Raw genomic sequence first — 72,089 nt, forward strand, 5'->3', positions numbered from 1 at the left:
GAAGAAAGGAAGGGAGGGAGGGAGGGGCGGAAGAAAGGAAGGGAGGGAGGGGCGGAAGAAAGGAAGGGAGGGAGGGGCGGAAGAAAGGAAGGGAGGGGCGGAAGAAAGGAAGGGAGGGAGGTAGGGGCGGAAGAAAGGAAGGGAGGGAGGGAGGGGCGGAAGAAAGGAAGGGAGGGGCGGAAGAAAGGAAGGGAGGGGCGGAAGAAAGGAAGGGAGGGAGGGGCGGAAGGAAGGATGGAAGGGAGGGAGGGGAGGAAGGGAGGATGGAAGGGAGGGAGGGGAGGAAGGGAGGGGGGGAGGGAGGAAGGATGGAAGATAGGGAGGGGAGGAAGGGAGGGGGGAAGGAGGAAGGGAGGGAGGGGCGGAAGGGAGAGGGGAAGGTCGAACTCACATGCTCAGTCAGAAGCACAGTGTCGGCGGCTCTGTATACAATTTCCCACCCGCACATCCTCTTCTGAGAAGCTACAGGGACTGGATTGTGGGCGGGCACAGGGGCGGCAGAGCACAACCACCAGCCTTGCTCTTCTCCTATTGGTGCAGAGGATGGAGGAGGGAGGGGCTGGGCACTGAGGAAACACACAGGGACCAGGAAAAGCGGGATGATCGGTGCAGTGGTGGGGGTAGTGACAGATGGGGCCCTTTGCTTGCTTTTACTGGGCCCTTGGGGCACTATTTTATTTACAATCACCAGTGAACGGCACAATTCCTACCAATGACACCACTGAAGAGGCATTGGCTCCTCCCACTGATGTTGGGTCATTTTGCCCTCCCGATGGCCACAGTCCGGCCCCCCTGAAGACACGGAGCGCAATACATTTTGGCCTAAATTTATGACTAAATGTGATTTTTTAAAATTTTTTTATTGGATTTGTTTTATAACAATATATTTTTGTTTTTCCAAATCTGTCCGCCATTACGAGGATAAAACATAAACAATCCCAGTATAGATCCCGCCATTCGCAGACGCTGTACTCTTTCAAAGCAAAAAAGGCAAAAATATATATTTTTCAAACTTGTAGGTCTTTTTTTTGTTTATAGCGCACAAGATACATAAAACGCGGAGGCGATCGAATACCACTGAACGAAAGCTCGATTCGTGCGGGGAAAAAAAAAAAAAAAAGACGAAAATTTAATTTGGGTACAGCGTTGCATGCCCGCGCAATTGTCAGTTGAAGTGACGCAACGCCATATTGCAAAAAAATAACCTGGTCAGAAAAAAAAAAAAAAAAAAAAAAAAAATCGGGCTGACCCCGCGCTCGTAATTCAACCTGAACAACAGGAAGTGGATTGCAGATCTCACCGAACACTCTGATTGGACGGCGATCGGCCTGTACTTGTACAGGATTGGTCACACTGCAGCTGATAATCCTCACCAGGCCGGTGTTCATGTATGGAGCGTGTATGAGGACAACGGCCATTTATTGGCACTCAACCGCCATCTGCAGAGAGGGGGGGGGGGTTCTCAATATGGTCGCCATTACGCTACAAAGCTTTATTAGTATAGGAACAAACTTACCATTTAAGCACGGGAACAAAGAATTGACTTTCCTGAAAACGTTCACACAGAAATCTAGAATATAGATAAAAAGTGACATTATTATTATTAATAATTATTAAAATTTATTATAAAAATATATTAATAAAAATCATATTAATAATGATTAATATTCATTAAAATAATAATAAAATAATGATTTTATTAATCATATTATTATTATTAGCTATAGTAATTAATAAAATTATATTTATTAAGAAAATATTTGATTAATAATAGTGATTATTATTAGAGATGAGCGAATTTTTCAAAAATTCGATTCGCCTGATTCGCCGAATTTTCCGAAAAAATTCGATTCGATTCGAATTTATTCGCCGCAAATTTTACTTATAAAAAGGGTGTTTCTAGGCTTCAGAGAGCCTTTATATTAGTGCAGAACACTGTACCTTTAATTTAAATGCCCTTGGAGTCTGCTGGGGAAGAGAAATAATACTGTCAGGCAGTATGACATGCAGATGAGTGCCGTCGATCTTAGAATCACCGCACACTTCACTCATTTGGCCAGTCACGGGGCACGACGAAGAAGAAGGAGAAGAAGAAGAAGAATGAAAAGAATGAAAAGAAGAAGAAGAAGAATGAAAAGAATGAAAAGAAGAAGAAGAAGAATGAAAAGAATGAGAAGAAGAAGAAGAAGAAGAATGAAAAGAATGAAAAGAAGAATGAAAAGAATGAAAAGAAGAATGAAAATAAGAAGAATGAAAAGAAGAATGAAAAGAATGAAAAGAAGAATGAAAAGAATGAAAAGAAGAATGAAAAGAAGAAGAAGAATGAAAAGAAGAAGAAGAATGAAAAGAAGAATGAAAAGAAGAATGAAAATAAGAAGAAGAATGAAAAGAATGAAAAGAAGAAGAAGAAGAAGAAGAATGAAAAGAATGAGAAGAAGAAGAAGAAGAATGAAAAGAATGAGAAGAAGAAGAAGAAGAAGAAGAATGAAAAGAATGAAAAGAAGAATGAAAAGAATGAAAAGAAGAATGAAAATAAGAAGAAGAATGAAAATAAGAATGAAAAGAATGAAAAGAAGAATGAAAAGAATGAAAAGAAGAATGAAAAGAAGAAGAAGAATGAAAAGAAGAAGAAGAATGAAAATAAGAATGAAAAGAATGAAAAGAAGAATGAAAATAAGAAGAAGAATGAAAAGAAGAATGAAAAGAGTGAAAAGAAGAATGAAAATAAGAAGAAGAATGAAAAGAAGAATGAAAAGAATGAAAAGAAGAATGAAAATAAGAAGAATGAAAAGAATGAAAAGAAGAATGAAAATAAGAAGAAGAATGAAAAGAAGAATGAAAATAAGAAGAATGAAAAGAAGAATGAAAAGAGTGAAAAGAAGAATGAAAAGAATGAAAAGAGGAATGAAAAGAATGACAAGAAGAATGAAAAGAAGAATGAAAATAAGAAGAAGAATGAAAAGAAGAATGAAAAGAATGAAAAGAGGAATGAAAAGAATGAAAAGAAGAATGAAAATAAGAAGAAGAATGAAAAGAAGAATGAAAAGAATGAAAAGAAGAATGAAAAGAAGAAGAAGAATGAAAAGAAGAAGAAGAATGAAAATAAGAATGAAAAGAATGAAAAGAAGAATGAAAAGAAGAAGAAGAATGAACAGAAGAATGAAAAGAGTGAAAAGAAGAATGAAAATAAGAAGAAGAATGAAAAGAAGAATGAAAAGAATGAAAAGAAGAATGAAAATAAGAAGAATGAAAAGAAGAATGAAAAGAATGAAAAGAAGAATGAAAATAAGAAGAAGAATGAAAAGAAGAATGAAAATAAGAAGAATGAAAAGAAGAATGAAAAGAGTGAAAAGAAGAATGAAAAGAATGAAAAGAGGAATGAAAAGAATGACAAGAAGAATGAAAAGAAGAATGAAAATAAGAAGAAGAATGAAAAGAATGAAAAGAAGAATGAAAATAAGAAGAAGAATGAAAAGAAGAATGAAAAGAATGAAAAGAATGAAAAGAAGAATGAAAATAAGAAGAATGAAAAGAAGAATGAAAAGAATGAAAAGAAAAATGAAAATAAGAAGAAGAATGAAAAGAAGAATGAAAATAAGAAGAATGAAAAGAAGAATGAAAAGAATGAAAAGAAGAATGAAAAGAATGAAAAGAAGAATGAAAAGAAGAACGAAAATAAGAAGAAGAATGAAAAGAAGAATGAAAAGAATGAAAAGAAGAATGAAAAATAAGAAGAAGAATGAAAAGAAGAATGAAAAGAATGAAAAGAAGAATGAAAAGAATGAAAAGAAGAATGAAAAGAATGACAAGAAGAATGAAAAGAAGAATGAAAATAAGAAGAAGAATGAAAAGAATGAAAATAAGAATGAAAATAAGAAGAAGAATGAAATAAGAATAATTCCAGTAAAGCAAAAAGTGTATGTGCAGAGTTCCTCTATTTCTGACAGTTCTCTGACAGTTCTTTCACATTTACAGCGGTTGAAACATTGTATCTGTTTGTTTCCTAATAAAAACATCTGTATCCTAAATGGAAACAAATACATACAATGTTTCAACCGCTGGAAATGTGAAGGAACTGTCAGAGAACTGTCAGAAATAGCGGAGCTCTCTGCAGGGACATTTTTGCCGGCTGTAGAAGGGATGAAAACGGCCGATCAGGAAAAATTCGATTCGACCATCCGAAGTCGGCAAAAATTTGGATTCGCCACGAATCGAATTTTTCCTGAAATTTGAAACGAATTCCACTTCGCCTGATTCGATTCGCTCATCTCTAATTATTATTAATAATTATTATTTTCTTATTAATAGTGATATTTTATTTAAAAAAATAAAATAATATTATTGTTAATTATTAATAGTGATTAATTATTAATATTAAAAATAACTAATAAAAAAAATCATTAATAAAATTATAATAAATAATTATTATACAGGATTTATGGCGCCAACAGTGTGCTCAGCGCTGTACAATATACAGGGAGACAATACAGCAACAATCTAAGAGGGAGGGGCTGATCCTGGGAGCTTACAATCTAAGAGGGAGGGGCTGATCCTGGGAGCTTACAATCTAAGAGGGAGGGGCTGATCCTGGGAGTTGACAATCTAAGAGGGAGGGGCTGATCCCGGGAGTTTACAATCTAAGAGGGAGGGGCCTGATCCCAGGAGCTGACAATCTAAGAGGGAGGGGCTGACCCCGGGAGCTTACAATCTAAGAGGGAGGGGCTGATCCCGGGAGCTTACAATCTAAGAGGGAGGGGCTGATCCCGGGAGCTTACAATCTAAGAGGGAGGGGCTGATCCTAGGAGCTTACAATCTAAAAGGGAGGGGCTGATCCCGGGAGTTTACAATCTAAGAGGGAGGGGCTGATCCTGGGAGTTTACAATCTAAGAGGGAGGGGCTGATCCTAGGAGCTTACAATCTAAAAGGGAGGGGCTGATCCTGGGAGTTTACAATCTAGGAGGGAGGGGCTGATCCTGGGAGTTTACAATCTAGGAGGGAGGGGCTGATCCCGGGAGCTTACAATCTAAGAGGGAGGGGCTGATCCCGGGAGCTTACAATCTAAGAGGGAGGGGCCTGATCCTGGGAGCTTACAATCTAAGAGGGAGGGGCTGATCACGGGAGCTTACAATCTAAGAGGGAGGGGCTGATCCCGGGAGCTGACAATCTAAGAGGGAGGGGCTGATCCCGGGAGCTGACAATCTAAGAGGGAGGGGCTGATCCTGGGAGCTTACAATCTAAAAGGGAGGGGCTGATCCCGGGACCTGTCACTAATTATGTCTCATTGTCCCCCCCCCATATCTCTCCATAAAGAGGACCTGTCACTAATTATGTCTCATTGTCGCCCCCCCCCATATCTCTCCATAAAGAGGACCTGTCACTAATTATGTCTCATTGTCCCCCCCCCCCATATCTCTCCATAAAGAGGACCCGTCACTAATTATGTCTCATTGTCCCCCCCCCATATCTCTCCATAAAGAGGACCTGTCACTAATTATGTCTCATTGTCGCCCCCCCCATATCTCTCCATAAAGAGGACCTGTCACTAATTATGTCTCATTGTCGCCCCCCCCATATCTCTCCATAATGAGGACCCGTCACTAATTATGTCTCATTGTCCCCCCCCATATCTCGCCATAAAGAGGACCCGTCACTAATTATGTCTCATTGTCCCCCCCCCCCATATCTCTCCATAATGAGGACCCGTCACTAATTATGTCTCATTGTCCCCCCCCCCCCATATCTCTCCATAAAGAGGACCCATCACTAATTATGTCTCATTGTCCCCCCCCATATCTCTCCATAAAGAGGACCTGTCACTAATTATGTCTCATTGCCCCCCCCCATATCTCTCCATAAAGAGGACCTGTCACTAATTATGTCTCATTGTCCCCCCCCCCATATCTCTCCATAAAGAGGACCTGTCACTAATTATGTCTCATTCCCCCCCCATATCTCTCCATAAAGAGGACCTGTCACTAATTATGTCTCATTGTCCCCCCCCCCCCATATCTCTCCATAAAGAGGACCCGTCACTAATTATGTCTCACTGTCCCCCCCCCCCCCCCATATCTCTCCATAAAGAGGACCTGTCACTAATTATGTCTCACTGTCGTCCCCCCCCCATATCTCTCCATAAAGAGGACCTGTCACTAATTATGTCTCATTGCCCCCCCCCCATATCTCTCCATAAAGAGGACCTGTCACTAATTATGTCTCATTGTCCCCCCCCCATATCTCTCCATAAAGAGGACCTGTCACTAATTATGTCTCATTGTCCCCCCCCCATATCTCTCCATAAAGAGGACCCGTCACTAATTATGTCTCATTGTCCCCCCCCCCATATCTCTCCATAAAGAGGACCTGTCACTAATTATGTCTCATTGTCCCCCCCCCCCATATCTCTCCATAAAGAGGACCTGTCACTAATTATGTCTCATTGTCCTCCCCCCATATCTCTCCATAAAGAGGACCTGCCACTAATTATGTCTCATTGTCCCCCCCCATATCTCTCCATAAAGAGGACCCGTCACTAATTATATCTCATTGTCCCCCCCCCCCATATCTCTCCATAAAGAGGACCTGTCACTAATTATATCTCATTGTCCCCCCCCCATATCTCTCCATAAAGAGGACCTGTCACTAATTATATCTCATTGTCCCCCCCCCATATCTCTCCATAAAGAGGACCTGTCACTAATTATATCTCATTGTCCCCCCCCCATATCTCTCCATAAAGAGGACCTGTCACTAATTATATCTCATTGTCCCCCCCCCCATATCTCTCCATAAAGAGGACCCGTCACTAATTATGTCTCATTGTCCCCCCCATATCTCTCCATAAAGAGGACCCGTCACTAATTATGTCCCCCCCCCATATTTCTCCATAAAGAGGACCTGTCACTAATTATTTCTATTACAGGGGATGAATTCCTTGTGATAAGAATAAAAGTGATACTTTTTTTTAAAGTGACAGTGCAAAAAAAAAAAAATACACATTAAATAAATTTTTTAAAAAAGTGCCCCTCCCCCCCCCGTCCTCACATGTAGTGGTGAACGCAAATGTAGGCCACGCCCACATGTTAACGGTGTTCAAACCGCACACGTGAGGTATCGCCACGAATGTCGAAGAGAGCGAGAATTCCGGCACTGGACCTCCTCTAACATGACATTGGTACCCTGTAGAAATTTTAAAGCGTCACCCACGGCGATTTGTAAGTACCGCAGTCTGACGCCATTCCACGAGCGCGTATCTATTTAATCGCCATAACATCCTCGTTCATATTTTACAAAAAAAAAAAAAAAAAAAATGATGGGGTATAAATTGTGGTTTGTTTTTTTAAATCAAAGCGTATTTATGTTCCAAAAAAAATATGCATTTTTAAAAATGACGCGTTTCGTTTTCGACATACACACATATATATATATATCACTGAACACTCTGATTGGACGGGGATCGGCCTGTACTTGTGCAGGATTGGTCACACTGCAGCTGATAATCCTCACCAGGCCGGTGTTCATGTATGGAGCGTGTATGAGGACAACGGCCATTTGTCGTCACCCAACCGCCGTCCGAAGGGGGGGGGGGGGGGGCTCTCAATATGGCCGCCATTAGGCTACAAAGCTTTATTAGTATAGGAACAAACTTACCGTTACCACAAGTGAGGAAATCGAAGATCGTCTTCATGTAGCCTAGAGGATAAATAACACGCGTTAGTCGCCCGCTGATTGGAGGAAGGTGTGATGTGCGTCTGAACCGCTTGGGTTTCTTTTACCTCCATGCATTCTATAAAACCTTCTGTGTGCAGTAGCCCCCCCCCCAATACTTATCTGAGCCCCATCCTTCTCCATCGATGTGCATCAGAGCTTCGGCTGTCCAGGGACTCTCCCTCCTCGTTGGTGGAGACAGCAGCAGGAACCATTGGCTTCTGCTGCTGTCAATCACAGCCGGTGAGCCAATAAAGAGAAAGAGAGAGAGAGGGGGTGGGGCCAAAACACAACCGTGTATGTGAATGGACACACAGAGGAAAGGGCCGGAAACAGCTTGTTATGGGGGAACTTGGCAGGAGGAAAGGGCCAGGGGACCCGAGAAGAAGGGTCCAGAAAGAGGACCTGTCACTTATGTCTCATTGTCCCCCCCCCATATCTCTCCATAAAGAGGACCTGTCACTAATTATGTCTCATTGCCCCCCCCCCCCCCATATCTCTCCATAAAGAGGACATGTCACTAATTATGTCTCATTGTCCCCCCCCCCATATCTCTCCATTAAGAGGACCTGTCACTTATTATGTCTCATTGTCCCCCCCCCATATCTCTCCATAAAGAGGACCTGTCACTAGTCATGTCTCATTGTCCCCCCCCCATATCTCTCCATAAAGAGGACCTGTCACTAATTATGTCTCATTGTCCCCCCCCCCCCATATCTCTCCATAAAGAGGACCCGTCACTAATTATGTCTCATTGTCCCCCCCCCATATCTCTCCATTAAGAGGACCTGTCACTTATTATGTCTCATTGTCCCCCCCCCCCCCAATATCGCTCCATAAAGAGGACCTGTCACTAATTATGTCTCATTGTCCCCCCCCCCCCATATCTCTCCATAAAGAGGACCTGTCACTAATTATGTCTCATTGTCCCCCCCCCATATCTCTCCATAAAGAGGACCCGTCACTAATTATGTCTCATTGTCCCCCCCCCCCCATATCTCTCCATAAAGAGGACCCGTCACTGATTATGTCTCATTGGCCCCCCCCCCCATATCTCTCCATAAAGAGGACCTGTCACTAATTATGTCTCATTGTCCCCCCCCCATATCTCTCCATAAAGAGGACCTGTCACTAATTATGTCTCATTGTCCCCCCCCCATATCTCTCCATAAAGAGGACCTGTCACTAATTATGTCTCATTGTCCCCCCCCCCATATCTCTCCATAAAGAGGACCTGTCACTAATTATGTCTCATTGTCCCCACCCCCCATATCTCTCCATAAAGAGGACCTGTCACTAATTATGTCTCATTGTCCCCCCCCCCATATCTCTCCATAAAGAGGACCTGTCACTAATTATGTCTCATTGTCCCCCCCCCATATCTCTCCATAAAGGGGATCGGGGCTGCTCTGTCCATTACAAAGCAGGTAAGTGTAACAGGTTTGTTAAAAAAACAAAAAGTCAAAACAAGAAAACAGACCTTCAATATCACTGGGATTAGAAGTGTGTTTAATGCCCCCCCAGGTGGGAGCCGCCCTCTAGGTGATCACAACACTGGAGGCGTTACATGGGCTCTCCGGTAACTGGTCAGCGACACATTGGTCAGTGTTGGGGGTGATGACTGAGCACGCTCCCAACGCAGCAACACCAGCTAAACACATCTACGTGGCAGCATGGAATAAAGCCCAATTCTCACTGCCACACGCACTACATTGCCCCAAGTATTGGGCTGCCGGCCTTCCCACACACATGACCTTGAATGGCCCCCCAGTCTTAGTCCGTAGGGTTCAATATTGAGTTGGCCGCTCCCTTCCCACACACGACCTTTAATGGCCCCCCATTCTTAGTCCGTGGGGTTCAATATTGAGTTGGCCCCGCCCTTTCCACACACATGACCTTTAATGGCCTCCCAGTCTTAGTCCGTAGGGTTCAATATTGAGTTGGCCCCACCCTTTCCACGCACATGACCTTTAATGGCCCCCCAGTCTTAGTCCGTAGGGTTCAATATTGAGTTGGCCCCGCCCTTTCCACACACATGACCTTTAATGGCCTCCCAGTCTTAGTCCGTAGGGTTCAATATTGAGTTGGCCCCGCCCTTTCCACACACATGACCTTTAATGGCCCCCCAGTCTTAGTCCATAGGGTTCAATATTGAGTTGGCCCCGCCCTTTGCAGCTATAACAGCTCCAACTCTTCTGGGAAGGCCCCCCACAAGGTTTAGGAGGGTGTCTATGGGAAGGTTGGACCATTCTTCCAGAAGCACATTTGTCAGGTCAGGCACTGATGTCGGGGGAGGGGGCCTGGCTCGCAGTCTGGGGGTTGAGGTCAGGACTCTAACGTTTACGTAAATCAATTAAATTACACATAATAGGATTTTTTTTTTCGGCCTAAATTTTACGACTTTTTTTACTTGACAAGTCTTGTAGCAAAAAGTCAAAAATATTGTTTTTTTTTCCTCAAAATTGTCCATTTTTTTTGTTTATAGAGCAAAAAATGAAAAAAAAAAAAAAACCCCTGCAGAGGTGATCAAATACTGCCGCTATTTTTGGGGGTGGGGGGAGGATGTAAATTTAATTTGGGTGCAGCGTTCCATGGCCGCGCAATTGTCAGTTAAAGTCATGCAGCGCCGTATCGCAGAGAATGTCCTGGTCAGGAAGGAGGGGGGGTTGGGGGGTAAATTCTCTGGAGGGCGAGGGGTTAAAGTCGAGATCCACCCCAGATTTTGGAGCGGCATTTGGCTATGGCCAGTCATACATGGGGCGAAATCCAACCGATTTTTCATCTGAAAATGAATAATCATCCGACCTAAGAATAATCGGCTGATTTTCGCTCTGTTAGCAGCCGATTTTCGTGGCTCCTCCCCTTTTCGGTGATCGGACATGTTGTACAATTTGTGAAAAACGACCGATTTTCCACTCAATGACGGTCAAATCGTATTTCCGAAAAGAAAGTGCGCCATGAGCCGTGGCCTGGAAGGAACAGAAGTGTCGCCTGTTATATGGGGTGAACTTTATGACTCGGCCGCCCGATTTTCAAAATCATTCACGTCGCCATCGGATTACCGAGCGAATGACGTTTCTGATTTTCGGATGAAAAATCGTTCGGAATTCGACCCGTGTATGGCTTGCATAAGCCTCTTAGTGAGCCAGCCGTTCCCTCCCCCATTAGTGAACGGGGGGGGGGGGCACAGAGTGGTGACTGTGATTGCTGAGTTCTCATACTTCGATCCGGCGGGGGACAGATACAGAATCGGATCGATGCGACTCCACCTAGGTACGCATGATTTGGGGGAAAAAAAACAAACAATCCCACACTTCTCACACACATTGCTCACTATGACCCCCCCACCCCCACCGTATTCTTCAACGATGTATCCAGTTCTAACAGAGGTAACAGATCGAACATCTTTACTGAATGAATAGAATACATGGCATGGTACTTACCTAATGAATAGAATACATGGCACGGTACTTACCTAATGAATAGAATACATGGCACGGTACTTACCTAATGAATAGAATACATGGCACGGTACTTACCTTCACGGTATTCATAGCACAGCGCGATGAAGAAGGCAACCAGGATCAGGAGCGGAACCAGAAACGTGAATACTGCAGAAGCGATGAGCCAATCAGGTACATGACCGTCTACAAGACAGAACAGAAGAGGTCGGTGTTGCAGCGTCACAGGGGGAGAGCGGATAATACCAGGAACGCGGGGTCCGGGGGAGAGCGGATAATACCGGGAACGCGGGGTCCGGGGGAGAGCGGATAATACCGGGAACGCGGGGTCCGGGGGAGAGCGGATAATACCGGGAACGCGGGGTCCGGGGGAGAGCGGATAATACCGGGAACGCGGGGTCCGGGGGAGAGCGGATAATACCGGGAACGCGGGGTCCGGGGGAGAGCGGATAATACCGGGAACGCGGCGTCCGGGGGAGAGCGGATAATACCGGGAACGCGGGGTCCGGGGGAGAGCGGATAATACCGGGAACGCGGGGTCCGGGGGAGAGCGGATAATACCGGGAACGCGGGGTCCGGGGGAGAGCGGATAACACCGGGAACGCGGGGTCCGGGGGAGAGCGGATAACACCGGGAATGCGGGGTCCGGGGGAGAGCGGATAACACCGGGAACGCGGGGTCCGGGGCAGAGCGGATAACACCGGGAACGCGGGGTCCGGGGGAGAGCGGATAATACCGGGAACGCAGGGTCAGAGGAGAGCGGATACAGTGAATGCGGGGTCCGAGGAGAGCGGATATAGTGAATGCGGGGTCCGGGGAGAGCGGATATAGTGAATGCGGGGTCCGAGGAGAGCGGATATAGTGAATGCGGGGTCCGGGGAGAGCGGATAATACCGGGAACGCGGGGTCAGAGGAGAGCGGATACAGTGAATGCGGGGTCCGAGGAGAGCGGATATAGTGAATGCGGGGTCCGGGGAGAGCGGATATAGTGAATGCGGGGTCCGGGGAGAGCGGATATAGTGAATGCGGGGTCCGGGGAGAGCGGATATAGTGAATGCGGGGTCCGGGGAGAGCGGATATAGTCAATGCGGGGTCCGGGGAGAGCGGATATAGTCAATGCGGGGTCCGGGGAGAGCGGATATAGTCAATGCGGGGAGAGCGGATATAGTGAATGCGGGGTCCGGGGAGAGCGGATATAGTCAATGCGGGGTCCGGGGAGAGCGGATATAGTCAATGCGGGGTCCGGGGAGAGCGGATATAGTCAATGCGGGGTCCGGGAAGAGCGGATATAGTCAATGCGGGGTCCGGGGAGAGGGGATATAGTCAATGCGGGGAGAGCGGATATAGTCAATGCGGGGTCCGGGGAGAGCGGATATAGTGAATGCGGGGTCCGGGGAGAGCGGATACAGTGAATGCGGGGTCCGGGGAGAGCGGATATAGTGAATGCGGGGTCCGGGGAGAGCGGATATAGTGAATGCGGGGTCCGGGGAGAGCGGATATAGTGAATGCGGGGTCCGGGGAGATTTGCTTCATAGCCATCACTGGCCGCATGCTGCGACTCACATGGAGCCTGGATGGTTATAGATGCGTTCTTCTTACACACTTCGTTGTCCACAATGCAGGTCAGAGTCACATCCTCTTCAGGTCGGGATTCGTTGTATACATAGTTCTTGCTCACAGATGTTTGATCGATCATCCATTGATAGGTGATACCAGAAGAGAAGGATTGGCAGCGCAGGATAATGCGATGCCTAGTAGTTTCATTAGAGATGATGGGAACAGCAGGACACTCTGAGAGAAAAGAAGACACAAGAGGATGAGATCTCCCTCGTCCCTACGGGGGGGGGGGGGGTATCACGCGTCCCTAACGGGGGGGGGGGGGGGGGGCTGCGCGTCACGCGTCCCTATGGAGATGGACTATTACACCAGCAATATTTGTTGTTCTTGATCCAGGCTGAGGATAATGTATTTATCCCTGTAATTCAAAGACGTGCCAAGACGGCGTGGTGGATGACCCGGTGTCAGGGGGCGAGGAGGGACCCGGTGTCAGGGGGCGAGGAGGGACCCCGTGTCAGGGGGCGAGGAGGGACCCCGTGTCAGGGGGCGAGGAGGGACCCGGTGTCAGGGGGCGAGGAGGGACCCTGTGTCAGGGGGCGAGGAGGGACCCCGTGTCAGGGGGCGAGGAGGGACCCCGTGTCAGGGGGCGAGGAGGGACCCCGTGTCAGGGGGAGAGGAGGGACCCCGTGTCAGGGGGAGAGGAGGGACCCCGTGTCAGGGGGCGAGGAGGGACCCCGTGTCAGGGGGCGAGGAGGGACCCGGTGTGCCCTCTCCACCATGTAAAAGAGGCATGAAGACCTCCAATCCAAAGATGTCAAGCAGCCAGCGCTCCACAAAGTCCCCGCCCCCCACTCTCTCTGGTAACCCCACAAGCCGAATGTTATTGCGCCTCAAACGATTTTCAAAGTCTTCTGCTCGCAGATCGGTGACTTTAGCTAGGCAGCTGGTAGACTGGGTGTCCCTGATAAGAGGTGGCAGTTGGTCTTCAAGGTCACCGGATCAGGGCTACCTATTCGTTCAACCCCCCAAAAGGTTCCTTAAAATGTGTGGTGTGGAAAGTTTGGAAAAAAGACTAGTTGTCCAGGGACTAAATCGGGGCCCCAATCTGCTCGTCCCCGGTGACAACCCACTGCTCGTCCCCGGCGACAACCCACTGCTCGTCCCCGGCGACAACCCACTGCTCGTCCCCGGCGACAATCTACGTTTACTATTTTTAACATTCCGCTGTTTATCGCCTCTATGTGATGATTTTGGGTGACAGGTTCTCTTTATTGAGACATTCAAAGACCCTGGATGCCTCCCCTGTACTCCACTGGATGTAATGCACTGCACATCGCACCGCATTACATTCTTTCCCGGCCTCCATGGAATCTCTCAAACGGGGCATTGTGATGTCACTTCCGGGTCAGGACAAGAAGGGGAGGGGACAAGTCCGCTCTCCTCCCTCCCCTCAGTGAGCCAGTCCTGGGCCCGCAGATAGGCATTGGAGCTCAGGAGACAGTGGGCGGGGGGAGGTTCACAGTGGGAGCATCAATCTCTCTCTCTTCATCAGCTCTCTGGAGCTCCGGAGAGTTCACAGCGGTGTGTAGAGTGTCTAGCCCTGAGGGGCCCATGAATATCTGAGAATATAACCGCATATCCCTAAGGCAGGGGTGGGCAACTGTGGCCCTCCAGCTGTTGTAGAACTACAAGTCCCATGAAGCATTGCAAAACTGACAGTTACAAGCATGACTCCCAAAGGCAGAGGCATGATGGGACTTGTAGTTCACCAACAGCTGGAGGCCCACAGTTGCCCACTCCTGCCCTAGGGAGTTCCCTTGAGGTGGCTTTAAGCATTTCAGGTAGTTCACTCACAGCGTTCTTTTGCCCACAAGTCGTGCGTTGGAGAAGAGCGGCAGCAGCGCCATGTTGGATTTCAGGCCGCAGACCTTCTTCTTTGTTTTTACAGGCCACCATGGTTCCAAAGTGAGCACCAGGTACACCGGGGCTGTCTATGGGGGTCCAGGAGCAGATGAGAGCCAGTTTCAGGAGTCTGCAGTGTCTGGAACAGGGTTGGTTCAGGATAAGGACCAGGAGTTCTGTAAGATACGTCTGCTCATAGGCCGCTCTTGGCCACGCCCCACAAACATTTTTTTTACAAAAAAGCCTCCCTTTTCATTAACAGTCATAAGCCTTCCATTCATGAAGTCTGTCAGTTTCTTGATCTGTTGACCATCAACTTTTTGTGCACCAGCAACCACAGCCTCCCAGACATGGTTCAGAGAGGTGTACTGTTCTCCTTCCCCATAAATCTCCCGTTTAAGAAGGGCCCACCAGTTCTCCATAGGGTTTAGACAGGTGAGGAATAGGGCCATGTCATTATTCTTTCATCTTGAAGGCCTTTACTGGCTAGCCACGCAGTGGAGGACTTCGTTGCATGTGATGGAGCGTTGTCCTGCATAAATATCATGGTCTTCTTGAAAGATCCAGACTTTTTCCTGAACCACTGCTTGAAGAAAGTGTCTTCTAAAAACTGGTAGAAGGTTTGGGAGTTGATTTTGAGTCCTGAAAAGGTCTAACTAGCTCATCTTTATTAGTACCAGCCCATACCAGTATCCCACCTCCACCTTGCTGGGGTCAAAGCGAAGCTCTCTGCCCGTGACTGATCCAGACACGGGCCCATCCATCTGGTCCATCAAGAGTCACTCTCATCTCATCCGTCCATAAAACACTTAAAAATTCTGTCTTCAGATATTTCTTGGCCCAGTCTTGATGTTTCAACTTCTGTGTCTTGGTCAGTAGTGGTCGGGTTTCAGCCTCCCTTACCTTGGACATGTCTCTGAGCCCTGAACACCTTGTACTTCTGGTCCATCAAGAGTCACTCGCATCTCATCAGTCCATAAAACCTTTGAAAAATCTGTCTTGAGATATTTCTTGGCCCAGTCTAGGTGTTTCAACTTCTGTGTCTTGGTCAGTGGTGGCCGGGTTTCAGCCTCCCTTACCTTGGACATGTCTCTGAGCCCTGAACACCTTGTACTTCTGGTCCATCAAGAGTCACTCATCTCATCAGTCCATAAAACCCTTCAAAATTCTGTCTTCAGATATTTCTTGGCCCGGTCTTGAAGTTTCCATTTCTGTGTCTCGTTCAGTGGTGGTCGGGTTTCAGCCTTCCTTACCTTTGCCATGTCTCTGAGCACTGAACACCTCGTATTTCTGGCCACTCCAGGTAGGTTGCCGTTCAGGAATAGGACAGCACTGGAGGACAATGGCTTCCTGGTAGCTTTACGTTTGATTCTTCTCAAACCATTGGCAGCTCTCTCTACATGTGGTATTCGCCCTCGTTTATTTACCTTGTTTGGTTGCCGCTTCCTTTTCTGAGGACTCCCTACTCTTAACTCTTGGATATTGTTTTACCGATTCTCCTCCCTCCCGCTTCCCCTCTTCATCTATCCAAGGATTGAATTATGAGTGTTTGCTTCTCCTTGTTGTGCTCCTCCATTTTATGCGGGAAGAACGTCACCAGTACACCATGTTCTCCGATACGGGTCTGAAGCTTTAATAGGCAATCACATAGTGAGGGCAACGTTTCAGAGTCTCACAGGACCCCTCCATGTCACATGCCTGATGAAGGGGTCCTGCGACGGTGCCCTTGCTGTAACTACGTGATTGCTTATTAAAGCTTCAGACCCGTATCGGAGAACCTTGGTGTGCTGGTGACGTTCTTCCCTTGGGATGGTTCTCGTTTCCAGCCGATCATCACTGCAGCATCAACCTACACGCATAGCCACTCTTTGATGGAGGAACGTGTGCGTTGTGTAATTCTACATTTTATGAGGTTCTACTGCTCCATTTCCTGGACTAGTCTGTTTAATTTATATTATATATACACACACATACAGTATCTCCCAGAAGTGACTCCACCCCTAAGTGACAAGGTCCAAAATTGGGCCCAATGAGCCTTTTTCCCTCCCCAGTGTCATGTGACTCGGTGGTGTTACAAGGTCTCAGGTGTGAATGGGGGGCGGGGGGGGTTACATTTGGTGTTATCGCTCTCATTCTCTCATACTGGTCACTGGAAGTTCAACATGGCACCTCATGGCAAAGAACTCTGAGGATCTGAAAAAAAAGAATTGTTGCTCTACATAAAGATGGCCGAGGCTATAAGAAGATTGCCGAGACCCTGAAACTGAGCTGCAGCACGGGGGCCAAGACCATACAGCAGTGTAACAGGACAGGTTTCACTCAGAACAGGCCTCACCATGGGCCACCAAAGGAGTTGAGTGAGCGTGCTCAGCATCATATCCAGAGGTTGTCTTTGGGAAATAGACGTATGAGTGCTGCCAGCATTGCTGCAGAGGGTGTAGGGGTGGGGGGTCAGCCTGTCAGTGGGGCCAGCATTGCTGCAGAGAGTGAAGGGTGGGGGATCAGCCGGTCAGTGGTGCCAGCATTGCTGCAGAGGGTGAAGGGGTGGGGGGTCAGCCTGTCAGTGCTCAGACCATACGCCGCACACTGCATCACATTGGTCTGCATGGCTGTCGTCCCAGAAGGAAGCCTCTTCTAAAGATGATGACCAAGAAAGCCGCAAACAGTTTGCTGAAGACAAGCAGACTAAGGACATGGATTACTGGAACCTTCCTGTGGTCTGATGACACCAACATCAACTGATTGGGTTCAGATGGTGTCAGGCGTGTGTGGCGGCAACCAGGTGAGGAGTACAAAGACAAGTGTGTCTTGGCTACAGTCAAGCATGGTGGTGGGAGTGTCATGGTCTAGGGCTGCGTGGTGGTGGGGGGTATTATGGTCTGGGGCTGCGTGGTGGTGGGGGTGTCATGGTCTGGGGCTGCATGGTGGTGGGAGTGTCATGGTCTGGGGCTGCATGGTGGTGGGAGTGTCATGGTCTGGGGCTGCATGGTGGTGGGGGTGTCAGTCTGGGGCTGCATGGTGGTGGGGGTGTCAGTCTGGGGCTGCATGGTGGTGGGGGTGTCAGTCTGGGGCTGCATGAGTGCTGGGGGGCTACAGTTCATTGAGGGAACCATGAATGCCAACATCTACTGTGACATACTGAAGCAGAGCATGATCCCCTCCCTTCGGAGACTGGGCCGCAGGGCAATATTCCAACATGATAATGACCCCAAACACACCTCCAAGACCACCACTGCCTTGCTAAAGAAGCTGAGGGTGAAGGTGATGGACTGGCCAAGCATGTCTCCAGACCTGAACCCTATTGAGCATCTGTGGGGCGTCCTCTAACGGAAGGTGGAGGAGCGCAAGGTCTCTAACATCCACCAGCTCCGTGATGACGTCATGGAGGAGTGGAAGAGGAATCCAGTGGCAACCTGTGAAGCTCTGGTGACCTCCATGCCCAAGAGGGTGAAGGCAGTGCTGGAAAATAATGGCGGCCACACAAAATAATGACACTTTGTGCCCCATTTGGACCTTGTCACTTAGGGGTGGAGTCACTTTTGTTGCCGGCGGTTTAGACATTAATGGCGGAGTGTTGTTTTTAGGGGACAGAAAATTTCCATGTTATACAAGCTGTACACTGACTACGTCACATTGTAGCAAAGTGTCATTTCTTCAGTGTTGTCACATGGAAAGAGAGAATCAAATATTGACACAAATGTGAGGGGGGGGGGAGGGGGGACTCACTTCTGGGAGATATATATATATGTACAGTTGTGTTGAAAATACTAGCAGTCAGACATCACTAACCGGATCAATCGCTGTTTTTGGTGGAAATGATATTCCTACATGGCAGATAATTTCCTAGCAGGTGTAGTAGAGTCATAGAAATCCAACAGACCCGACAGTCATGACATGCATGCTGCTGATTCTGTGTCATTGAATCACTCATTGAAAGGGGCGTGTTCACAATAATAGCCGTGTGGAGTTCTATTAGTGAGGTCATTCATTCTTTGAAAATCAGGTGGCAATTATTGCCCTTATTTAAGGAAGGAAGGCAGCAAATGTTGGACATGCTGGTTACAGTGCATTTCTCTCTGAAATTCTGAGGAAAATGGGTCGTTCCAGACATTGTTCAGAAGAACAGCGTACCTTGATTAAAAAGTTGATTGGAGGGGAAAACATATAAAGAAGTGCAGAAAATGATCGGCTGCTCAGCTAAAATGATGGCAAATGCTTTAAAATGGCAACCAAAACCTGAAAGACGCGGAAGAAAGCGAAAAACTACCATTGGAATGGATAGAATAGCCAAAATGGGGCGGACTCAGCCAACAATCAGCCCCAGGAAGATGAAAGAAGGTGTGACGTTCCCTGTGAGGACTCAGCCAACAATCAGTTCCAGGAAGATGAAAGAAGGTGTGACGTTCCCTGTGAGGACTCAGCCAACAATCAGCTCCAGGAAGATGAAAGAAGGTGTGACATTCCCTGTGAGGACTCAGCCAACAATCAGCTCCAGGAAGATGAAAGAAGGTGTGACGTTCCCTGTGAGGACTGTTACAATTAGAAGACGCTGATGTGAAGCCAAGCTATCTGCAAGAAGTCCCCGCAAAGTCCCACTGTTGGGAAAAAGACGTGCTGAAGAGGTTACAATCTGCCAAAGAGCACATTGACCGGCCTAAAGAGAAATGGGGCAACATTTTGTGGACTGATGGAAGTAAGATTGTTCTTTTTGGGTCTAGTGGGCGGAGACAGTTTGTCAGACGACCCCCAAACACTGAATTCAAGCCACAGTACAGTGTGAAGACCGTGAAGCATGGTGGTGCAAGCATCATGATATGGGGATGTTTCTCATACTACGGTGTTGGGCCTATTTATCGCATACCAGGGATCATGGATCAGTTTGAATCCATCAGAATACTTGAAGAGGTCATGCTGCCTTATGCTGAAGAGGAAATGCCCTTGAAATGGGGGTTCCAACAAGACAACGACCCCAAACACACCAGTAAACGGGCAACATCTTGGTTCCAGACCAACAAGATGGACGTTATGGAGTGGCCAGCCCAATCCCCGGATCTTCATCCAATAGAAAACTTGTGGGGTGACATCAAAAATGCCGTTTCTGAGGCCAAACCAAGAAATCGAGAAGAAGTGTGGAATGTGGTCCAATCATCCTGGGCTGGAATACCTGATCACAGGGGCCAGAAGTTGGGGGACTCCATGCAACACAGATGTACAGCAGTTCTCAGAAACAGTGCGACTACAACCAAATATTCATGAAGTCATTCAAAGGAAAGCAAAATCTTCAAACATTTCTCAGTTTATATAGTGAATGTTGGAGTTTGTAAAGAAGAATACAAACACGGCCATTTTTTTGAACCGTCTAATATTCACTTTTCTTCCATTTTTTTAGAGGAACAACAGAAATTTGATGTATTTTTCTTCATGTTGTGATTTGGAATAGAATGTGTCGTGTTCCCAATGCATTTGTGTGGATGGAAATAAAAGGATTAGAAGGATTTGCAGCTTTACTCACTTTTATCATCACACGGATATTATTCTGAACACAACTGTATATACACATTGTATAGTCTGGGGGGGGGGGGACTCACTTCTAGGAGATACTGTTTGATAACAATGTTACTTTGTATCTCTCCATCCCCCGTCTGATCAATGTTTATAAACAATGTTACTTTGTATCTCTCTATCTCCCGTCTGATCGATGTTTATAAACAATGTTACTTTGTATCTCTATCTCCCGTCTGATCGATGTTTATAAACAATGTTACTTTGTATCTCTATCTCCCGTCTGATCGATGTTTATAAACAATGTTACTTTGTATCTCTCCATCTCCCGTCTGATCGATGTTTATAAACAATGTTACTTTGTATCTCTATCTCCCGTCTGATCGATGTTTATAAACAATGTTACTTTGTATCTCTCCATCTCCCGTCTGATCGATGTTTATAAACAATGTTACTCTGCAATGCAATGCAAGATGGCAGCGGGAGCAGACATGCGTTAGGAGCTCCTGCACTCCTAGCCCCAATCCGCTGCCATCCGGCCCGCAGCGGGGCCCCTAAGACACTCCCGGCCCAGCCCGACCACCAGGGAAGGCTTCTGGACCGCGGCCTACCCGCGCACCTGAAGCCAGGGCCTCAATTTTTGCCGCGACCGAGCCGCGACCGGACCGCATCGCCGGACATCCGCCCGGACCGTCTCCGCTCTGCCCTCCGGGTACCACCGACCTGCCTGCCTGCCCAGGGCCCTCCCCATCAGCCCTGGGTCCTCGTTGACTACCCTGGACCACCAGGAACAGCAAGCAAGGACCACCAAGCTGACAGCAGCCCAGGACCACCCCAGGATACCTGCACGGCGGCACCACCAGAACGGGTAAGCTGCCACCACCGATCCCCACAGACCTGCCAGCCTCCGCAGGGCCCTCCCCACTAGCCCTGTGTCCATCCCTGACCACCAGGAACCAGCTCAGGCCCACTGATCGCTGCTCCGCTGCCCAACCCATACATCGGTTCTGGGCCCACCCCTGGACACCCTGCACCCAGCTACCACCCCTGGACACCCTGCACCCAGCTACCGGGCACCCAGCTACCACCCCTGGACACCCAGCTACCACCCCTGGACACCCAGCACCCAGCTACCGGGCACCCAGCTACCACCCCTGGACACCCAGCTACCGGGCACCCAGCTACCACCTCTGGACACCCAACACCCGGACCACCCAGTGAATCAAGACGTCGCCCAGCGAATCTCCCGGACCACCCAGCCGCCAGCATCACCAGACGCCGTGCCTACCAACACCCCCAGACATCGCACCCTACGACCCCTCCACTCGCCGATCCACCGGACCCACTGAAGACCCCTCGGACGCCAGCATACTGCACCCACAGATTGCAGCTACAGAAGGACTCTAGTGGACTCCCCCACGGTGATACAGACTCTCCACATCACCTCGCCCCGACCCGTATCCCTTCACCTCCCCCGACCCGAACAGCACTGCACTCACCCCAGCATGCCACCTGCACTTCTCCTCCTCGTTTTCCTCTCCTCCATCCCAAAAATCGCCTCCCTCTACCCGCCCACCCCCCCCAAAACAGCTCTACATTGCCCCTTCACTTCTGCCCTCTCCCCGCTACGACACTCACCCCCTCCTCCTGGTACTCCACTCCCCGGTCGACCCACGTGCCACCACTACCAGACCCACACGCTCCTGCACCTCCCATTCCCATGCCACCCTCCTCACCCTTCTCCTTCTCCTATCCGCTGGGGACATCTCCCCGAACCCTGGCCCCTCACCACCTCTCCCCCCCTCCAGGGACCCCCCTGCCCCCGCCAGCCGCCGCAACCCCCTCAACCTCATACCTGTGCACCTCCTCCCCGCATCCATCCCCCCTCTCTCGGTTGCACTTCTGAACGCCCGTTCGGTCTGCAACAAACTAACTGCCATCCATGACCTCTTCATCTCCCGCTCCCTCAACCTCCTAGCCATCACCGAAACCTGGGTACAGGCCACTGACTCCACCTCCCCTGCGGCACTCTCCCATGGAGGTCTCGTCTGGTCCCATTCACCAAGACTGGGCGGTCACAAAGGTGGTGGGGTCGGCCTGCTCCTATCACCGCTGAGCACCTTCCAGGTCCTCCCTAACCCCCCCTCCCTAACCTTCTCCTCCTTCGAGGCTCACTGTATCCGGCTCTTCTCCCCCACCCCCCTAAGGATCGCAGTGATCTACAGGCCCCCCGGATCCATAGCCCGCTTCCTGGATGACTTCACCGCCTGGCTTCCCTTCTTCCTCTCCTCTGAGCTCCCCACCATCATCCTCGGGGACTTCAACATCCCCATCAACGACAACACCCCAGCTACCTCCCAACTCCTCCACCTAACCTCCTCCTTCGCGCTCACACAGCACACTCAATCCTCCACCCACATCAATGGGAACACCCTGGACCTCGTCTTCTCCCACCTCTGTACCCTTAACCAGTTCACTAACACCCCCTTCCCTCTCTCCGACCACCACCTCCTCATGTTCTCCATCTCCCCTTCCCCCAACTCCCCCCCCCCCCCCCAGTGCACCAAACCATCACCAGCCGCAACCTCCGCAACCTGCACCCGGCCCCCCTCCACTCGGCTGCCGACCGCCTACACGACAGCATCCTTCCACTGTCATGTCCTGACCTAGCCACCACCGCGTACAACGACTCACTATCAGCTACCCTAGACTCTCTGGCACCCCTAACCACACGCAACATCAACCCCAGACCGCTCCAACCATGGCAGAACGACCACACTAAATGCCTCAAACGTCGCAGTCGTGCGCTGGAGAGACTATGGAGCAAAACCAGGTCCCCTCATGCATTCTCCCTCTACAAATCTGCCTTCCTCACCTACACCTCCTCCCTCCACGCCACCAAGCAGGCCTACTTCGTTGACCTGATCAACACCCTCTCCACCTGCCCTCGCCGACTCTTCTCCACCTTCAACTCCCTGCTCTCTCCCCCCCCTCCTCCACTCAGTACCTCACTCACCGCCCACGAGATTGCCACTCATCTCCACAACAAGATTGACGCAATCCGCAAGGACATAGTCATCTCGCAATCTACCTCCCCATCTAGCCTCCCCCCTTCCATCACCCCCTCATCTCTCCCCTCCTCTGACTTCGCAACGGCACTGCCCCCCACCACACCCAAGGCCCTGCCTACCGTAACCCCCCCATCACTGCACTCCTTCAGCCCTACTACCACTGAGGAAGTCACCAGAGTCCTCTCAGAAGCCCGCCTCACTACCTGCCCCCTGGACCCTATCCCCTCTCAACTCCTCCGGTCACCCCCCTCTTCCCTCATCCGCTCCCTTACCCACATCTTCAATCTCTCCCTCTCTACTGGCTTCTTCCCCTCCCCCCTAAAACAGGCGCACATCACCCCCATACTCAAAAAGCCCTCCCTGGACCCCACTGACCTCAACAACCTCAGACCCATCTCCCTGCTTCCACTCACCTCCAAGCTCCTTGAGCGCTTGGTCTTCGATCGCCTAAGCGCCCACCTAACTGACAGCAACCTCCTTGATCCGCTTCAGTCCGGCTTCCGTCCCCTACACTCCACCAAAACTGCCCTCCTCAAAATCACCAACGACCTACTAACCGCCAAAGCCAAAGGCGACTACTCTGTCCTCCTCCTCCTGGACCTCTCCGCGGCCTTTGACACAGTCGACCACCCCCTCCTCCTTAATAAACTACTCTCCCTTGGCATCAGAGACACCGCTCTCTCCTGGTTCTCGTCCTATCTATCCCAACGCTCCTTCAGCGTTTCCTACAACGATGCCACCTCCCCCTCCCTCCCCCTCTCTGTTGGGGTCCCCCAGGGCTCTGTCCTTGGACCCCTTCTCTTCTCCATCTACACCTCCTCCCTCGGCAAACTGATACACTCCCACGGCTTCAACTACCACCTCTATGCTGATGACACTCAAATCTACCTCTCCACCCCCCACCTCACCCCCACATTCCCCGCCCGCATCACTCACCTCCTAAACGACATCTCTGACTGGATGTCGCTCCATTTCCTCAAACTCAACCTCTCCAAAACCGAGCTTCTCGTCTTTCCCCCTTCCTGCCCCCCCCCCCATCCTTTCCATCACTACCAACATCACCACCATCAATCCCGCCCAGCAAGCCAAAGTCCTTGGAGTCATTCTGGACTCAAACCTTTCCTTTCAACCGCATGTCAAATCACTTACAAACACATGCAGGCTCCGCCTCCGGAACATCTCCAAGATACGCTCCTTCCTTACCCCAGACACCACTAAACTACTCATCACTCCCTGATTATCTCACGCCTGGACTACTGCAACTCCCTCCTCACCGGCCTACCCCAGTGCAGGCTCTCCCCGCTTCAGACCATCCTGAACTCAGCGGCCAGACTCATCCACCTCACCAGCCACTCCACCTCTGCCACCCCCCTCTGCCTCTCCCTCCACTGGCTCCACCCCCCTCTGCCTCTCCCTCCACTGGCTCCACCCCCCTCTGCCTCTCCCTCCACTGGCTCCACCCCCCTCTGCCTCTCCCTCCACTGGCTCCACCCCCCTCTGCCTCTCCCTCCACTGGCTCCACCCCCTCTGCCTCTCCCTCCACTGGCTCCACCCCCCTCTGCCTATCCCTACACTGGCTCCACCCCCCTCTGCCTCTCCCTCCACTGGCTCCCTATCGCCCAACGCATTAAATTCAAACTGCTCACTCTGACCTATAAGGCCATTCACAACACTGCCCCTAACTACCTCACCAACCTGATTCCCAAGTACCACCCTACCCGTACCCTTCGCTCTTCACAGGACCTCCTTCTATCCTGCTCCCTGGTCTCCTCCTCCCATGCACGACTGCAAGACTTCTCCAGGTCCTCCCCCATCCTCTGGAACTCACTACCCCAATCCATCCGACTGTCACCTTCCCTCCTCACCTTCAGGCGCTCCCTGAAAACCCATCTCTTCAGGGAAGCCTACCCCACCCTCACCTAACAGCCGATCTCCTCCACTCCTCCTACCATTCCATCCCCCACAGCTATCTCCTCCTGTACCACTACCCCCTCCCTCCTAGATTGTAAGCTCGAAAGAGTAGGGCCCTCTTACCCCTCGTGTGCTGTTTGTTGTTACTGTATTGTCTCATGTATTGTCCCCCCTCTATTGTACAGCGCTGAGCAAACCCTTTGGCGCTATATAAACTCGATAAATAAATGATCTCTCCATCTCCTGTCTGATCGATGTTTATAAACAATGTTACTTTGTATCTCTATTTCCCGTCTGATCGATGTTTATAAACAATGTTACTTTGTATCTCTCCATCCCCCGTCTGATCGATGTTTATAAACAATGTTACTTTGTATCTCCATCTCCCGTCTGATCGATGTTTATAAACAATGTTACTTTGTATCTCTATATCTCCGGTCTGATCGATGTTTATAAACAATGTTACTTTGTATCTCTCCATCCCCCGTCTGATCGATGTTTATAAACAATGTTACTTTGTATCCCTCTATCTCCCGTCTGATCGATGTTTATAAACAATGTTACTTTGTATCTCTATCTCCCGTCTGATCGATGTTTATAAACAATGTTACTTTGTATCTCTCCTCACTGCTTGTGACTTTCTATGAGGTTTTGGTGGGCAGACTTACCGAGTACAATGAGTCTTATGGGGGTGTCCTGTAACGCACCCCCCACCACGGCCTCCCCTGTGTAGACCCCGTAGTCATGTATAGTCAGGTTCCTTATGGTCAGACTCCCATTGGTCGGACTGATAGTCGCTCTGTCCTGCAGGCGGTAAAAATAAATGTCCAGTTTGGGCCGCAGCTCCATGTCCACCACCTTGTCATTGTTAATCTTCCAGTTTATCTCTGAGGGATCTCCGGAATATCGCGGCTCCAGAGTGACATCATCTCCCACCTTCTTCTTTTTTACCTGCTGAGCTGCAAAGAGAGGAAAGGGTTAAATTGTGTACATGGCATGGGGGAGGGGCTGGTCACTGCAACTAGGGGGGGGGGGACCTGCCCGCATTGCAGCACCGGGGTCCTGAGCTCAGTGTATGGAGGACATCGGACACATGTACCCCCTATACTCACCCAAGGCCCCAATACTGGATCCTATCCCCCCTATACTCCCCTCAGACCCCACTGCTGGGTCCTATCCCCCCTATACTCCCCTCAGACCCCACTGCTGGGTCCTATCCCCCCTATACTCCCCTCAGACCCCACTGCTGGGTCCTATCCCCCCTATACTCCCCTCAGACCCCACTGCTGGGTCCTATCCCCCCTATACTCCCCTCAGACCCCACTGCTGGGTCCTATCCCCCTATACTCCCCTCAGACCCCACTGCTGGGTCCTATCCCCCCTATACTCCCCCCAGACCCCAATACTGGGTCCTATCCCCCCTATACTCCCCTCAGACCCCACTGCTGGGTCCTATCCCCCCTATACTCCCCTCAGACCCCACTGCTGGGTCCTATCCCCCTATACTCCCCTCAGACCCCACTGCTGGGTCCTATCCCCCCTATACTCCCCCCAGACCCCAATACTGGGTCCTATCCCCCCTATACTCCCCCCGGACCCCACTATTGGGTCCTATCCCCCCTATACTCCCCCCGAGCCCCACTGCTGGGTCCTATCCCCCCTATACTCCCCCCCGGGCCCCACTGCTGGGTCCTATCCCCCCTATACTCCCCCCCGGGCCCCACTGCTGGGTCCTATCCCCCCTATACTCCCCCCCGGGCCCCACTGCTGGGTCCTATCCCCCCTATACTCCCCCCCGGGCCCCACTGCTGGGTCCTATCCCCCCTATACTCCCCCCGGACCCCACTGCTGGGTACTATCCCCCCTATACTCCCCCCGGACCCCACTGCTGGGTCCTATCCCCCCTATACTCCCCCCGGACCCCACTGCTGGGTCCTATCCCCCTATACTCCCCCCCGGGCCCCACTGCTGGGTCCTATCCCCCCTATACTCCCCCCGGACCCCACTGCTGGGTACTATCCCCCTATACTCCCCCCGGACCCCACTGCTGGGTCCTATCCCCCTATACTCCCCCCAGGCCCCACTGCTGGGTCCTATCCCCCCTATACTCCCCCCGGACCCCACTGCTGGGCCCTATCCCCCCTATACTCCCCCCGGACCCCACTGCTGGGCCCTATCCCCCTATACTCCCCCCGGACCCCACTGCTGGGTCCTATCCCCCTATACTCCCCCCGGACCCCACTGCTGGGTCCTATCCCCCTATACTCCCCCCGGACCCCACTATTGGGTCCTATCCCCCTATACTCCCCCCGGACCCCACTATTGGGTCCTATCCCCCCTATACTCCCCCCGAGCCCCACTGCTGGGTCCTATCCCCCCTATACTCCCCCCGGACCCCACTGCTGGGTCATATCCCCCTATACTCCCCCCAGACCCCACTACTAGGTCCTATCACCCCTATACTCCCCCCGGACCCCACTACTAGGTCCTATCACCCCCTATACTCCCCCCGGACCCCACTGCTGGGTCCTATCCCCCTATACTCCCCCCGGACCCCACTGCTGGGTCCTATCCCCCTATACTCCCCCCGGACCCCACTGCTGGGTCCTATCCCCCTATACTCCCCCCGGACCCCACTACTAGGTCCTATCACCCTATACTCCCCCCGGACCCCACTGCTGGGTCCTATCCCCCTATACTCCCCCCGGACCCCACTATTGGGTCCTATCCCCCTATACTCCCCCCGGGCCCCACTGCTGGGTCCTATCCCCCTATACTCCCCCCGGACCCCACTATTGGGTCCTATCCCCCCTATACTCACCCCGGACCCTACTGCTGGGTCCTACTCCCCCCCCTATACTCCCCCCGGACCCTACTGCTGGGTCCTATCCCCCCTATACTCACCCCGGACCCCACTGCTGGGTCCTATCCCCCCTATACTCACCCCGGACCCTACTGCTGGGTCCTACCCCCCCCCCCCCTATACTCCCCCGGACCCTACTGCTGGGTCCTACCCCCCCCCCCCCATACTAACCCCAGACCCCACTGCTGGGTCCTATCCCCCCCCCATACTCACCCCGGACCCCACTGCTGGGTCCTATCCCCCCCCATACTTACTCTCGGCTACTAGCAGAAGGGCCCAAAACACAGAGAAGCCGCCGATCAGCATCCCGACCTCCATCTCTACAGCACCCGGAGCAGTGAATAGAGAGGCTGAGATCTATGACGTCACACCGAAAATGAATATAATGAGGAGCTCCTCCCCCTGTGGGCACAGAACTCCTCCCCCTGTGGGCACAGAACTCCTCCCCCTCTGAATCTTTCCTGTATTCGCTTGACCTTTAAGACCGGGGAGGGGACACCGGGGACATCACACCGATCACCGCCCGGGGGAAGGGGGACACCGGGGACATCACCGATCACCGCCCGGGGGAGGGGGGACACCGGGGACATTACACCGATCACCGCCTGGGGGGGGACATCGCACCGATCACCGCCCGGGGGAGGGGGGACACCGGGGACATCACCGATCACAGCCGGGGGAGGGGGTACACCGGGGACATCACCGATCACCGCCCGGGGGAAGGGGGACACCGGAGACATCACCGATCACCGCCCGGGGGAGGGGGGACACCGGGGACATCACCGATCACCGCCCGAGGGGGGGACACCGGGGACATCACACCGATCACCGCCCGGGGGAGGGGGTACACCGGAGACATCACCGATCACAGCCGGGGGAGGAGACACCGGAGACATCACACCGATCACCGCCCGGGGGAGGGGACACCGGGGACATCGCACCGATCACTACCCGGGGGAGGAGACACCGGGGACATTACACCGATCACCGCCTGGGGGGGACATCGCACCGATCACTACCCGGGGGAGGGGACATCGCACCGATCACCGCCCGGGGGAGGGGACACCGGGGACATTACACCGATCACCGCCTGGGGGGGACATCGCACCGATCACTACCCGGGGGAGGGGACATCGCACCGATCACCGCCCGGGGGAGGGGACACCGGGGACATTACACCGATCACCGCCTGGGGGGGGGACATCGCACCGATCACCGCCCGGGGGAGGGGACACCGGGGACATTACACCGATCACCGCCTGGGGGGGGGACATCGCACCGATCACCGCCCGAGGGGGGGGCACCGGGGACATTACACCGATCACCGCCTGGGGGGGGGACATCGCACCGATCACCGCCCGGGGGAGGGGACACCGGGGACATTACACCGATCACCGCCTGGGGGGGGACATCGCACCGATCACCGCCCGAGGGGGGGGCACCGGGGACATTACACCGATCACCGCCTGGGGGGGGGACATCGCACCGATCACCGCCCGAGGGGGGGGCACCGGGGACATCGCACCGATCACCGCCGGGGGAGGGGACATCGCACCGATCACCGCCGGGGGGGGGGACATCGCACCGATCACCGCCGGGGGGGGGCACCGGGGACATCGCACCGATCACCGCCCCGGGGGGGGGGGGGGCACCGGGGACATCGCACCAATCACCACACGGGGGGGACATCGGGGACATTACACCGATCACCGCCTGGGGGGGACATTGCACCGATCACAGCCGGGGGAGGGGGGACATCGCACCGATCACTACCCGGGGGAGGGGACACCGGGGACATCGCACCGATCACTACCCGGGGGAGGGGACACCGGGGACATTACACCGATCACCGCCTGGGGGGGGGACATCGCACCGATCACTGCCCGGGGGAGGGGACACCGGGGACATTACACCGATCACCGCCTGGGGGGGGGGACGACATCGCACCGATCACCGCCCGGGGGGGACACCGGGGACATCGCACCGATCACCGCCTGGGGGGGGGGACATCGCACCGATCACCGCCGGGAGAGGGGACACCGGGGACATCGCACCGATCACCGCCCGGGGGAGGGGACACCGGGGACATTACACCGATCACCGCCTGGGGGGGGGACATCGCACCGATCACCGCCTGGGGGAGGGACATCGCACCGATCACCGCCCGAGGGGGGGGCAGCGGGGACATCGCACCGATCACCGCCCGGGGGAGAGGACACCGGGGACATCGCACTGATCACTGCCCGGGGGAGGGGACACCTGGGACATTACACCGATCACCGCCTGGGGGGGGGGACGACATCGCACCGATCACCGCCCGGGGGGGACACCGGGGACATCGCACCGATCACCGCCTGGGGGGGGGGACATCGCACCGATCACCGCCGGGAGAGGGGACACCGGGGACATCGCACCGATCACCGCCCGGGGGAGGGGACACCGGGGACATCGCACCGATCACCGCCCGGGGGAGGGGACCCCGGGGACATTACACCGATCACCGCCCGGGGGGGGGGCACAGGGGACATTGCACCGATCACCGCCGGGGGAGGGGACACCGGGGACATCGCACCGATCACCGCCGGGGGAGGGGACACCGGGGACATTACACCGATCACCGCCCAGGGGAGGGGACATCGCACCGATCACCGCCCGAGGGGGGGCACCGGGGACATCGCAGCGATCACCGCCCGAGGGGGGGGCACCGGGGACATCGCACCGATCACCGCTGGGGGAGGGGACATCGCAGCGATCACCGCCCGGGGGGGGCACAGGGGACATCGCACCGATCACCGCTTGGGGGAGGGGGCACCAGGGACATCACACCAATCACCGCCGGGAGAGGGGACACCGGGGACATCGCACCGATCACCGCCGGGAGAGGGGACACCGGGGACATCGCACCGATCACCGCCGGGGGAGGGGACACCGGGGACATCGCACCGATCACCGCCGGGGGAGGGGACACCGGGGACATCGCACCGATCACCGCCTGGGGGGGGACATCGCACCGATCACCGCCGGGGGAGAGGACAACGGGGACATCGCGCCGATCACCGCCGGGGGAGGGGACACCGGGGACATTACACCAATCACCGCCTGGGGGAGGGGACATCGCACCGATCACCGCCCGAGGGGGGGGCACCGGGGACATCGCACCGATCACCGCCCGAGGGGGGGGCACCGGGGACATCGCACCGATCACCGCCGGGGGAGGGGACATCGCAGCGATCACCGCCCGGGGGGGGCACGGGGGACATCACACCGATCATCGCCCGGGGGAGAGGACACCGGGGACATCGCACTGATCACTTCCCGGGGGAGGGGACACCGGGGACATTACACCGATCACCGCCTGGGGGGGGGACATCGCACCGATCACCGCCCGGGGGGGACACCGGGGACATCGCACCGATCACCGCCTGGGGTGAGGGAAATCGCACCGATCACCGCTCGGGGGGGGACACCGGGACGTCGCACCGATCACCGCCTGGGGGAGGGGACACCGGGGACATCGCACCAATCACCACACGGGGGGGCACACTGGGGACATCGCACCGATCACAGCCAGGGGAGGGGACTCCGGGGACATCACACCGATCACCGCCAGGGGAGGGGACTCCGGGGACGTCGCACCGAACACCGCCCGGGGGAGGGGACACCGGGGACGTAGCACCGATCACCGCCCAGGGGAGGGGACACCGGGGACATCGCACCGATCACCGCCCAGGGGAGGGGACACCGGGGACATCGCACCGATTACCGCCGGGGGAGGGGACACCGGGGACATTGCACCGATCACCGCCCGGGGGGGGGCACCGGGGACATCGCACCGATCACCGCCCCGGGGAGGGGACACCGGGGACATCACCGATCACATCCGGGGGAGAGGACACCGGGGACATTGCACTGATCACTGCCCGGGGGAGGGGACATTACTACGATCACCGCCCGGGGGAGGGGACATCGCACCGATCACCGCCCGGGGGGGGGACACCGGGGACGTCGCACCAATCACCGCCCAGGGGAGGGGTCACCGGGGACATCACCGATCACATCCGGGGGAGGGGACATCGCACCGATCACCGCAGGGGGAGGGGACATCGCACCCATCACCGCTCGGGGGGGGGGGCACCGGGGACATCGCACTGATCACCGCTTGGGGGAGGGGGCACCGGGGACATCGCACCGATCACCGCTTGGGGGAGGGGGCACCGGGGACATCGCACCGATCACATCCAGGGGAGAGGACACCGGGGACATCGCACCGATCACCGCCTGGGGGGGGGAACATCGCACCGATCACTGCCCAGGGGGGGACACCGGGGACGTCGCACCGATCACCGCCTGGGGGAGGGGACACCGCACCGATCACCACCCGGGGGGAGGGGACACCTAATCCCACTAACAGTTGAGCGTGGAATATTTAGTAGCCAGGAAATGTCACGGATGGACTTATTGCCCAGGTGGCCACCTATCACGGGACCACGCTTGGAGTCACTGAGCTCCTGAGAGCGACCCATTCTTTCACCAATGTTTGTAGAAGCCGTCTGCATGCCTAGGGGCTTGATTGTATACACCTGTGTCCATGGAGGGGATTGGAACACCTGAATCACATGATATGGAGGGGATTGGAACACCTGAATCACATGATATGGAGGGGATTGGAACACCTGAATCACATGATATGGAGGGGATTGGAACACCTAAATCACATGATTGGGAGGGGATTGGAACACCTGGATCACATGATATGGAGGGGATTGGAACACCTAAATCACATGATTGGGAGGGGATTGGAACACCTGGATCACATGATATGGAGGGGATTGGAACACCTGAATCACATGATAGGGAGGGGATTGGAACACCTGAATCACATGATATGGAGGGGATTGGAACACCTGAATCAAATGATTGGGAGGCGATTGGAACACCTGAATCACATGATTGGGAGGGGATTGGAACACCTGAATCACATGATATGGAGAGGATTGGAACACCTGAATCACATGATATGGAGGGGATTGGAACACCTGAATCACATGATATGGAGGGGATTGGAGCACCTGAATCACATGATATGGAGGGGATTGGAGCACCTGAATCACATGATACGGAGGGGATTGGAACACCTGAATCATATGATACGGAGGGGATTGGAACACCTGAATCACATGATAGGGAGGGGATTGGAACACCTGAATCAGATGCTTGGGAGGGGATTGGAACACCTGAATCACATGATTGGGAGGGGATTGGAACACCTGAATCACATGATATGGAGGGGATTGGAACACCTGAATCACATGATATGGAGGGGATTGGAACACCTGAATCACATGATATGGAGGGGATTGGAACACCTGAATCACATGATATGGAGGGATTGGAACACCTGAATCACATGATTGGGAGGGGATTGGAACACCTGAATCACATGATATGGAGGGGATTGGAACACCTGAATCACATGATATGGAGGGGATTGGAACACCTGAATCACATGATATGGAGGGGATTGGAACACCTGAATCACATGATATGGAGGGATTGGAACACCTGAATCACATGATTGGGAGGGGATTGGAACACCTGAATCACATGATATGGAGGGGATTGGAACACCTGAATCACATGATATGGAGGGGATTGGAACACCTGAATCACATGATATGGAGGGGATTGGAACACCTGAATCACATGATATGGAGGGCGGGCCCAGTACTTTTGGCACTATAGCATGTATATATGGTTGTGTATACACGGTGTATAATTTGGGGGCGTGTCACGCGGTGAGGAACGTACAATACGATGACTCGGCTCCGCCCCTCACAGCCAGAATTGTATCGGATGATATTTGTTGGGACTTCCATGAAATGGGGGAAGGAGGGGGAGGGGGTTGGTTTCGGTTTCTGGGGCGGGCCGCGTAGATTCCCACCGTCTAAATATAGCGCAGGAGGCGGAGACTTGCTTATCGTCTTTTCCATTCGCTGGGTGAGGCGGAGGACATCCGACATTTGGCAGCGCGATCTTTCCCTCTTGAGGGTTCCGTGGTGTACAGGGAGGGCGGAGCCGTCTTTTTAGGCAGAGAACTCAGTAAAGTTCCATTAAAAAAGTTAAAAGAAAATATAAATCTATCCTAACTTTTACCTGTAATGCAAAGTGCAGGGGTCAGCAGTGAGACACACGGTGCAGGGGTCAGCAGTGAGACACAGTGCAGGGGTCAGCAGTGAGACACGGCGCAGGGGTCAGCAGTGAGACACACGGCGCAGGGGTCAGCAGTGACACACAGTGCAGGGGTCAGCAGTGAGACACAGTGCAGGGGTCAGCAGTGAGACACAGTGCAGGGGTCAGCAGTGAGACACAGTGCAGGGGTCAGCAGTGAGACACACGGCGCAGGGGTCAGCAGTGAGACACACGGCGCAGGGGTCAGCAGTGAGACACGGCGCAGGGGTCAGCAGTGACACACAGTGCAGGGGTCAGCAGTGAGACACACGGCGCAGGGGTCAGCAGTGACACACAGTGCAGGGGTCAGCAGTGAGACACGGCGCAGGGGTCAGCAGTGAGACACACGGCGCAGGGGTCAGCAGTGAGACACACGGCGCAGGGGTCAGCAGTGAGACACAGTGCAGGGGTCAGCAGTGAGACACAGTGCAGGGGTCAGCAGTGAGACACAGTGCAGGGGTCAGCAGTGAGACACACGGCACAGGGGTCAGCAGTGAGACACAGTGCAGGGGTCAGCAGTGAGACACAGTGCAGGGGTCAGCAGTGAGACACAGTGCAGGGGTCAGCAGTGAGACACACGGCGCAGGGGTCAGCAGTGAGACACGGTGCAGAGGTCAGCAGTGAGACACACACGGCGCAGGGGTCAGCAGTGAGACACACACGGCGCAGGGGTCAGCAGTGAGACACACGGCGCAGGGGTCAGCAGTGAGACACACACGGCGCAGGGGTCAGCAGTGAGACACACACGGCGCAGGGGTCAGCAGTGAGACACGGTGCAGAGGTCAGCAGTGAGACACACACGGCGCAGGGGTCAGCAGTGAGACACACACGGCGCAGGGGTCAGCAGTGAGACACACACAACGCAGGGATCAGTAGTAAGACACACACGGCGCAGGGGTCAGTAGTAAGACACACACGACACGGGTCAGTAGAAAGAAACACGGAGCAGGGGTCAGTAGTAAGATACACACCGCGCAGGGGTCAGTAGTAAGATACACACGACACAGGGGTCAGTAGTAAGATACACATGGTGCAGGGGTCAGAAGTAAGGCACACGGCGCAGGGGTCGGTAGTAAGAAACACGGCGCAGGGGGCAGTAGTAAGATACACTTGGCGCAAGGGGTCAGTAGTAAGATACACACTGCGTAGGGGGCAGTAGTATGTAATACAGAGTTCAGGGGGTCAATAGTATGTATCACAGCATTCAGAGATATGTAGTAACACACAGTGCAGGGGTCAGTAGTAAGACATACATGGTGCAGGGGTCAGTAGTAGGAAACCTACGGTGCAGGGGTCAGTAGCAAGGAACACACGGTGCAGGGGCCAGCAGTAAGGCACACATGGTGCAGGGGTCAGTAGTAAGAAACACAGAGCAGGGGTCAGTAGTAAGATACACTCGGCGCAGGGGGCAGTAGTAAGAAACACTCGGCGCAGGGGTCAGTACTACGATACACATGGCGCAGGGGTCAGTAGTAAGACACACACGTGCAGGGGCCAGTAGTATGTAACACACGGCGCAGGGGTCAGTAATAAGACACACACACGGCGCAGGGGTCAGTAGTAAGACACACGGCACAGGGGTCAGTAGTAAGATACACTCGGCACAGGGGTCAGTAGTAAGACACACATGGCGCAGGGGTCAGTAGTAAGACACACACGGCGCAGGGGTCAGTAGTAAGACACACACGGTGCAGGGGTCAGTAGTATGTAACACACGGCGCAGGGGTCAGTAGTAAGACACACTCGGCGCAGGGGTCAGTAGTATGTAACACACGGCGCAGGGGTCAGTAGTAAGATACACTCGGCGCAGGGTTCAGTAGTAAGACACACACGGCGCAGGGGTCAGTAGTATGAAACACACGGCGCAGGGGTCAGTAGTATGACACACACGGCGCAGGGGTCAGTAGTAAGATACACTCGGCGCAGGGGTCAGTAGTAATACACACACGTGCAGGGGCCAGTAGTAAGACACACACGTGCAGGGGCCAGTAGTAAGACACACACGTGCAGGGGTCAGTAGTAAGATACACTCGGCGCAGGGGTCAGTAGTAAGACACACATGGCGCAGGGGTAAGTAGTAAGACACACACGGCGCAGGGGTCAGTAGTAAGATACACTCGGCGCAGGGGTCAGTAGTAAGACACACACGGCGCAGGGGTCAGTAGTAAGACACACACGGTGCAGGGGTCAGTAGTATGTAACACACGGCGCAGGGGTCAGTAGTAAGACACACTTGGCGCAGGGGTCAGTAGTATGTAACACACGGCGCAGGGGTCAGTAGTAAGATACACTCGGCGCAGGGTTCAGTAGTAAGACACACACGGCGCAGGGGTCAGTAGTATGAAACACACGGCGCAGGGGTCAGTAGTATGACACACACGGCGCAGGGGTCAGTAGTAAGATACACTCGGCGCAGGGGCCAGTAGTAAGACACACACGTGCAGGGGCCAGTAGTAAGACACACACGGCGCAGGCGCCAGTAGTAAGACACACACGTGCAGGGGCCAGTAGTAAGACACACACGTGCAGGGGCCAGTAGTATGTAACACACGGCGCAGGGGTCAGTAGTATTTAACACATAATCACATAATAACAGATAATAAACATGTAATCCTCCTCCCATAAAACAAATATGCCCAATCCCCCTCTTAGCACAACCCCCCCATTCCCCCTCTTAGCACAACCCCCCCATCCCCCCTCCTAGCACAACCCCCCCATCCCCCCTCCTAGCACATCCCCCCTCCTAGTACAACCCCCCTATCCCCCCTCCTAGCACAATCCCCCCATCCCCCCTCTTAGCACAACCCCCCCTCCTAGCACATCCCTCCCCAATCCCCCCTCTTAGCACAACCCCCCCATCCCCCCTCCTAGCACATCCCTCCCCAATCCCCCTCCTAGCACAACCCCCCATCCCCCCTTCTAGCACAACCCCCCCATCCCCCCTCTTAGCACATCCCACCCATCCCCCTCCTAGCACAACCCCCCATCCCCTCCTAGCACCAATCCCCCCTTTTAGTACAAATCCCCCCCCATTCCCTCTCCTAGCACAAACCCACCCCAGCACCCCCCTAGGTCCAGCCATGGTGGAGAGTAATGCAGGCCATAGACGGGTGAAAACCGGCGTTTTTTAAAAAAAAAAATAAAACGAAAAATCGGTCGTTCAATCGGCAGACGTTACCACTATTGGTAAAAAGTCGGCTGATTGTCGTCCCGTCTACAGCCAGCAATTATAATAGAGGAGTCCCTGCCGAGAGCTCTGCTATTAGATGTGACATTTCAAAGTATCGCAAAGTTGCAACATTGTATCTATTTGTATCCGAATAGAAACATCTGGATCCAAAATGGACACAAATAGATACAGATGTTCTTTTTCTTTGTCTTCATCTTCTTCTTCTGTTTCTCCTTTTTCTTCTTCTTCTTGCAGGTCACGGCTCATGCGCATTTTTTTAATCAGTAAAAAGATCGTCTGATTTGCCCATCATTGCCGTGAAAATCGCCGTTTTTTTTCCAACATAACCGATTAAAAAAATGTGTCAAAGTCATGAAAAACGGCCGACAAATTCACCCACTAACCATCCGAAAATCGGACGATTATTCTTTCGGATGAATTTTCGGCTGATTTTGGACCCATGTATGGCCTGCATAAGGAAGCCAGTGTCAGTGGCTGTGCCCCCGGGTGGCAGTGTGCCTTAGGCTGCTGCCTGGCTTGCCTAGTGGTAGGACCGGCCCTGCCTGCTTCACAGCTCTCACTCCTATGATCCTCCCCATCACCCAACTACATGACAGGATCGATTTTGTTGGAGGAACGAACATATTGAGCAACACTTGTCAGCGGCCACCACAGCTCACAGCACCGTGGTAGATATCCAGGACCAGCATTCTGAAGCTGGAAGGCGTGGCTGGCCTGGAGGATCACCATGTTACAATTGGGGGGGGCGGGGGACCAGAAACCATCACCTCGACAGAGAGAGTGCCTACACCAGCCGTTCCACCAAATCCTCCATCTCTCAGGGCTCAGGATATCCTCGGAATACATCCCCGCCTAGGGCTATCCTCGGAATACATCCCCGCCTAGGGCCATCCTCGGAATACATCCCCGCCTAGGGCCATCCTCGGAATACATCCCCGCCTAGGGCCATCCTCTGAATACATCCCCGCCTAGGGCCATCCTCGGAATACATCCCCGCCTAGGGCCATCCTCGCAATACATCCCCGCCTACGGCAATCCTTGGAATACATCCCCGCCTAGGGCCATCCTCAGTATACATCCCCGCCTAGGGCCATCCTCAGTATACATCCCCGCCTAGGGCCATCCTCGGAATACATCCCCGCCTAGGGCTATCCTCGGAATACATCCCCGCCTAGGGCCATCCTCGGAATACATCCCCGCCTAGGGCCATCCTCGGAATACATCCCCGCCTAGGGCCATCCTCGGAATACATCCCCGCCTAGGGCCATCCTCGGAATACATCCCCGCCTAGGGCCATCCTCGCAATACATCCCCGCCTACGGCAATCCTTGGAATACATCCCTGCCTAGGGCCATCCTCAGTATACATCCCCGCCTAGGGCCATCCTCAGAATACATCCCCGCCTAGGGCCATCCTCAGAATACATTTCCGCCTAGGGCTATCCTCAGAGTACATCCCCACCTAGGGCCATCCTCGGAATACATCCCCACCTAGGGCTATCTTTAGAGTACATCCCCACCTAGGGCCATCCTCGGAATACATCCCCACCTAGGGCTATCTTTAGAGTACATCCCCACCTAGGGCCATCCTCAGAATACATCCCCACCTAGGGTCATCCTCGGAGTACATCCCCACCTAGGGCTATCCTCAGAATACATCCCCGCCTAGGGCCACCCTCGGAATACATCCCCGCCTAGGGCCATCCTCGGAATACATCCCCGCCTAGGGCCATCCTCGGAATACATCCCCGCCTAGGGCCATCCTCGGAGTACATCCCCGCCTAGGGCCATCCTCGGAATACATCCCCACCTAGGGCTATCCTCGGAATACATCCCCACCTAGGGCCATCCTCAGAATACATCCCCACCTAGGGCTATCCTCAGAATACATCCCCACCTAGGGCTATCCTCAGAATACATCCCCACCTAGGGCTATCCTCAGAATACATCCCCACCTAGGGCTATCCTCAGAATACATCCCCACCTAGGGCCATCCTCGGAATACATCCCCACCTAGGGCTATCCTCAGAATACATCCCCACCTAGGGCTATCCTCGGAATACATCCCCACCTAGGGCCATCCTCGGAATACATCCCCGCCTAGGGCTATCCTCAGAATACATCCCCGCCTAGGGCTATCCTCAGAATACATCCCTGCCTAGGGCCATGCTCAGAATATTTAGGCATCTAGATCTGGTGAAGACGACTTGCTGAAGCTTAAACCGGGGAAGAAAGGGGATTTAAGTGACTCTAAACGTGGCATGGTTGTTGGTCTGAGGATTTCACAAACTGCTGATCTCCTGGGATTTTCTCCACCAACCATCTCTAGGGTTACAGAGAATGGTCTGAAAAAGAGAAAATATCCAGTGAGCGGCAGTTGTGTGGAGGAAAATGCCTTGTTGGGGTCAGGGGTCAGAGAAGAATGGGCAGACTGGTTCCAGATGATAGAAAGGCAACAGGAACTCCAATAACCCCTCGTTACACCCAAGGTCTGCAGAATACCATCTCTGAACACACAACACATCCAACCTTGAAGCAGATGGGCTACAGCAGCAGAAGACCACACCGGGTGCCACTCCTGTCAGCAGAAGCCCACACCGGGTGCCAGTCAGCTAAGAACAGGAAACGGAGGCTACAATTCGCACAGGATCACCAACATTGGATGATAGAAGATTAGAAAACCATTGCCTGGTCTGATGAGTCTGGATTTCAGATGGTAGGATCAGAATTTGGCGTAAACAACATGAAAGCATGGATCCATCCTGCCTTGTATCAATGGTTCAGGCTGGTGGTGGTGGTGTCATGGTGTGGGGGATCCATCCTGCCTTGTATCAATGGTTCAGGCTGGTGGTGGTGGTGTCATGGTGTGGGGGATCCATCCTGCCTTGTATCAATGGTTCAGGCTGGTGGTGGTGTCATGGTGTGGGGGATCCATCCTGCCTTGTATCAATGGTTCAGGCTGGTGGTGTCATGGTGTTGGGGGAGATTTTTTTGGCACACTTTAGGCCCCTTTTATTATTACAAAAGTAGCTCCTTACTATTTATTATTTATTTATTTATTTGAATAGATTGATGATAATAATAAAAAAGGCCGGACCTCAAAAACGCTTTAAAATTTCTGTACAAAAACACGCAAAAGTACAAAAAATGCCCCAAAAAACACTCAAAAACGCAACGCTGCGGTGTGAATGCCGCCGTGGAGGGCGACCGTGCGAGATGTTCTCTGGAATACGAGGATAATAAAGTGCGGTGCTGTGTGTGGGACGGTGGATGGTTCCAATGTCATGGAAGATATTCCGTCACACCTTTATCAGTCACCACATTCACACGGAACACGGATCACATGATCAAACTTTCTGCCACGGTGACAATGGTCACGGGGTGAATAGTGGGTGAATCTCCCCAGCGGGGGACACAGACACAAGTTTGGACTTTTCCTTCATGGTGGGAGGATTGTAAGGTGTGTCCAGTCCTCCAGGATCAGCAGAGGGGGGAGGGGGCTGGAATTTCGGGAATTCGCCCAGGATTAACCCCGTCCTCACCGACACAGCTCCACCTAGCTCCTGTCCAGAGCGACTCCTGGGAGAGGGAGGGGGGAGGGCAGGCAGTGAGGCCTGTATGAGGATCCTGTACAGACCAGCCCAGGAATGTTACTGCTGGAAACGTCAGAGGAGAGCAAAACCAGGGACTGAACCACTGACACCAGGGACTGCACCACTGACACCAGGGACTGCACCACTGACACCAGGGACTGCACCACTGAAACCAGGGACTGCACCACTGACACCAGGGACTTCCTCATCCAGACTTCCTCACCAGGATCTATTCAAACTTTTCCCCTTCCTGAGCCATGACTGCTGGATGTTGTTCTTCTCCAACTCCACACCGAAGGATAGGATCCTGATCTGAGCTGTGCGGAATCTAGAGGCTTCTCCCAGGATACTCTGCAGGATCCAGCAGCACCTCTCTTAGCATGATGTGTGGGATCTACTAACCACTATTTGGATCTTCTTCTGGACCTGGTGATCTCATGAGGATCTTCTGTTGGATCTAGTGACTGCTCTTTGGATCTCCCGTTGGACCTAGTGACCTCTCTTAAGATCTTCTGTTAGACCTTCTGACCTCTCTTAGGAGCTCCTGTTAGACCTTCTGACCTCTCTTAGGAACTGCTGTTGGACCTTTTGACCTCTTTTAGGATCCCCTGTTGGACCTGTGATCTCTTGTAGGATCTCCTGTCAGACCTAGTGACCTCTCTTAGGATCTCCTGTTGGACCTGTGATCTCTTTTAGGATCTCCTGTCAGACCTAACGACCTCTCTTAGGATCTCCTGTTGGACCTGTGATCTCTTTTAGGATCTCCTGTCGGACCTAGTGACCTCTCTCAAGATCTCCTGTTGGACCTGTGATCTCTTTTAGGATCGCCTGTTGGACCTATTGACCTCTATTAGGATCTCCTATTAGACCTAGTGACCTCTTTTCAGATCTCCTGTCGGACCTGTGACCTCTCTTAGGATTTCCTGTTGGACCTGTGACATCTCTTAGGATCTGCTGTCAGACCTAGTGACCTCTTTTAGGATCTCCTGTCAGACCTAGTGACCTCTCTTAGGATCTCCTGTTAGACGTAGTGACATCTCGTAGGATGTGTGGTATCTAGTGACCTCTCTTAGGATTTCCTGTCGGACTTAGTGACCTCTCTTAGGATTTCCTGTCGGACCTAGTGACCTCTCTTAGGATCTCCTGTTAGACGTAGTGACATCTTGTAGGATGTGTGGTATCTAGTGACCTCTCTTAGGATCTCCTGTCGGACTTAGTGACCTCTCTTCGGATCTCCTGTTGGACTTAGTGACCTCTCTTAGGATTTCCTGTCGGACTTAGTGACCTCTCTTAGGATTTCCTGTCGGACTTAGTGACCTCTCTTAGGATTTCCTGTCGGACCTAGTGACCTCTCTTAGGATCTCCTGTTAGACGTAGTGACATCTCGTAGGATGTGTGGTATCTAGTGACCTCTCTTAGGATCTCCTGTCAGACCTAGTGACCTCTCTTAGGATCTCCTGTCAGACCTAGTGACCTCTCTTAGGATCTCCTCTCGGACCTAGTGACCTCTCTTAGGATCTCCTGTTGGACGTAGTGACATCTCCTAGGATGTGTGGTATCTAGTGATCTCCCTTGGCATCTTCTGCTGGATTTGGTGACCTCTCTTAGGGTTTCATGATCTCTCTGAGGATCTTGTGCTGAGATCTAGTTGACTTTTCTGTTCTACCATTTCATTCTTGTTCGGCACCTGGGAAAGTATCTGTCCTCCACCCCAGATAGAAGATTTTGGATCTCTGGCCTTGTTGCCTTTTTCTGGGAAATTTTACAGAATTTTGACTGATGAGATGGCGAAGTCCGGCGCTCTGGACGAGATTTCGGCGGAGCTTCGGGCACACTGCCCACAATGCCAGGAGATGTTCTCAGACCCCCGGGTGCTGCCCTGCCTGCATACCCTCTGCATGGACTGCCTGAGCAGGCTGGATCCCTTCACCACGTTGGAGAGGGGGCAGAAACAGAGGTGCCTCCTGTGCCCGGTGTGCGATTCAGAGGTCGCACTGCCAGCGGGGGGCGTACAAGGTTTCTTACCCGACATGCTGGCGCAGACGGAGGTGCTGCGGGAACGGCTGAGGAGCGGAGGCCACCAGGTGCCATGTGACCTGTGCGTGGATGGGAAGGGCGAGAGGCGCTGCCAGGAGTGCAAGATCAACATGTGCGAGTTCTGCTGCCAGGCGCACAGGTGAGCGGGAAAGGGGAGCGCATGGGCGCATCAGCCGCAGGAACCAATCAGATGACAGCTTTCTGTAGCTAAATAACTGTTTGCCTTGGTGAGGTGCAAGTCCCAGCAGAACCTTTTCTTCTAGATTTGGTTGGAGTGGAGAAGGAACCCAACAATGAAACGATTCCAGGTCCTCCATCCTTCCCTGACTCTATTCAAAGTAAAATGTTTCTGGCTGATGTTGGAGAACTCCTCCCACTTCCTGTCTGGTAAAATGTAGTCACTGGGATGGTCACTGAAGGGAAATCTCTCTAACGGAGCCCCCGGTTCCAGTAGGACCTGACGGGTTCCACCGCTTCCCCACTACTCCCAAAGAAGAGTTTAGGGTGGACATACCCTTGAAGCAGGGGCAGACTGAAAACTCATGGGGCCTCCGGGCAATAGGGGATCATGGGGCCCCTGTGTCCTTGCCCAAACTCAAAAAAGCCTATGGAAAAGGTACCAGGGGCATCTCATGGGGTCCCCTACTGACCCCGGGCCCTCGGGCAGTGCCCGAGTTTCCAAATGGTCAGTCCGCCCCTGCCTTGAAGTATGGTGATAGAAGAAAACACTTCATGCAGGAGAGGAGGAGGAACATTACATATATATGCAGGGATTTGTCAGGGGGAACATGTTGGAATGTGGGGGAATGTGAGGGAACGTGGGGGAATGTGGAGGAACGTGGGGGAATGTGGAGGAACGTGGAGGAACATGTTGGAATGGGGGGAATGTGGGGGAACGTAGATCTGCCACCTCCAGCACTGAATTTATGTAATGGAGGGGGGTGCTGGTTCTATTGTTGCTGGCTGCTGGGAAAGCTATTGATGCCAAGGGGGGATTTTGTTGCTGGGGGTTCTATTGTTGCTGAAAAGGATCTACTGTTGACGGAGGGGGTCTAATGTTGCTGGCTGCTGGAGAGTCAATCGATGATGGCTGCTGAAGAGAGGTGGGGGATGTCGGGGGGAGTTTTCAGTATGTAGGCCGGGTGGTGCAGGCTCCCTCTGTCTATAGATAGCTCAGGAGGTGGACACCTTGAGGTGGGGGACATCGGGGTGGAGGGGTTTTTGGGGTGCAGATTCCCTCTGTCTATGGATACCTCAGGAGGTGGACATATTGAGGTGGGGGACATCGGGGTGGGGGGGGGGGTGCAGGCCGGGCGGTGCAGGTTCCCTCTGTCTATAGATAGCTCAGGAGGTGGGGGACACGTGATATCCGTCCCCCCCAGAGGGCGCTGTGTGCAGGACGCAGGGTGCAGTGCATGAAAGGGAGCGCACGTCTTGGATGGGTACAGGGCAGAACTGATTGTAGGAGACGGCACCACTGACCAGTAAGGAAGGTTGGAAGAAAATAATAATATAATTTTCAATGTAAACGGATCCAACTTATTTAGTATCAATAATGCAAAGTGTAGGGGTCAGTAGTATGTGATGCAGAGTTCAGGGGTCAGTAGTATGTAATGCAGAGTTCAGGGGTCAGTAGTATGTGATGCAGAGTTCAGGGGTCAGTAGTATGTAATGCAGAGTTCAGGGGTCAGTAGTATGTTATGCAGAGTTCAGAGGTCAGTAGTATGTGATGCAGAGTTCAGGGGTCAGTAGTAAGTGATGCAGAGTTCAGGGGTCAGAAGTATGTTATGCAGAGTTCAGGGGTCAGAAGTATGTTATGCAGAGTTCAGGGGTCAGAAGTATGTTATGCAGAGTTCAGGGGTCAGTAGTATGTGATGCAGAGTTCAGGGGTCAGTAGTAAGTGATGCAGAGTTCAGAGGTCAGTAGTATGTGATGCAGAGTTCAGGGGTCAGTAGTATGTGATGCAGAGTTCAGGGGTCAGTAGTATGTGATGCAGAGTTCAGGGGTCAGTAGTATGTGATGCAGAGTTCAGGGGTCAGTAGTATGTGATGCAGAGTTCAGGGGTCAGTAGTATGTGATGCAGAGTTCAGGGGTCAGTAGTATGTGATGCAGAGTTCAGGGGTCAGTAGTATGTGATGCAGAGTTCAGGGGTCAGTAGTATGTGATGCAGAGTTCAGGGGTCAGTAGTATGTAATGCAGAGTTCAGGGGTCAGTAGTATGTAATGCAGAGCTCAGGGGTCAGTAGTATGTGATGCAGAGTTCAGGGGTCAGTAGTATGTAATGCAGAGTTCAAGGGGTCAGTAGTATGTGATGCAGAGTTCAGGGGTCAGTAGTATGTGATGCAGAGTTCAGGGGTCAGTAGTATGTAATGCAGAGTTCAGGGGTCAGTAGTATGTAATGCAGAGTTCAGGGGTCAGTAGTATGTAATGCAGAGCTCAGGGGTCAGTAGTATGTAATGCAGAGTTCAGGGGTCAGTAGTATGTAATGCAGAGTTCAGGGGTCAGGAGTATGTGATGCAGAGCTCAGGGGTCAGGAGTATGTGATGCAGAGCTCAGGGGTCAGTAGTAAGTGATGCAGAGTTCAGGGGTCAGGAGTATGTGATGCAGAGCTCAGGGGTCAGGAGTATGTGATGCAGAGCTCAGGGGTCAGTAGTAAGTGATGCAGAGTTCAGGGGTCAGTAGTAAGTGATGCAGAGCTCAGGGGTCAGTAGTATGTGATGCAGAGTTCAGGGGTCAGTAGTATGTGATGCAGAGCTCAGGGGTCAGTAGTAAATGATGCAGAGTTCAGGGGTCAGTAGTATGTGATGCAGAGTTCAGGGGTCAGTAGTATGTGATGCAGAGTTCAGGGGTCAGTAGTATGTGATGCAGAGTTCAGGGGTCAGCAGTAAGTAATGTAGATTATGGAGGTCATTAGTAATGCAGAGTTGCAGCATCTCGCTCCATTCAATGCGCTCCAACTCTCTCCCTGTGCTTTAGAAGCTGCAGCCAGTCAGATCGATGTATCTATAAATGTTGCTCCTAATTACAAAAATATATCGTGTAAAATACGTGACTTCAATTAAACTATATGATCAAAATAATGTGAAGATATCAAATATTTAAATACACATAAATGAACGTAATGAAAAACAAAATAATAGTCCAATGTTGGTGATGAAAACATAATATAGTGACTTTGCGTGAATCCTTCGATCCGTTTAGATGTGCGCTCACCTCCTTCTGTGCCTAATGGATAGGCTGATTGCACTTTTGGTTCACATATCCTGGAACCTGCTAAATTTGCTGCAGTATAGGATGGATGTTGGGTACCTCTTGCAGACACCACAATGCTTTCCTCTTTTTTTTAATATAGCGCTGGATATCCCTGCAGAGATTTCTCCCTCCTTCAGCTGCTGAAGATCCCCTGCTCACTCCTGCTTAAACGTTCCTTTGGTCCAATCACCACCCCCTGATGAAGCCACGTGACCTATGGCGGGGACCTATCAGTGGGGAAAAAAACAATGCCCCATTTTTGGTGTCATTGGGAGGAATTGTACCCCATGATTGGTTTCAGTGGGCCCCATTTTTGGTGTCATTGGGAGGAATTGTGCCCCATCATTGGTTTCAGTGGGCCCCATTTTTGGTGTCATTGGGAGGAATTGTGCCCCATCATTGGTTTTAGTGGGCCCCATTTTTGGTGTCATTGGGAGGAATTGTGCCCCATCATTGGTTTCAGTGGGCCCCATTTTTGGTGTCATTGGGAGGAATTGTGCCCCATCATTGGTTTTAGTGGGCCCCATTTTTGGTGTCATTGGGAGGAATTGTGCCCCATCATTGGTTTCAGTGGGCCCCATTTTTGGTGTCATTGGGAGGAATTGTGCCCCATCATTGGTTTCAGTGGGCCCCATTTTTGGTGTCATTGGGAGGAATTGTGCCCCATCATTGGTTTCAGTGGGCCCCATTTTTGGTGTCATTGGGAGGAATTGTGCTTCATTGTTGGTATCTATTGATGCAATAGTGCCCCAAGGGCCAGATAAAGTCAACCAAAGGGCCGCGTCTGGCCCCCGGGCCGCAGTTTGGAGACCACTGGTCTAGTCTTTTGCAAGCAAATAGCCTGTCTAGCTCCACCCACTCCTCCAGAAAAACACCCATCAAGGCATTGTAACATCAGCATAGTCCCCCCCCCCCAACAGCCATCCCACTGCTTGCACCAGGGCCAAGGGCTGTTGAGAAGAATACTGCGGCCGGGTGCTATGATGCTATGTACAGCCCCTGCCGGCCCCTCCCACTAGTCATGATCTGCCTATTTGCTTTGAGGAGTACAGAGACCCAGTGATGACATCACTGGGATGACAAAGTATGTAATTAAAACATTATTGTCTTGATGGGGGGGGGGGGGCATTTTCTGACCCGAAGCAGCAATTGGACACCAATAGGGGGGATGAGGTGAGTACCAGGAAGGGTGTGTCTGTACACTGCGGGGTGTCGGTGGGTGTGGTGGTCTCTGTGCGGCACGTGAGGACGTCACCCCGGCTACACGGAATACACACTTCCCCATTTCTCATCCGCATACTTCTGCTTCATTATAAACAACACGACGATTAACTTCTTACCAACCGGAAATATTACAAAACTGTAACTTTGTAACAAAACTACACAGTGAACGGAATTACCGGGAAGGATACATTTTTATTTGCATCATTTTTTACAGCAACAAAACATATTCCCATCATTGTAGGAATATTGGAGGACAAACGTGTTTTTTAAAATTGTATTTTGCACAGCAGCCATCTTTCTTCACTGATTGAGGTGTCTCTGGCCTGGAACAAGCATGCGTGCAGTGAAGGTGACTGGATACCCACGCTTGTTCTGGTCGGTGAGGGTTGAACGGTGGAAGGACATTAATGATCATTTTATCTTTCCTCCACACAGGCGGCAGAAGAGAACAGCGGCTCATTGCTTGTTGCTCCTCAGGGACCTTCCTCCCGGCTCCTCGCTCTCTCCGGCTCCGTACTGTTCTCTCCATCCATTGGAGGAGCTGGGATTATTCTGTGAGGCCTGTGCGGTTCCCTCGTGCCGGGACTGCGCTCTCCTCAAGCACCATGGACATGAGCTGCGCCCCGTGGTGGAGGTGGCGGTGAAGCACAAGGAGCAGCTCCGAGGAGCCGTAATAAAGTCGGATCCACAGCTGGAGGACCTGGAGAAGACTCTGCATGCTGTATACAGGGTGGGGGAGGACCTGAGGCAGAGGGCAGATATTCTGAGGAAGGAGGTAGAGGTCTTCACTGAGGGGTATATAAAGGCGGTCCAAGAGCACAAACTCCGCCTCCTGCGTGACCTCGATGAGGAAGTTCATCGGAAGGAGCAGGCCTTGAACCTTCAGAAAGCTCGGGTCCATCAGCAACTCTCAGACCTCCGTACTGCCACCACCTTCACCAGGGGCCTCCTGCACTGCGGGCCCGACCACCATATTGTGCGTGCCAAGGTCCTGGCCCTGAGCCGCCTCCAAGATCTCAGCCATGGGGACCGCAGCAAAGCGGAACAGGTGGAGCCCGTCAGTATCCAATTCAGTCCGCTGGAACAGGCGGGGCCGTGCCGAGGATACCAGGTGTACGGTGCGGTGCAGAGAGGGGGGGTCGACCCCGAGAGGTGCGAGGTCAAAGGGCAAGGTGAGATTTCAGAGCTGAAGTGTGGAAAAGGGAAGCGAGTTATCAACCAATCGGATTCTGGGCTTAAAGCCAATCGAAGCCTTAAAACGTTTTGGTATTTCTTTATAGTCCTGTCCCCGGGCGTGGCAGGATTGATGGCCGATTTGTGCATGGAAGTGCCTTAAAATACCTGTTACCATTGGTGGGAATGATGTTTCCTGCCCTCCTACTCCGATGCTCTGTGTTGGCAGAGCTGAGTAACAGCCACACCCCTCATCGCAGCCACACCCCTCATCGCAGCCACACCCCTAATCACAGCCACACAACTCAGAGCAATGTTCTTGTATAGCAGAGAAGAGTGGGGGGAGGGTATGTCTACATAATAACATATACATTGTGTGTAGACCTCACCCCCGTAAGGGGTCCACTGTTTTGGTCCCAAGGTTCCTTCCCCAGTCAGTGTACAAGTAGCCAGGCACAGCCGCAGTCACTCTTCTGGCTCAGGGGTGTCCTTTAATGCTTTATTAAACTTGAACCTGGATGGGTGCCGGGTAAATGTGAGATGCTCCTGTAGGGCAAAGTAACTACTTGAGGACTCTCTCATAACTTCCTAGCACAGTCCTTGCAGTGGCAATGGATGGACGGAACTACACGGGGGCACCACAGGAAACGTCCAGCTTTGAGCTCAGGCTGACACTGATTCTAGAGGGATAACAGTCCCTGGGGTCTCTCGCACTGGTCTGTACAGACGAATGTTCTTAGATATTTGGATTCCAATATCAGCCAGACATGCCTCCCGTGAACTCTCCAAACCAGATCTCCAAAAGAAACCCCTCGATTGACTCCAGCAAAATTCAGTAGAATAGGCCCCCCGGCTAACCCAGCTGGGACCTCGATGAACAGAAAAGCACAGCTGGACTATCAGTAGGGCAGCAGCCCTTCAGGCTTAGATCTCCTCCTCCTGGACAAGAACCCCCCTGCTCTAGGCCTCAAACTATTTATGTTCCTTCCCAGCCACCTACTGGGCACCCTCCCTCAGGGATTGGCTGGGACAATATAAATATTCAGGCTGCCTATTAGACTCTCCCAGCCCACTACATTCCAGAACCCTCCAGAAGGCGGGGGGGAAGCAGTCAAATATTCAACCACTGAGGCACAGAACAGCCCAAAATAATCACGAGATGCTCAACTGATTACAGTAGAGATAAAAGAACTACATTTACATAGCCTAACTAGCAGCCTAACTAGGAGGACAACATGGACAAGGAGCACTGGGTCCTCCTTGGTGAACCTTCTCAGACCCCAGATGACAATCTCCTCATGTACCTGGCTGTCCCGAGGGTGTCCCTGAGCAAGGGATTCCAAGATGTACAGATGAAGTAGTCCCATGGAGAACTAGTTGGGTATTGTGCCTGACCGCCCTTTCCCTTCTCTGGCCCAGGGGGGGTAAAAGTACTCACACCTTCCTGTCCCGTAGCTTAATGGGTTGCAGCTTCTTTCAGGCCTTACACTGGGCTGGCTCCTTCCCGGCTGACAGGCTATCTTTAGACTGCGGGACAGTGGAGGTCCTTCTGTCCAGCTTCAGCCTGTAGGTAGCCCCCCCTCTGCTGGGACTCCCCTCTCAGGCTCCACGCCACCAGCACCATCCTTCGCGCCATCTTCCACCTGACTCTGCTGTTTAGGCTCTCTCATATTTAAGGGCTGTCCTCACCACCATGCCAGGCCTCCTACCTGGGGATTACCCAGGTTTCCTCAAACATGCAAATTCAGGACTCCTCCCCTCTTCTATAAAGTGCCAGAGCTTTCTAGAATGGTGTGAGGGCTCCAGATGCCCTGACCTGTACAACCTCCGAGCCTAACCTGAGGTAACCTCACTGCCTCATTCCCAGGCTGACTCATCCCAGGCTTGTAGCAAGCCTGTGACTAACATACAAAAATCCTACCTAATCCAGAGGGCACTACATGTTTTTATTGAATTTTGGTATTCTTTTGACTTATATGATCCTTTTTTCACAATTAATATGTGATTCGCATTTATTTGGGGTGCTGGTGGTTTTGTATCTTCTCATCTGAATCACAGCCATTTCAAGCACGCACCAGTCGCCCAGAGGTCCAGTCCCATGAGGGGTACAGCTTCATATTTGGACATCACCCCTCACTTAGACGCAGAGATATATAATAACTTCATATTGCACCGCTCAATGTACATTATCTGTACCTCCAGGACTTCACTCCGGGTCGTTGGGCGCTCTGTGTAGCTTCACCCTCATCTCTAAGAACAAAGTGGAGGAACCACAGGAACAGCCGAGAGTCACCGTGCTACACAAAGAGTCTGGCAGGTGAGAGGACAGGGCAGCTGTATCCTGGCTATACTGACATGTACACACAACCCACCGGGATGATCACATTCCAGTTTTGGAGGTCCAGGGAGATCAGATTCCAGTTTTGGAGGTCCAGGGAGAACAGATTTCAGTATTAGAGGCTCAAGGAGATGATTCCAGTTTTGGAGGGCCAGGGAGATCAGATTTCAGTTGTGAAGGGCCAGGGAGATCAGATTCCAGTTTTGGAGGTCCAGGGAGATCAGATTCCAGTTTTGGAGGGCCAGGGAGATCAGATTCCAGTTGTGAAGGGCCAGGGAGATCAGATTCCAGTTTTGGAGGTCCAGGGAGATCAGATTTCAGTATTGGAGGTCCAGGAAGATCAGATTCCAGTTTTGGAGGTCCAGGGAGGTTAGATTCCAGTTTTGGAGGTCCAATGAGATCAGATTCCAGTTTTGGAGGTCCAGGGAGGTTAGATTCCAGTTTTGGAGGTCCAATGAGATCAGATTCCAGTTTTGGAGGTCCATCCTTAATGAGGCCATTCATTTCTTCATCAAACCTTCCATGAGGTTATGTATGAGTAGCGCTGCCCCCAGAGGAGCCGCTGAATTATTTTGTGATCTCTCTGCACACCTGAAGATGGCAGACCTCGCTCACCCAGCACTTACTGACTCACCTTGAGGTATTTGAAAGGATTTATTCGGCCAAGGGTAGCCTAACCGAGGAGAGGAAAACTCATACAAATGAGCGCAGAGAGGCCACTCCAGGTGGAAACATGTGAACAGTTAATCATGGTGTCACCACTGCTGCCTTGTTAATCATATGCATGATGAAGAGAACTGGAAAAAAAGGCGCTGTGGAAAATGCTCTCAGACAAGCACCTTAGTGGAGGTGCATCTTTATTGGGTGAGATAAAGTAGCAAGTATAATAAAATTGACCAGCCTGAAGTGGACAGTGTGACTCCAATGGACGGCCCATCCGCTCTGAGGGGAGCTGAGATCAGAGAATGCTCCTGTCGGCTTCAAAACACGTGGTGTCAGCGTACCGGCGTCCTGGGTGGTGTCACCATGGCAAACGAAGGCAGTGTCCGGTGTTGGCTTCAGCTGGGAGCATACAGTCAGGTCCATAAATATTGGGACATGGACACATCTCTAACATTCTTGGCTCTATACATCACCACAATGGATTTGAAATGAAACGAACAAGATGTGCTTTAACTGCAGACTGTCAGCTTTAATTTGAGGGTATTTACATCCAAATCAGGTGAACGATGTAGGAATTACAACAGTTTGCATATGTGCCTCCCACTTGTTAAGGGACCAAAAGTAATGGGACAGAATAATAATCATAAATCAAACTTTCACTTTTTAATACTTGGTTACAAATCCTTTGCAGTCAATGACAGCCTGAAGTGTGGAACGCATAGACATCCCCAGACGCTGGGTGTCATCCCTGGTGAGGCTCTGCCAGGCCTTTACTACAACTTTCTTCAGTTCCTGCTTGTTCTTGGGGCATTTTCCCTTCAGTTTTGTCTTCAGCAAGTGAAATGCTCAATCGGATTCAGGTCAGGTGATTGGCCATTGCAGAACATTCCACTTCTTTGGTGGCTTTTGCAGTCTGCTTTGGGTCATTGTCCATCTGCACTGTGAAGCGTCCAATGAGTTGTGAAGCATTTGGCTGAATATGAGCCGATAATATTCCCGAAACACTTCACAATTCATCCGGCTGCTTCTGTCAGCAGTCACATCATCAATAAATACAAGAGAAGCAGTTCCATTGGCAGCCATACATGCCCACGCCATGACACTACCACCACCATGATCACTGATGAGGTGGTATGCTGAGGACCATGAGCAGTTCCTTCTCCATCCTCTTCTCTTCCCATCACTCTGGTACAAGTTGATGTCGGTCTCCTCTGTCCTCAGGATGTTGTTCCAGAACTGTGAAGGCTTTTTTACATGTCGTTTGGCAAACTCTAATCTGGCCTTCCTGTGTTTGAGGCTCACCAATGGTTTCCATCTTGTGGTGAACCCTCTGTATTCACTCTGGTGAAGTCTTCTCTTGATTGGTGACTTTGACACACATACACCTACCTCCTGGAGAGTGTTCTTGATCCGGCCAACTGTTGTGAAGGGTGTTTTCTTCACCAGGGAAAGAATTCTTCGCTCATCCACCACAGTTGTTTTCCGTGGTCTTCCAGGTCTTTTGGTGTTGCTGAGCTCACCGGTGCGTTCCTTCTTTTTAAGAATGTTCCAAACAGTTGTTTTGGCCACGCCTAATGTTTTTGCTATCTCTCTGATGGGTTTGTTTTGTTTTTTCAGCCTAATGATGGCTTCACTGATAGTGACAGCTCTTTGGATCTCATCTTGAGAGTTGACAGCAACAGATTCCAAATGCAAATAGCACACTTGAAATGAACTCTGGACCTTTTATCTGCTCATTGTAATTGGGATAATGAGGGAATAACACACACCTGGCCATGGAACAGCTGAGAAGCCAATTGTCCCATTACTTTTGGTCCCTTAACAAGTGGGAGGCACATATGCAAACTGTTGTAATTCCTACACCGTTCACCTGATTTGGATGTAAATACCCTCAAATTAAAGCTGACAATCTGTAGTTAAAGCACATCTTGTTCGTTTCATTTCAAATCCATTGTGGTGGTGTATAGAGGCAAAAATGTTAGAATTGTGTTGATGTCCCAATATTTATGGACCTGACTGTATGTGGGGTTACCAAGACGACATGTTTCGCGCAGTTGCGCTTTGTCAAGTCTCTGGTAACCCTGGCCGGCGGCCATTATATAGAAGACCATTAAAGGGAAGGCTGGCTGAGTGTAATTAGCAGGGGATGGGGTGTCAATCAGAGCGGACGGCTCGTCCTGAAGCAATGCTGAATACAAATTTAAAGGTACAGATTGCAAATTATAAAAAAATGATATGTATAAAAACCATAGCATTGGAAAGCATGATATACTTTCATCTTTAGTAGAATAAAGGTAATACAATAACAAAAAAAAAAAAACGTTATAAACTGACGAATATGGTAGCTGTTGCCCTGGGAGTCCAAAAACTGTGATCTGCCATGGGTGATGGACTGACAGGTGAGACAACCTCTTTTGTTGCATCTGTAGATACCAATTCTGTCGTCAAATACCTTTGATACAGTCATTTTCATATGCCAAGCATTCACTTCTCCCTACTCCCTTCCTTGCCCATATACCCATAATTACCTCACTGTAAACGCAATTTTTGACATAGCTTCCATGAACCAGCGATGTCATTTTTAACTTGTGTGTTTTTTTGTTTTTTTTTTGTTATTGTATTACCTTTATTCTACTAAAGATGAAAGTATATCATGCTTTCCAATGCTATTGTTTTTATACATATCATTTTTTTATAATTTGCAATCTGTACCTTTAAATTTGTATTCAGCATTGCTTCAGGACGAGCCGTCCGCTCTGATTGACACCCCATCCCCTGCTAATTACACTCAGCCAGCCTTCCCTCTAATGGTCTTCTATATAATGGCCGCCGGCCAGGGTTACCAGAGACTTGACAAAGCGCAACTGCGCGAAACATGTCGTCTTGGTAACCCCACATATGCTCCCAGCTGAAGCCAACACCGGACACTGCCTTCGTTTGCCATGGTGACACCACCCAGGACGCTGGTACGCTGACACCACGTGTTTTGAAGCCGACAGGAGCATTCTCTGATCTCAGCTCCCCTCAGAGCGGATGGGCCGTCCATTGGAGTCACACTGTCCACTTCAGGCTGGTCAATTTTATTATACTTGCTACTTTATCTCACCCAATAAAGATGCCCCTCCACTAAGGTGCTTGTCTGAGAGCATTTTCCACAGCGCCTTTTTTTCCAGTTCTCTTCATCATGCATATGATTAACAAGGCAGCAGTGGTGACACCATGATTAACTGTTCACATGTTTCCACCTGGAGTGGCCTCTCTGCGCTCATTTGTATGAGTTTTCCTCTCCTCGGTTAGGCTACCCTTGGCCGAATAAATCCTTTCAAATACCTCAAGGTGAGTCAGTAAGTGCTGGGTGAGCGAGGTCTGCCATCTTCAGGTGTGCAGAGAGATCACAAAATAATTCAGCGGCTCCTCTGGGGGCAGCGCTACTCATACATAACCTCATGGAAGGTTTGATGAAGAAATGAATGGCCCCATTAAGGATGGACCTCCACTAAGGTGCTTGTCTGAGAGCATTTTCCACAGCGCCTTTTTTTCCAGTTCTCTTAACCGAGGAGAGGAGAGATCTGGGGAAACTCCTGCAGTATTCTATTAGCAGTGAACTGAACTGCATTTTCCTAACAACCGTATATAAAGACGGCCCTAACTTGCTATGACACGCCCCATTTTATCCCACTGACCTGTGATTGATGAAAGGAAAAAAGAACCTGTTGGCTGGTAAAGTTGGGGCCCTTGAAGAAGACACAACAGATCCTCCCCCTACTGTTTGAACTCCACCCCCTACAATGTAGACCCTCCCCCTACTGTGAGGACCCCACCCCCTACAATGTAGACCCTCCCCCTACTGTGCGGACCCTCCCTTGTATTGTGCAGACCCCCCTTGTATTGTGCGGACCCCCCTTGTATTGTGCAGACCCCCCTTGTATTGTGCGGACCCCCCCCTTGTATTGTGCGGACCCCCCTGTCATTTTGTTCGGTTTTCTCTCTGGCAGAGCTCTCCAACCCTCCATCCAGGATAACCATGACGGAACGTACCAGATCTCCTACACCCCCACAGAGGCGGGGCATCTGTCGGTCAGCGTGTGTGTAAGAAGCCGTCACATCAAGGTAACCCAATGGTGGTCTGTGTCACGTGACCTCTGATTGCCGCCGATCGCCGATTCTAAACAAAACAGTTCTCCTCCCTGTCAGCTCCTGCTTTGTATGACTCTGCACAGCACAGCCATGCAGGGCAGTGTGAGTACAGTGAAGCACAAAGACACAGTTCCTAGTAAAACAGCACACAGTTAACCCTTTGATCACCCCAGATGTTAACCCCTTCCTGCCCCGTGTAATTACCCGCCGGCGCCCGGTGATTACCGACATTCACCGACGGGGAGGAAGACTGTTTTGTTTACTAACAGTTCTCCTCCCTGTCGGCTCGGGCGCACTGCACAGCACAGCCATCCAGAGCAGTGTGATTACAGTGAAGCACACAGATCCCGCCCCCTAGTAAAACACTCCCAGCACACAGTTTACCCTTTGATCGCCCCTCACATTAACCCCTTCCTGCACAGTGCCCTTAGTACAGTTTCAGTACTTTTTTTTTTTTTAAGCACTGATCACTGATTTGGTGTCACTGGGGATGTCAGTGACACCAAGTCAGTCAGTTCCCCCCCCCCCCAGTGTCAGAATGTCCACCGCAGTCCCGCTATAAGTTTCTGATCGCCGCCATTACTGGTACCTAATAAAAAAAAATCTCAGTATATATACCGCTATTTATAAACGTGACTTTTGCATAAACCAATTAATTTACACGTATCAGGATTTTATTTTTTAGCGAAGACACGGAGCGGGAGACATTTTGGCCAAAATTTATGATGAAATTTCATTTTAAAAAATTTTTTTTACTGGACGTGTTTCATAGCAAAAAGTCAAAAATATTGTTTTTTTCTCCAAATTGCCGGTCTTTATAGCGCAAAAATTAAAAACCGCACAGAGGATCAAACACCACCAAAAGAAAGCTCCATTCGTGGGGGGAAAAGAATGTAAATTTGCATGACCGCACAATTGTTAGTTAAAGTAACACAGCGTCGTAACGCAAAAATGGCCTGGTCGGGGGAAGGGGGTGAATCATGTGGAGGGGGAGGGGTTAACCCTAATCACCATAGAAACATAGAAGGGCGGTGGCAGAAAAAGTGGTCCATTAACTCCTTTCTCGCCAATACTTTTCTGCAGACTTTTTTTTTTTACCATTCTGTCTTTTTTTTTCATTTGTCACAAAAATGTGTAAAATAAAAAAGAAAATGTAATTTGCAAATAACTTTTCCACGCTTTGCACCCGAAACGCATCATTCTAAGAATAAAATGTATACTTTGTATTTACAATGTAACTGTTTTTTTGCTCTGTCCCATAAGGGGTAGAGAAGTAAAGAGAGCTGAAGGGGTTAATGCCTGTCACTCCTGTATTCCCCCCCAGGGATCCCCCTTTAATGTGACAGTGAGGGGCCCCCTGCGCTCCCACCCCGGCATCTACCACTGCTGTACGTTCTGCTCCAGTGGAGGGCAGAAGGACGCTCGGTGCGGATGTGGAGGCGCAATGCCAGGTGAGTGGATGAGGGGGGATCTCTGCGGTGTGTCCCCTTTTCCAGCGCCATCTGATTTCTCCTATCTCTTGTCTCTTCTCCCTAGGGGGGTATCAGGGCTGCGGACACGGCCACAAGGGTCACCCTGGACATTCCCATTGGTCATGTTGTGGGTCCATATCGGAGAAGTCGGAGTGTAGTGGTGTGAAGGACTCTGCCCCCCGAAATTTACTCAGGACTGTTGCTCTATGAGAGGAGATGTGGCACCTTCTGACTCTTGCTGGGCCCATCAGGCTGTGTTGGGAGGGAACACCGAAAATGTCATGTAGGACATCAGCTCTTCTGAAAAAGGCAATGCTGCTTGTGGTCCCCATTCCATTTGTGTGGAGAACACAGAGGACGAGCTTCTGCCTGAGTGAAGAACACGGTCCTCACTCCATTTGTGTGGTCAAAGGCAGAACACAAAGGACACAGAGAACAGGGTTCTGCCTGGATGAGGCACATGGTCCCCAATTCATTTGTGTGGTCAAAGGCAGAACACAGAGGACACAGAGGACACAGAGGACGGGGTTCTGCCTAGATGAAGTACGTGACCCCCATTCCATTTGTGTGGTCAAAGGCAGGACACAGAGGACAGGGTTTTGCCTGAGTGAAGAACACGGTCCTCACTCCATTTGTGTGGTCAAAGGCAGAACACAAAGGACACAGAGGGCAGGGTTCTGCCTGGATGAGGCACATGGTCCCCAATTAATTTGTGTGGTCAAAGGCAGGACACAGAGGACGGGGTTCTGCCTAGATGAAGAACATGACCCCCATTCCATTTGTGTGGTCAAAGGCAGGACACAGAGGACGGGGTTCTGCCTGGATGAAGCTCGTGGCCCCCACTCTATTTGTGTGGTCAAAGGCAGGACACAGAGGACAGGGTTCTGCCTGGATGAAGCTCGTGGCCCCCACTCTATTTGTGTGGTCAAAGGCAGGACACAGAGGACGGGGTTCTGCCTGGATGAAGCTCGTGGCCCCCACTCCACGTGTGTGGTCACAAACAGCCAGAGGAAACAAAAGATGGAGGTCGGCCCTTCAAGTGTTTTTTTATATTGGACCCCACTGGCACTGTGCAATCTTCCTTTTCCTGATCCATGATTGGTTCTGATATCTGGGTTGACCAATGAAACCTCTGGCCATTTTCATTCGCCATCACTATGCACCTTACTCCCAGTGCACTATGGGACATCCCAGTTAACCTTTCTTCAAATACTTTATCCATCACAGAGCGACCAATCAGAAGCCACCTTTTACTGATCTTACTTCAATAAAATGAATTGCGATTGGGAGCTGCTAGGCACCACCCCATGGTCCTCGTACTTTGTCCCTTGCATTGAGCTGTCAGTGTATGATGATGAATGAAGGAGGGGCGAGGGAGGATTTGGAGGGTCTCTCCTTTTTTTTTCTATTTCAGGAAAAGTTTTGCTGGAGGTGATTGTAGCCGTATTAGTGCATTTGTGACAGAAACAATGGAGTCCTGACGGGATACTTTTTTTATTTGCACTAACATACAATTTTGAGGACAAGCTTTTGGGGAATGTCCCCTTCTTCAGGTCCAAGCAGGACTGTACAAATACAAATCACAAAGTTTCAGCAAAATGAAAAAAAAAGAGGCTAGAGATAAGAGACCGCAAAAGCGAGGGGGGAGGGGCGGGATACTACACTCACATTATATTATATTATAGTTCTTAACCCCTCGCCTCCCGGGCACTGTCACCCCCTTCCCCCCCCCCAGGCCAATTTCCAGCTTTCAGCACTGTCGCACTTTGATTGACAATTGCGCGGTCATGCAAGATTGTACCCATATGAAATTTTTATAATTTTTTTCTCACAAATAGAGTTTTCTTTTGGTGGTATTTACTCCCCGCTGGGCGCTTTACTTTTTGCGCTATAAACAAAAAAAGTGAAAACATTTTGAAGAAAAAAAGTTTCTTTGTTGCTATTATAAAATTTTTCAAACAGGCAATTTTTCTCCTTCACTGATGTGCGTTGATGAGGCTGCACTGATGGGCACTGATAGGCGGCACTGATGGGCACTGATGGGCACTGATAGGCGGCACTGATAGGCAGCACTAATGAGATGTCACGGATAGGCGGCACTGATATGCAGCACTGATAGGCGGCACTGATGATGGGTACTGATAGACAGCACTGACTGGCATCACTGCTGGGCACTGACTGGCGGCACTGCTGGGCACTGACTGGCGGCACTGCTGGGCACTGACTGGCACAACCACTGGGCACTGACTGGCAGCACTGCTGGGTGGCACTGGTGGGTGGGCACAGGTGGGTGCTCTGCTGGGCACAGGTGGGCGGAGCTAGTGGGCGCACTGCTGGGCACAGGTGGGCGGAACTTGTGGGTGGCACTGCTGGGCACCAATCATCAGGGCACTGATGATCGGTGCCGATCCCCGCTCTAACAACTGCCAGTTCTTGGCAGTACTTTCCTCGTGATCTGACAGCGTGAGGAAAGTGCAGCCAAGAATCGGCAATTGCATTTCCTGGTGATCAGCGTGTCATTGGACACGGCTGATCACGTGGTAAAAGGCCGCTGTGATTGGCCGTTTACCACATCACGTGATCAGCTGTGTCCATAGGACACAGCGATCACGGAGATCGCCGAGTGCGCGCCAGCGCGTTCTGAGAGGACGTCATGTGACCCCCTCCCAGAACTGGCTGGCCGCAGTGCAGCCGTCATTCTGCTATCTGCGGTCGGCAAGTAGTTAAAGAAAATTTCAAATCCATTCAGGAAAGAAAAACTATTGAACTCAGAATGATAATTTTATCCGACACCAGAGATGACGGCCTGAATGTGGACCTGGGATCCCTCACTCATCATCCAATCATTATCCAACAGTTTTATGACTATTAGCTGTAGCTTGACCCCCTCTGTGAGTGTAGTATCCCCCCCCCCCGCCCCTCCCCCCTCACTTTTGCGGTCTCTTATCTCTAGCCTCTTTTTTTTTTCATCCCTTCTATTATTCTGCTGAAACTTTGTGATTTGTATTTGTACAGTCCTGCTTGGACCTGAAGAAGGGACACTCCCTGAAAGCTTGTCCTCAAAATTGTGTGTTAGTGCAAATAAAAAAAGTATCAGGAAAAGTTTTGAAAGCAAAAAACATATCCGAGGATAAAACCCGTCCATAAACTATAGAGGAAGTACAACTGTCCACCCTCCACCATGTACAATGTGGTGACGACATGAAAACAAACTCAGAGCCAACCCAGCAGGAAGGAGGAGGGGAAGGGAAACGGGACTGAGATAAGAGATACAATGTTTAGGATTTGTAAACGCACAACTTCTATTCCATAGGAAATATACTGGAGATGATTGACGTTCAGCCACCAGGACCCATGTGCAGAGAATGTCTGATTAGCAGGACTTTTTATCTCAGAGAATAGGTGCAGGAACTCCCCCTTCTGGGACAGGAACTCCTCCCTTCTGAGTAAGGAACTCCCCCTTCTGGGTCAGGAACTCCCCCCTTCTGAGTCAGGAACTCCCCCCTTCTGAGTCAGGAACTCCCCCCTTCTGAGTCACTCTTTGTCTCTGCCCCCTACCCACTTATGAGCATTGTCCCTTGTTTCCACCCCTACCCATCTTTGAGCACTGTCCCTTGGTTCCACCCCCTACCTACCTAAGACCCTCGCCCTTGGTTCCACCCCCTGCCCACCTCTGAGCACTGTCCCTTGGTTCCACCCCCTGCCCACCTCTGAGCACTGTCCCTTGGTTCCACCCCCTACCTACCTAAGACCCCCGCCCTTGGTTCCACCCCCTGCCCACCTCTGAGCACTGTCCCTTGGTTCCACCCCCTGCCCACCTCTGAGCACTGTCCCTTGGTTCCACCCCCTGCCCACCTCTGAGCACTGTCCCTTGGTTCCAACCCCTGCCCACCTCTGAGCACTGTCCCTTGGTTCCAACCCCTACCCACCTCTGAGCACTGTCCCTTGGTTCCATCCCCTACCCATCTCTGGGCACTGTCCCTTGGTTCCACCCCCTACCTACCTAAGACCCCCGCCCTTGGTTCCACCCCCTGCCCACCTTTAAGCACTGTACCTTGGTTCCACCCCCTACCCACCTCTGAGCACTGTCCCTTGGTTCCATCCCCTGCCCACCTCTGAGCACTGTTCCTTGGTTTCAACCCCTGCCCACCTCTGAGCACTGTCCCTTGGTTCCATCCCCTGCCCACCTCTGAGCACTGTTCCTTGGTTCCAACCCCTGCCCACCTCTGAACACTGTCCCTTGGTTCCAACCCCTGCCCACCTCTGAGCACTGTCCCTTGGTTCCAACCCCTGCCCACCCCTGAACACTGTCCCTTGGTTCCATCCCCTGCCCACCTCTGAGCACTGTTCCTTGGTTCCAACCCCTGCCCACCTCTGAGCACTGTCCCTTGGTTCCATCCCCTGCCCACCTCTGAACACTGTCCCTTGGTTCCATCCCCTGCCCACCTCTGAGCACTGTTCCTTGGTTCCAACCCCTGCCCACCTCTGAGCACTGTCCCTTGGTTCCATCCCCTGCCCACCTCTGAACACTGTCCCTTGGTTCCATCCCCTGCCCACCTCTGAGCACTGTCCCTTGGTTCCATCCCCTGCCCACCTCTGAACACTGTCCCTTGGTTCCATCCCCTGCCCACCTCTGAACACTGTCCCTTGGTTCCATCCCCTGCCCACCTCTGAGCACCATTCCTTGGTTTCACCCCCCACTGACCTCCCAGTACCGCCCCTTTTGGAGAATACAGAACCAAGTACCATATTGTTATGCTAAGTAATTTGTTAAAGATAAAGCAGTAAAATAGATCCCCTGCTGCAACAATTGACATCCCCCCGGCAACAATAGATCCCTCCGCAACAATAGACCCTCCCATTAGCAACATCAAATCTCTAAGCCCTCCAACAGCCAGCAATAATAGATTCCCTTCCCCAACAGTAGATCCCTCCCAGCAACAAATGACCCCTCAGAAAGATAGGACCCCCCTATCAACAACAATAGGACCCCCCCACCAACAACAATACAACCCCACTCAAAAATATACCCCCTCCAACAATAGATTTCCCTAGCAGCAAACATCAGTAGACCCCCCAGCACCTCTTGGCATTATATACATCCAGTGCTAGAGGTGGCAGAACTGTGTTCCCCCCGCGTTCCAGCTGAACATCCCCCCCCGCGCTAATTGGTATCCCTCTAGTTCTGCGCCATCTCTTCCATTTGTCGTAGTTAATCTATTCTAGTAGTAGGTGAGGATGATGTTATGTGATGAAGACGTGTGCTGGACGGCATGCTTCCCTCGTGCTCCATGGCTGAGAGGTCACTGCCCTTCCTGACTCTATATACACAGCCCTCCAGGATACCCTCGCATGGGCAGGGCCATCTTAATGCATGACCAGGGGCCACAGGTGCATGGGGCCCCCATGATAATCTTGCATTGCCAACTGTCCCAGATTTTCCAGGGACATTCATGCTTTTTAGTAAGCTGTCCCAGGATGGCCTTGGCAGCATCCCGGAATCTGTGCTCTGGGGACAGCAGCAGCCTGTCAATGGACTCAATCCACAGTAGGAATGACGACTTCCCCTGCTACTTGTTCAAAGTTGATTTCACTGAAAGTACTAATAAATATATATTTATTCTATCACGTACATTTATTTCTAAGAGTAGGTGCCAAAATTAGGACAGGCTGGTAGGGGCCCTGGTGCATTACTTTGCCCTGGGACCTATGATGCTATTAGGACGGCCCAAGCATGAGTCCGGTTCCCAGCAAACATTGGAGGACACCCGGCCCGGCACCCATCCTGGTCTAACCAGCGTACCAGTGGCTGTGTAATCCGTAGGTCACTGGTCCGGGCACGGAACCCCGGTGTAGTCCTCCATGCACTAGTTCATTTCCAGAAAACGTTCCCATGTGGTTGATCAGGAGTAACGGAACCTCCACACCAGAGATGCCTTTTGGCATTTGCTTTAAAGATTTTAAAATGTTATACTTTTTTTTCCTCAAACACAGCAAAATCCATCCAAGACATTGCAGACTGCTGGTGTAGTGTTGGGTTAGGCACTCAGCGGCCACTTTATGAGATCCACCTGTTCCATGGCTTGGGAACACAAATTGCTAATCAGCCAATCACATGGCAGCAACTCCATGCATTTAGGTATCTAGACGTGGTGAAGGCGACTTGCTGAAGTTCAAACTATCAGAATGGGGAAGAAAGGGGATTTAAGTGACTTTGAAAATGGCATGGTTGTTGGCTCCAGACGGACTGGTCTGAGTATTTCAAAAACTGCTGATCTACTGGGAATATGATGTACAACCATCTGTAGGGTATACAGAGAATGGTCCGAAAAAGAGAAAATATCCAGCGAGTGGCAGTTGTGTGGAGGAAAATGCCTTGTTGATGACAGAGGAGAATGGGCAGACTGGTTCAAGATGACAGAAAGGCAACAGTAACTCCAAAATCTCTGAAGAATGTTTCCAACACCTTGTTGAATCTATGCCACGAAGAACGAAGGAAGTTCTGAAGGCAAAACGGGGTCCAACCCAGTACTAGCAAAGTGGCCGGTGAGTGTAGATCTGCCTTGTTGTAGTTTCCATGTTCCCCCAACAAGGTGCCACTGTAGGAGATGGTAAGGTAGGGGTAGGGCTCCTCAGGGGTCAAAAGAGTGTATGTCCTGCCCCTGCTGGGGAAAGGGGACCCGTTATATAGCGGAGGCGGGAGGGTCCTGGGATTGTATATCTTCCTATGGGTGTCCTGATCCTGTGGGGGCCCACTATCTAGGCTGTAGGCCTTGTGAGCGTACTTCCCCCTGTTGAGAAGGGGAGTGGGTAAGAACCAGTCGGGCTGCCATGCTGTCAGAGACTGGGATTACTCACATTCTGTTGGGGGATAACAGGACTCGGGGACCGTCCTCCTATCACAGTGAGGTCTCCCTCTATGGCCATGTTGTGTTTGCATCATCAAGGAGGTGGTGCCTTCACCTGGAAGACTGAAAGACCTGGATGTAAAGAAGTTATTTTTGAGATTTATTTGTCATATGAAAAAGATAACGCTGGTGTCCAGCAGAAATTCTACTCCACACATTTCCTGTAGAACGTCTTTGTTTCCAGAAATTTTGTGTGATAGGACAATGCCACCCTGGATGGGCTCAGGTTCCGGAACATCACACCCTCTCCAGACGGTTTCAGATTTACATGGAAAGACTGCATGGCTTCTAGGAGGTCTGCGATACACAGAAACATAGAAGAGGGAGCACAGAAGAGAAGACCAAGTGGTCCATCAAGTCTGCCCCATTTTTTTATATTTGTATGTTTTTGTAAACTTTATCTTTGAGTATAGACCTATGTTTGTCCCAGAAACGTTTGAATTTACTTACTATTGATTGACTCCCTACCTCTGCCGGAGGTCCAAGCATCACTCTTTCGGTAAAATAATACTCTCTAAGGTTATGCAGGCTATAGATGGGTCGAAAATCGGCCGATTTTCGGATCGTTAGTGGGCTATTTGTTCGGCCGTTTTTCGGTATTTTGGCATTTTTTTTTTTTGGTAAAGTTGGAAAAAAATCGGCCGATTTTGCCGATCGGCCGACTTTCTCGGCAATTAGTGGGCAAATCGGCCGATTTTTTGCCGATAAAAAATCTGCGCATGAGCAGTGACCTGCAAGAGGAAGACAAAAAGAAGAAAAAGAAGAAGAGGAAGAGGATGAAGAAGAGGATGAAGAAGGAGAAGAGGAAGAAGAAGAGGGTGAAGAAGAAGAAGAGGATGAGGATGAAGAAGAAGAAGAAGAGGATGCGGATGAGGATGAAGAAGAGGATGAGGATGAAGAGGATGAGGATAAAGAAGAAGAAGAAGAAGAGGATGATGAAGAAGAAGAGGATGAAGAAGAAGAAGAAGAGGATGAGGATGAAGAAGAAGAAGAGGATGAGGAAGAAGAAGAAGAATAAGAAGGAGGAGAAGAAGAAGAGGATGAGGATGAAGAAGAAGAAGAGGATGAGGATGAAGAAGAAGGAGAAGAGGATGAAGAAGAAGAAGAGGATGAGGATGAAGAAGAAGACGAGGAAGAAGAAGAAGAAGAAGAAGAAGAGGATGAGGATGAAGAAGAAGAAGAGGATGAAGAAGAGGATGAGGATGAAGAAGAAGGAGAAGAGGATGATGAAGAAGAAGAGGATGAGGATGAAGAAGAAGATGAGGAAGAAGTAGAAAAAGAAGAAGAGGATGAGGATGAAGAAGAAGAAGAGGAGGATGAGGATGAAGAATAATAAGAAGAAGAGGATGAGGATGAAGAAGAAGAAGAGGATGAGGATGAAGAAGAAGAAGAGGATGAGGATGAAGAAGAAGAAGAAGAAGAAGAAGGAGAGGATGAGGATGAAGAAGAAGAAGTAGGATGAAAATAAGAGGAATTCCAGTCCAACAAAAAGTGTCCCTGCAGAGAGCTCCACTATTTCTTTGACAGTTCCTTGACATTTACAGCGGTTGCAACATTGTATCTATTTGTTTCCGAATAAAAACATCTGTATCCTAAATGGATACAAATAGATACAATGTTGCAACCGCTGTAAATGTCAAGGAACTGTCAAAGAAATAGTGGAGCTCTCTGCAGGGACACTTTTTGCCAGCTGTAGACGGGATGAAAATCGGCCGATTTTTTTTACCATTGCTGGTAACGTCGGCCGCTTGAACGACCGATGTTTCGTTTTTTAAAAGAAAAATCTGCCGTTTTTCGACCCATCTATGGCCTGCATTAGGTTTGAACTTTCCTCCTGCTAGTTTGAGGTCGTGTCCCCACACAGGTCAACCACGGCATAGGTCAACCACGGCACAGGTCAACCACGAGCCGCGTCCTTCTACCTAGAGCTGGAAAACACATCCATAATCACAACCTTTATCTCGGTCTATAAAGTGAAACGTAAAGCGAGACAATTCCTTTCATTGGTTACATAAATAAAATTCACTGCCAGCTTTCCGGAATAGTCGGTTCTCCGTGTCAGGCATGGTGCCCTATAAATAGGTGAGAAGCCACAAACGTGTACAATGAGCGTGGAAAAAGGTTAATACACCTGTACTGCATATTGGGTGCTCCTCCATCCCACAATACCTGAACCACGTATCACAAATGCCCATGGAGTTCTCGAAAGATCTCACATGCCAGGTGAGGAGAAACCAGGACCCCTCCCACTGCTCAGTTCCTGAACCACCTATCACCAACGCCCACGGAGTTCCCGAAATATCCCACATGCCAGGTAAGGGTAAACCAGGACCCCTCCCACTGCTCAGTTCCTGAACCACCTATCACCAACACCCCATGGAGTTCCCGAAATATCTCACATGCCAGGTTAGGGGAAACCAAGACCCCTCCCACTGCTCAGTTCCTAAACCACCTATCACCAATGCCAACAGAGTTCCCGAAATATCCCACATGTCAGGTGAGGGGAAACCAGGACCTCTCCAACTGCTCAGTTCCTGAACCACCTATCACCAATGCCCATGGAGTTCCCCAAATATCCCACATGCCAGGTGACGGGAAACCAGGACCCCTCCCACTGCTCAGTTCCTGAACCACCTATCATCAACACCCCACAGAGTTCCCCAAATATCCCACATGCCAGGTGAGGGGAAACCAGGACCCCTCCCACTGATCAGTTCCTGAACCACCTATCACCAATGCCCATGGAGTTCCCCAAATATCCCACATGCCAGGTGACGGGAAACCAGGACCCCTCCCACTGCTCAGTTCCTGAACCACCTATCACCAATGCCCATGGAGTTCCCCAAATATCCCACATGCCAGGTGAGGGGAAACCAGGACCCCTCCCACTGCTCAGTTCCTGAACCACCTATCATCAACACCCCACAGAGTTCCCCAAATATCCCACATGCCAGGTGAGGGGAAACCAGGACCCCTCCCACTGATCAGTTCCTGAACCACCTATCACCAATGCCCATGGAGTTCCCCAAATATCCCACATGCCAGGTGAGGGGAAACCAGGACCCCTCCCACTGCTCAGTTCCTGAACCACCTATCACCAACACCCCATGGAGTTCCTGAAATATCCCTCATGCCAGGTGAGGGGAAACCAGAATCCCTCCCACTGCTCTGCTTCTGAACCACCTATCACCAATGCCCACAGAGTTCCAGAAATATCCTACATGCCAGGTGAGGGGAAACCAGGACCCCTCCCACTGCTCAGTTCCTGAACCACCTATCACCACACCCCACGGAGTTCCCGAAATATCCCACATGCCAGGTAAGGGTAAACCAGGACCCCTCCAATTGCTCAGTTCCTGAAGCACCTATCACCAACACCCCATGGAGTTCCAGAAATATGCCACATGTCAGGTGAGGGGAAACCAGGACCCCTCCCACTGCTCAGTTCCTGAACCACCTATCACCAACGCCCACGGAGTTCCCGAAATATCCCACATGTCAGGTGAGGGGAAACCCTGACCTCTCCCACTGCTCAGTTCCTGAACCACGCATCACCAACACCCCATGGAGTTCCCCAAATATCCCTCATGCCAGGTGAGGGGAAACCAGAATCCCTCCCACTGCTCTGCTTCTGAACCACCTATCACCAACACCCACAGAGTTCCAGAAATTTCCTACATGCCAGGTGAGGGGAAACCAGGACCCCTCCCACTGCTCAGTTCCTGAACCACCTATCACCAACACCCCATGGAATACCCAAGATATTCCACCATAGGTTTACAGCCAGATGGTATTTTTTTCAGACTTACATAAAATACATATCAGCGCTAATAAAGCTAGAAAAAACAAATGGAAAATCAGATACATAAGTTGCACAATAGCATATGTGAAAAAACTCAGTCCATATTACATGGTGAGATAAAGTGATAAGGTGCAATTGTCCAAGTGATCCATGGTCAGAGATAATCGTGACTCTTGTGTTCTTGTAAATGTACAAATAATGCACTAACCAGATAGCGCATAAAGTGCGCGTGGAGCAATTAAGACCCGCTCCTGGTGCTCTGGACTTGTGATATCAGGAGGATGTCAGAGGAAGTGTTATTTACACGAAACGCGTTAGGGAGGTGCCCCTGACCTGTGTACTCATACCACAAGGCTATCCTGACTGACACCCTGGTGGCCAGATCTTACCCTGGATAAGCTTCTCTGGGTCTCATCATTTGCATAGGAGCCCGCTTTTGAAGGTTCCTGCTGTTTTGGAGTGATGTGTGATTCCCCCCTCCCCCGCTGATGATTTTCCTGGTGGATGACTTACGAATATACCTGGGTTGATGACATCTGGTGGCTAACCTGTAGATGACATCCTCCTGATATCACAAGTCCAGAGCACCAGGAGCGGGTCTTAATTGCTCCACGCGCACTTTATGCGCTATCTGGTTAGTGCATTATTTGTACATTTACAAGAACACAAGAGTCACGATTATCTCTGACCATGGATCACTTGGACAATTGCACCTTATCACTTTATCTCACCATGTAATATGGACTGAGTTTTTTCACATATGCTATTGTGCAACTTATGTATCTGATTTTCCATTTGTTTTTATTAGCTTTATTAGCGCTGCATACTTTTTTACATGTTTCACTGGTTTCCAAAGGTTACCTCTTATGCTAGCTGCTTTATATTGATGTTCCCAGCGCTCAATTACCATTTTATATAAAATACGTATCGTAGGGATAGCTACAGCAGGTTGGACGCTTCACCGCCGGCGCCACGAGGGGCCCCGGCGGCCATCTTTGATTCATACCTGGGTCAGTATTTTTTTGTATGTTGGATTTTCTGCTATCCTGTGCCTCCAATAAAGATACCTGAGGATATTACACTATGTGGCCCTTTCTATTTATTTGAGTTCTGGTGGGAACCGGCCAAATCTACAGAACAGCTGCATCCATCCAGGTACCAGGCCATGAGGGATATGCTGACCAGATCTGACCAGACCAGGATGATGATACAGGAGGTCTAGTGATATTTTCACACAAATGCGCATAAAGATTGCGTATCTGGTGAGTGCGCAGTCTTTATATTTTATCACCTGATGGTCCTGTATATTGGACGTCTGAAGATCACCCTGGATCTTAAGAGCACCCCTTCATTGGACTGTTTTCACCTTATAGCCACCATTTAGTGGCATTACTAACTTACAGTCACTGTTTATTATTGTGTAATCATTCATTATTTGTTTAGATATACAGCGCTGCACCTCCCTTTTCACATATATGCTATTGAAGGTTTGATACGGTGCCTTTTCTGGTGTACAGCCGCTGCTTATTATACAGTATCACATAAGCGCTCACTTATCTTTTGTTTTTCCTGATACTTTTTTACATGTTTCACTGGGTTCCAAAGGTTACCTCTTATGCTAGCTGCTTTATATTGATGTTCCCAGCGCTCAATTACCATTTTATATAAAATACATATCGTTTTTTGTCCCAGAGTAAACCACATCGGCTTGACCTTTTGACATGTTGGACCCATGGCATGTATGATATTATAGAGCCATCTTGGGTTTGAAGATGATGGTAGAAAGGGTTACGCCCATGATGAAATGACTGACACCATTTTTAAATGAAAAAGAAAACCCAGCAGTGTGAAGTGGAAGGGGGACTTCTCCTTTGGGCGACACCAAATGCACACTACAAGAAAACCAGATCAGCATTCTACTTTCCTTTGAACACGTAACGCCTGAAGTCCTGTTCAGGGAGGAAATTGTGGACCAGCTATAACAGAAACTAAATGATGTTACTGAGCCTTCACTGCACACATACTACTGACAATGTCCATTTACTGGGAAGGACTAGTTAGCGTGTTTGTATGTATGCTTGTGACACTCTGCATGTCCCGTATTGTTTTGCCATTTGTACAGTGTCTTGAAGTATTCATACCCCTTGAAATTTTCCCCATTTTGTCATGTTACAACCAAAAAACGTAAATGTATTATATTGGGATTGGATGTGATGGACCAACACAAAGTGGCAAATAATTGTGAAGTGGAAGGAAAAATGTTAAATTGTAAATATGTGAAAAGTTCAGCTTGCATTTGTATTCAGCCCCCTTTACTCTGATACCCCTAACTAAAATCTAGTGGAACCGAATGCCTTCAAAAGTCCCCTGATTAGTAAATAGAGTCCCCCTGTGTGTCATGTGATCTCAGTATAGATCCAGCTGTTCTGTGAAGCCCTCAGAGGTTTGTTAGAGAACATTAGTGAACAAACGGCATCATGAAGACCAAGGAACACACCAGACAGGTCAGGGATAAAGTTGTGGAGAAGTGTAAAGCAGGGTCAGGTTATTAATAAATCTCCCAAGCTTTGCCCATCTCACGGAGCACTGTGTTCAATCCATCATCCGAACATGGGAGGAGTACGGCACAACTGCCAACCTACCAAGACATGGCCGTCCACCTAAACTGACCGGCCGGGCAAGGAGAGCATTCATCAGAGAAGCAGCCAAGAGGCTCATGGGAACTGTGGAGGAGCTGCAGAGATCACAGCTCAGGTGGGAGAATCTGTCCTCAGGAGGACTATTAGTCGTCCACAAATCTGGCCTTCATGGAAGAGTGACAAGAAGAAAGCCATTGTTGGAGGAAAGCCAGAAGGACTTGTTCACACTTGACTACATTTCCAACTCTTCAGAAACACCCCTATAGGGCGAATCTGGCGTTCATGAGCTTTAGTATGGGTGTTCTGCAAGTGTTAAAAATGCTCCCCAAATGCCCTATGCGTGGTTTTGAGGCATTTTATAAGCGATAAAACCGCACTACAAATGCCTCAAACACTCTAATGCTATTAACGCCCCGCAACACCTGCCAGGCATTTGAGGAGCGTCACCATAGACTTGAATGGGAGGCGTTGAAAGGCTTCAACTCCTCCTGACTTGACATGAGGCTTCAATTTTGAAGCGACGTGACGCTAATGCTTCATGTTTTGCTAATGTGAACAGCAATGTGTGCTGCCCATAGTATCATTTCCATAGGCATTTGAGGAGCATTAAAAATGCCCCTCAAATGCCTGCTTTCAAAGCTAGTGTGAACTAAGTCTAAGACGTCCCGTTTTCAGTTTGTGAGAAGCCATGTGGGGGACACAGCAAACATGTGGAAGAAGGTGATCTGGTCAGAGGAGACCAAAACTGAACCTTTTGGCTTAAAAGCAAAACTCTATGTGTGGGGGAAAACTAACACTGCACATCACCCTGAACACACCATCCCCACCGTGAAACATGGTGGTGGCAGCATCATGTGGTGGGGAGGCTTTTCTTCAGCAGGGACAGGGAAGCTGGTCAGAGCTGATGGGAAGATGGATGGAGCCAAATACAGGGCAATCTTAGAAGAAAACCTGTAAGAATCTGCAGAAGACTTGAGACCGGGGCGGAGGTTCCCCTTCCAGCAGGACAACGACCCGAAACATCCAGCCAGACCTACAATGGAATGGTTCCGATCAAAGCATCTTCATGTGTTAGAATGGCCCAGTCACAGTCCAGACCCAAATCCAATGGAGGATCTGTAGCCAGACCTGAGAATTGCTGTTCCCAGACGCCCTCCATCCAATCTGACAGCTTGAGGGATTCTGCAAAGAACAATCGGCAGAAATGTCCCTCTCTAGATGTGCAAAGGTGGAGCCTTCAGGGTCAGGGACATGGTGGAGCCTTCAGGGTCAGGGACATGGTGGAGCCTTCAGGGTCAGGGACATGGTGGAGCCTTCAGGGTCAGGGACAGGATGAAGCTTCCAGGTTCAGGAAGTTCATGGAGCCTTAAGGGTCAGGGACATGATGGAGCCCTCAGACATAAGAACTTGATGGAGCCTTCAGGATCAGATGTATAATGTAGTCCTCATGTTCAGCAATATGAA

General features: G+C 51.1%; 2 protein-coding genes across 2 annotated transcripts; one reads left to right on the forward strand and one right to left on the reverse strand.

Moving 5' to 3' along the window:
- Positions 1-234: 234 nt before the first annotated feature.
- Positions 235-28,558, reverse strand: LOC149428681 (uncharacterized). Its single transcript, XM_089667119.1, has 6 exons — positions 28,226-28,558; positions 25,777-26,067; positions 12,729-12,956; positions 11,244-11,351; positions 7,648-7,689; positions 235-1,570 (listed from the first exon to the last, which is right to left on the reverse strand). Exons 1-6 carry the CDS (start codon positions 28,287-28,289, stop codon positions 1,419-1,421), a joined length of 885 nt encoding a protein of 294 aa, XP_089523245.1. The 5' UTR covers positions 28,290-28,558; the 3' UTR covers positions 235-1,418.
- A 12,344-nt stretch (positions 28,559-40,902) lies between these two features.
- On the forward strand, positions 40,903-58,579 carry LOC149428682 (E3 ubiquitin-protein ligase TRIM45-like). Its single transcript, XM_089667118.1, has 6 exons — positions 40,903-43,157; positions 47,929-48,665; positions 50,869-50,983; positions 55,663-55,777; positions 57,129-57,255; positions 57,341-58,579. The coding sequence occupies exons 1-6, from the start codon at positions 42,766-42,768 to the stop codon at positions 57,484-57,486; spliced, it is 1,632 nt and encodes a 543-aa protein (XP_089523244.1). The 5' UTR covers positions 40,903-42,765; the 3' UTR covers positions 57,487-58,579.
- Positions 58,580-72,089: the final 13,510 nt, after the last annotated feature.

The sequence above is a fragment of the Staurois parvus genome, unplaced genomic scaffold, assembly GCF_062004578.1.
Source record: "Staurois parvus isolate SC_StPar_1 unplaced genomic scaffold, SC_StPar_1.0 ptg003040l, whole genome shotgun sequence".
Taxonomy (NCBI): Eukaryota; Metazoa; Chordata; class Amphibia; order Anura; family Ranidae; genus Staurois; species Staurois parvus.

Bases quoted from the DNA above. Each gene is read 5' to 3' on its own strand.
- LOC149428681 (XM_089667119.1), bottom strand. From the start codon at position 28,289: ATGGAGGTCGGGATGCTGATCGGCGGCTTCTCTGTGTTTTGGGCCCTT. The intron at 12,957-25,776 runs GTAAGTCTGCCC...CTTTTCTCTCAG, and splicing joins CATAAGACTCATTGTACTCG to AGTGTCCTGCTGTTCCCATC. The intron at 7,690-11,243 runs GTAAGTACCGTG...TTTATCCTCTAG, and splicing joins GTGCTATGAATACCGTGAAG to GCTACATGAAGACGATCTTC.
- LOC149428682 (XM_089667118.1), top strand. From the start codon at position 42,766: ATGGCGAAGTCCGGCGCTCTGGACGAGATTTCGGCGGAGCTTCGGGCA. The intron at 48,666-50,868 runs GTGAGATTTCAG...CTGTACCTCCAG, and splicing joins GTGCGAGGTCAAAGGGCAAG to GACTTCACTCCGGGTCGTTG. The intron at 55,778-57,128 runs GTAACCCAATGG...ATTCCCCCCCAG, and splicing joins TAAGAAGCCGTCACATCAAG to GGATCCCCCTTTAATGTGAC.